Below are 59,689 nucleotides of genomic sequence, written 5' to 3'. Positions count from 1 at the left end.
TTAAGTGATCAGTAATAAGAATAGATTCCCTAAGAGAATGTATCAGTATAACCATCATCACCTTTGTCACCTATTTATAAAGGACTTTTTGCATTTGAAGAAACACCTTTTTAATTTTTAAGCTTTTCAGTGTACTGATTTATAGTTGACAAAAATAGTGTACTAATGTATAATTTTTTAAAAACTAAATTTTCAATTTTCAATTTTTAAAAAACTGAGAACTAAAATCAAAATAATTTAAATGAGATTTAGAGAGCGTTAACATTTTTTTCGTAAAACAAAATAAATTTTATTTATTTTATATATTATAAAAATATTTTTAAAATTATAATTTGGTTTTCATTAATCAGATCAAAAAGAAATTCCCAGCGGGTTCCCATCCCCCGAATGGTTGTATACTCCGTTTTTTTCCCACTTCTCACCCTCACGCCGCAAGGGAGGGCGAAAGAAGCAGACCACCATTGTTGGTCATCTTCCAAGCTCTCTTTCTCTCATCTTCCTCTTTTGCATCACTTAATAGAGTGGTGAGTGTTTGGGGTTTTGTCTACTTCATTGGTCCGCCATTGTCATTGATGGTAAGGTTTTCGTTGCCATTACTTGTCCTGCTCGAATGGTTGCTGATTCCCTTCTTCCAACGATATGAATTTGGGATCTTTATCCAATTTATGGTTAATGGATTGCTACTGATTTCAATTTGGCAGCAAATTCGTCACCATGGATGTCTTGCATTCGCGCGGTCGTTCCCAGCAGACCTCCATTTGCTGTCACAGTGTCTAAGTTCTGAATAGAGAAGAGTATTAGGTGTCCCATGTTTGCTATACCAATATTGCCTCCATCTCGATGAAATTTCGGGGTTTGAATCGAAGACCTTGGACGAAATCTTGTGATACGAGAAGAACTACAGAGACTGAACGTATAAGTGGGCGTAGAAGTAACTCCATTGATGGCGTGGGGAAGCGGATGACCCTCTTATTCGTCACATCCCGATCTTCAAGTGTTTCAGTTTCCAACATAGCCGTTGCCCATTACCATGGTCTTGTTCATGTAAGATCTGACCCGAGGCCTTGGGAGGATAAAGAGCCGATTAGAAGAGCTGAAGCTTGGTTTGTTAAGATTGTGTGTACTATTTTTGTCCGCTCAAACTCATTGGATAGATTTTTGGGCTATTTTAGTAAGTTCTTGTCTCCTTCACTCGTGTTTGAGGTTATTAAGAGGCTAAACAGTCCAAAGTTGGGTTTGGGATTCTTTTTATTTACTAGGGAAAGATTGAATATCACTCATTCCCGCTTGACCTATAATATGCTTCTGAATACTCTCTGTCGAGATGGTCTCTACGATTCAATAAAAATGGTGTATGACTGTATGAAGTTGGATGGGCACTTGCCTGATAGTTGGCTGTTGGGATCTTTGGTGTCCTCTTACGCACTAGCAGACAGGTTTAATGTTTCGAAGGAATTGCTTGATGATTTTAAGTCCAGTAAGTTTGAAATAAGTGCTGTTGTTTATAATGATTTGTTCAACGTCTTAGTAAAACAGAAAAAAGTAGACGATGCCATTGCCTTATTTAGGGAACATATGGGATCACATTTTCGCCCAGAAACTTGCACCTTCAATATTCTAATGCAAGGTCTTTGCAGAGCAGGAGAAACTGATGAAGCCATAAAGTTGCTCAATGACATGAGCAGTTGTGGTTGTTCCCCTGATATAGTTACATTTAACACTCTTATACATGGTTTTTGTAGAATTAATGAGGTCAATAGAGCAAAGAATCTACTAGAACAAGTTTATTCAAAAGGTCAGTTTGCCCCGGATGTTGTTACTTACACGACACTAATATCTGGTTATTGCAAGTTGACTAAGATGGAAGAGGCCGCTAATCTTTATGATGAAATGATTAGATGTGGAGTTAAACCTAATCAAATCACCTTCAATGCTCTTATTGATGGCTTTGGCAAGGCTGGTGACATGACCTCTGCACTGGCCATGCATGAAAAGATGCTCTTCCATGGCTGTGTTCCTGATGTTGTTACTTATACTTCCCTAATTGATGGATACTGTCGAATTGGACAGGTGAATCATGGCTTAAACCTATGGCATGAAATGAATGCCAAAAATATCACCCCAAATTTATATACATTCTCTGTTCTTATCAATGCCTTGAGCAAGAGCAACAGATTGCAAAGCTCGTGAATTTTTAAGATTATTGAAGCTGAGAGACATTGTTCCTAAACCATTTATGTACAATCCAGTCATTGATGGATATTGCAAATCTGGGAATGTTGATGAAGCTAACGTAATTGTAGCAGAAATGGAGCAGAAAAGGTGCAAACCTGATAAGGTGACATTTACAATTCTCATTATCGGGCACTGTATGAAAGGAAGAATGCTGAAGCAATTGATATCTTTCATAAGATGTTGGCAGTTGGTTGTGCTCCTGATGATATCACTGTAAATTCTTTGAGATCCTGTCTTTTGAAGGCTGGAATGCCTGGGGAGGCTGCCCACATTAAGCAAGCTCTTGTTGAGAAACAGACACCTAAATCATTAAAAATGTCTTACCATCCAGTGACGAATACAGATATGCCAATTGTAAGAGGTCATTAACTATGCCTTTTATAAGCATGTAAAGGTCCAAGTTCCTTTTCAAACTTTCATGGAAGACATTCAAATAATTATTTTTGTTTTCTTAGGCTTATCCTCTGATTTTTCACATGAAAATTATTCCTTTAAATCCTATATGTTGGAAGGCCCATTCCTCAAACGTCATTATCTTCTCATTTTGGCAATATTACATGTTTATAAGTAATGGTGACTATCAAATATCAAGACACAAATGAAGAAAAAAAATGAAGAGATGAACTCCTATGTAGTTATAAACCATGTCATTTTCGTATACATGTTGATACCATATATCTCTTCAGCCAGTTAAATATGACAATCACGATACATGTTGCTTTATTCTTTTGCATTTAGAATCTACATGCACTTTCATGTACCAAAGCTTGAAATGTTGTATCCATATTGCAGAAGAAAAAGTTTCATGCGTTGATCCTTCCATTGTTATACTTGCCTATCTATTAACTACTTTATTTCTTTTTTGAGTGACAATAATATTACTGTTTACGTGTTTTTTTCAATACTGTGCTGTCTGAGGTCGATGAAACTTTGTTCAGCGTTTTTATTAGTTTATCTTTCTTTCATCTGGCATCCATTAACAACAGGCACATGCAAATTAAAGGGTGGTTATCAATTCTCATTCTTCAGCTAAAAATTAAAATTGTAATGACTTCAGATAATTTACATACAATATTGTGTCTCAGTAATATAATTTCTTGTTTTCACAGGAGATCGTGGTTTTAAAGGCTAATATTAAATGGTAACATGGTTTTCAGCTTGCTTCTAGCTAATGCTTTTTATCCAAGACGATGGCAGATGCAAAGTTTATGTATGATGGAAAATTTTCCATGAAACCTAAAAATTGTCGATTTCTTTTGCTGTATCTAGTGATTGTATTTCCCCTGCAGCTTCTTTGAGATTTATGATGTTTTGATTCTTTTGAATGGTAAAGCCCTTCATAGATCAAGGTTCCAATCAGATGAGTCATAAAGTTAGGAGATTTAGAGCTGCATGGCTGCTGAGCAATTGTTTCCATGATATTTCAAAAACTTTGATTTATAGCACTCTTTTGACCTCTGATTTTATTGTTGTACAGCTGGGTTTCATTTCTTCCAAGTGAAGAAAAAGAAAGAGTTGGATGAAAAGTAATCCAATCGACTAATACACTTGGGCATGTAACGACTCATTTTTTCAAGGAACAATGCTACCTCTACATGATAGTACCTCCGACTGCCAGTTGATCGAGCAAAATTTAAAGGAAACAGCAGAGCACATAGCAAGTAAACCTCCGACTTTATACTATGATTAAATATAAGAACTGGAGGAAACTGAACTATTCACAAACCTTGAATAGTTTGATTCCCTCTTGGGCTCTGCTTTTGTTGTTTTTCCCCTGCTTCCTTTTATATCTAAACTTGAATTTCTAAGTTCAAAATTTGTCTTATCTCAGATCCCACTGTGAGTTGTTGCCTCGGGTGTAAGAAGAAGCATTCAATTGAAGCAAATCAAGAGGGAGATAACGATAAATGAATGAAAGAAACAGCACCATAGAGAGAACAGGAGGCATCACAATAGCCTATGAACACAAGGAACCTCTGTTATTCTTCCACCGAGTAGATCCAAGGCATTGCATAGGTAATCCCTTTTTGATTTATCTTTTTATCCCGTTTTTGAGTTATTTGGGATGACTGGGTTTGTGTCAATCTGAGTTTCATTCTTGAGTTCATCTTTGTCACTCTGGCGAGCTGATTCCAATAAAAATTAGACTTTATGACATTTGGACTCTTCTGGCTACCATTTGTTACCTTTTTATAATGTCTTTGCTTGATCTCTTGCCTGGACCTTTGAGAATCTTGGGTGGGGGGTGATTCTTTTAACTAATACCCATGTGATGATCACACTAAAATGATTGGAAATTTGTGTGACAGAAGTTCAGACTTCAGAAGTTGTCTGCCATATTGAAGTTTTGGTGTTCGTACTTGAAAATAATCCTTCCAGTCCTATTTATAAGCTTCAATTTGACTTTGTCTTAACATTTAATGCATTTTTCTCATTTTGTCCTTAATTATTTATTCTCTCTCTTTTGTCATATTCTTTCCTATCACATTTTCCAACACATTTTCTTTCGTCTTTTTTCTCATTTATTATAAGGACATATTTGGAAACAAAAGTATATTTCTAATCTACTTATTACTTTTAACTAATTTTAACTAATAGTTTTTATCCATGAATTAGTTATTTGAAGCTCATAATAAGGATTTGAGGGAGTAATATATTCCAGGGCAATAAAATCTAATGGTACACTTCGATTACTCTATAAGTCACTAGACATGGCGACATGGTACTCCGGGATTTTCTTATAGTGAAAAGGCAAAATGGTTGGTGAGCAATTATTGTTCTAGGACATGTTCTGTTTTCCTTTACGTAATTCTTATGCAGATGGTAATATGTGATCATTTACCAAATGTTGTTTGACTTGTTTCAGTAGATCTTTACTAAGATAAACCTGAGGTTTGTAGTATGGGATGGAAGAAACTTGTGCTTTACTATTATTCATTTTCTTTTCATTGTTGAAACTGTGATGGGAATTGGATGCTTTAAGTTTCAAAATTTTTCTTGGCTTTCTCAATTTTTGGTCATTGAATGCAGGGAAAATTCATAATAAAATATTCTGTTACTCTAATTTGACAAGCTTGCAATCTTCTTCTTCTTCTTCTTCTTCTTTTTGGTGAAAGAAGCCTGCAATCTTCTTTAGTTGGTGATTCCTATCTTTGTCTTTTTTCTTTTTTGACTCAATTTCTATTTTTGTTCCTCTAATTTCACAAGCTTACTGTCTTTTTTGATTTCTACATCTTAGGAAGAAGAATTAGATGGTTTCATATATTGCTTTTCTTTGCATTCCGTTTCTCCTTTTTAAAAGATGTATCAGCTTTGTCATATTATACCTATATATCTTCTAATATATAGACATTGAACTCTTTATAGTTTAGTTTGTAGTCTTCAAAATGTTGTTGATACAATTGGGACACTAAAAAAAGTTGTATAGACATTGAAGTCTTTATAGTCTAGTTTGTAGTCTTCAAAATGTTGCTGATACAATTTGGACACTAAAAGAAGTTGTATATGCCGATAATGTTCCTGTGTAAAATTCAAATCTCAATTGGATGTGCTCTTGTTTCATGTTTTTTTCCAGGCGATGTGTAAAAGCTTTGAGCTTCTGTTATGGGACTGAATTCCATTGCAGCTCTGAACAATCCCAAGTAGTATTGGTGATAATTACCTCTCATATGAAGCCTATCTCTTTGATAGTCTTCCGCAAGTAGTTGGAGAGGTCTATTAAATATTAATGAAAATATCAAAGGAGGATCTACAATGTAGAAATTCTAATGCTGCTATTTGGTTTTAGATAATGTTTAAAGGATTGTTTTATGGTAATATTTCCAATCCAAGATTTTTTGTATTGACAAAAGTGAATGTATATGAAACATTCAGAAATGGATTAGGACAAAGAGAGAGAAGGAATAATGAAATTGATGTCAGTTTAATTTGGTCCTTTAAGTTTTATACACAATTTTAAAGTTTTATTTGATTGATTACATGGGACCAATAATTTCTTCTGCAATTTATGAAGAGATTGTCATTGAGATAAGGTTACACTATTTATGTCCAAGATTATATTGTTTTCAAACCATAAGGACTAGTTGTGTGTATTTATGAAACTTTTAATAACTTAATTGATAGAAGTTAAACTCTAGGAATCAATCCTGATAACTGGGACAAACTCGAGGGTCAAAAAGTTTTCTTTACCCAAGAGAGAAAAGAGGCCATATTAATTTTAAGTAGAAATTTATTATCAAACTGAGAAGTCAGGAAAATTATTGGGGCAAGATGAGTAAACTATATTGAGAATTGCCATTCTTTTTCTCGTGTAAAATTTGTCATGGTGACATGGGTCATGTATATTGATGGCCCTTTTTTCGTGAGATGCATTACCTAACATCCTATCCAATCCATGAGGATCTTTTACTGGTTTTATTGGATGACTGTTGTCATGTTACATCATCTGTTGGAACTTTTCTATAATGGCAACAAATGGTAAGCAAAATTTAATGCACTTGAATGTTTCAGAATGCTTTCGCTTCAAAACCAATCCTTAATTATGGAGTGAATGGACTTCATATGAATCCAGACTATGAAGTAATTGTTAGTACGCCAAAAGATGTACTTCTTCAGATTACATATACATCTGCACAAACATATCAATACTAAACTCAAACTTATGATGAGTGGCAATTAGAGGTGGTGATACGAGTTGGGTTGATAGGAGTTGGAGCTCATGTGAGTTAGCCCTAAAAAGACTACCTCCTAACTGGTTAACATCTAACCAATGCGAGCTTGTTAGGAACCTGTCAACCTCCATTTTTTCTTCATTTTTACGTATGTAATATTAATTTTCAAATTAAATTATAAACTTTTATAGACTAAATTCTAATTTTGTATATTTTCATGTAATTCCATAAATAAATTAATCTCAAAACTTACAAATATAAATATATAATTTTTTTAGTAGTTGCTTTATTAATACAAAAATGATAAAACAATAAAGAAAATGAGAAATCAAATTTAAAATTGAAGTTTCTAACAAAATATAAAGCTATATTTAAATTGAGTGAAAATAATAATTTTTTCTTATTAAAATAAAAATAAAAACAAAAAAAAAATTATTAAAAAAAAGGCAACCCAGCTCATGGCAAGTTGTGGTTTGACAAGCTGCAAGCCAAAAGGTCCGCATTAAAACAAACTCACATTTTGCCAATTCAATCCATCATTTTTTGACAATTAGACTTGCAGGTTCAAACTCATTATCAGCTTTAGGGTGTGTTTGGTATGAGGGATTTGAGTGGGAGCGAGGGAAGGGGAGGGATTTTAATCATTTCCCTTGTTTGGCAACACACAAAATTTTAGGAGGGGAGGGAAAATTTTTTAAAATTTCCCCTCCCCTCCCCTCTTCAATCTCCCCTCCAAAATTGGGAGGATTGGAGGGAAAGTGCAATATTTTTCATATTATAACCATTATACCCATATTTTGTCATGTTGTGACCATTATGTCTATATTTTGTCATGTTGTGACCATTATGCCCACGCCTTAAATAAAATAGAGCAAATTGTCCATATTAAAATATTTTTCCCTCCCCTCCCCTCTTTTTTTATAAATCCAAACAAGATAATATTAAAATCCTTCCACTCCCTCCCCTCCCCTTCCCTCCATTAAAATCCCTCCCCTTCCTTCCTCTCATTGACCAATATACCCTTAGACGGCATTAGCACTGGAGGAATTTGCCATTGACATAGAAAAGTAGAAGAAAGTGGTGAGGAGGCGGTGAAAAAAATTGTATGGAATCATTGATCTTCGGCTTATCTCTGAAAATCTTTTCCTCTGACTTTTTTTATCCTCTTCGTTTGTAACTTTTTTTTTTCTCTTCGAGTTGGTCTTTATCTCTCTGTATCTTCTTTCATTCAGCCATGATTTTTCATTGACCATTATGAGTAAGATTCTACTAGCTTAGTGTGACAATAAATTTTCAAGTCCCATTCATATAAAAAATGTGTACTGGTGGTTGCACACGTTTAAATTATTCAACGTTTCTGCAAGAAATTCTCTGGTGAATTTAATACTCTGTATCATGTTGGTAGGTAGAGAGAGGGAGGGTGAGGGAGAGCAAGACAGTCTTGGATTTAGAAACCTGAATAGCACAGTAACCACACGTCACATGCTCACATTTCACCAGTAAACCAATCCTTTCGGGTTTATCCCCGATTTATTTAATAATCATAAACACTTAACATACTAAATAAACGGGAAAATACTATAATAAAGATATAATCGCTTATATAGACAAATGCATAAAAAGAAATGAATACCGAACTAAGACCATGACCTCAGATTGAAGATGTCATCGGTTATTTACAAAGATGATTAAGAGCAGCAGCTAAGAAAATTCCGTCGTATTATTCACTTGCAGAACCCCAAAAAAACTAAGTAAATAAATAAATGACAAACGACCCGTTGCGTTAGCGTTAGCGTTTACGGTCCTCTTGCAAGTCATCACTCTCAACCTCCACAGGCACATTTATCAAAGCACAATTCTCTTCTGGGTAACTTCCAAATTAGCACCGACAAACGATCTAGAGTAAGGCTTCTTGGTGGTGCGACGCCTCTTCACAGCCTCTTGGGCAAGGTCCTGCACACACCACATACACAAACAAGAATCATGCATTTGATCAATGAGAGATCAGACATTTCAAACAGTTTCAGAATACAATAAGCAAATACACACATTCCGTTTATGTGCTTAATTCTGACACCTCAATGCAGTAAACATTCAAGACAAGCAAGAAGTCACCCATGTAGAAACCAATAATTTTTTATGATCTTAGATTTATATGTTTTATTTAGATATTTTGAATTCTTTACAATCAAGGAAATTTAATATGTGGAATTGATACAAGTTAAAGGTTGACTAAAACTATCGGTAATTTTGATCATAGCAACACCTTCTTGTGTTGCTTCCTGTACATGGCAGTCCAGGTGAGTTTTGAAGGCTTCAAACTGTTGTGGAAGTACCTTTCGCATTTTGAGCTGGCAAACAAAAAGACCTGATAAAAATATAAAAAGAACCCATTTAGTGAACAATAGGTCATCATATGAGCCCTGAAAATGAAAGACTGATCCTATTGAAGTCACCTGAGAATCAGAGCGAACGAATCTGATGCCTTTCCCAGGGTAGATCTTGCCCCCACTAAATTGACAGAGCTCCGTCCTGATATGCCAACATCAAATACCAGTTAAAATAATTAGAAAAATGATTGCATGTTTTTATTATGATGGGGAAAAAAATAAAATGGCGCTTGGTTTACAATTTATTCGGGGAGTAATACTGAGTTGTGCAATAATAGCAGTACCACTCAATCAAAATCAAGTCATCATAGATAAACAGATAATAACCACAACAATCAGTTCAAAGCACGAACTTTTTCATCACAACACCAGAGAGGCATGATTGGCAAGTGAAGTTATTCTTGTCATCTCTTCAATGCCTATTGCGTATGGTCCAGCTTGGAGCTTGGGAAAACAGAAAAGACAGGAATTTGCAATGGATCTAGCTGGATAGATCAAAATTTTCTAAATGTTGAGAAATAATCCTTTAGCAGACTAATTTGTTACAGGGAACGAAGTGGTCGATAATTCAATTTTTCATTTCCAGTGTTTCTAAGGAAAGATGTTTTATATCCCAAGTAAATACGAGCATTTTCACACATGACTATACATTTTCCATAATGCTCGATCGAGAGTATGGCCTTAGGCCTCTTTCTAACTTAGAAGAAAGTCCCTTTTCGACAGGGCATTGCATTGCACTAAGTTTCAGAAACTTCTCGTTAACTGCTTGGCTCGATGAGTTCATCTGGAATATATTTTCCTCCAAAAAGTTTCAAAATAATGGACCAAAAACGCGAGAAGAATGTCAGATAACAGTATTCCTAGAGATCATGGTTCAGCAAAAGCTCCTGATTATGCATAGCGCGCGCACATATCAGAGAGATGAGATAAGAAAAGAAGGGAAAATTGGTACTTACTTGAGAACCATAGCGGCTGCCGGAGATTGCCCTGTCTTCGCCTGTTACTATGAGAAACCCTGGAATGTGAATGTGGCGGACGATATAGCTTATAGCCTACGTATCAGGTCTTATAACTAGTACTAGAGTAGTATTTATAAATAAAAAGCGAAATTGACATTGGGCTAAGTCGGGCCCATAAAACAGAAACAGAAGCGGACATTGGGCTAAATCGGGCCCATAAAACAAAAATAGAAGGGGACATGGGGCTGAGATCGGTATATGGATCTATTATCTAATTTTCCCCTTTTTTTAAGGGTATTTTAGGGGTTGCATGACTTTACCTTTGTATTTTTTACGTTTTTAAAACAGTTTTGTTGAATAATTTTTTTCGAAAGAATTTTTGTATTATTTGAATTTTTCGTTGATTTGTTTGAATTTATTTTGGATCTTAGATTTTGAATCTTGGATTTTGGATCTTAGTTATTTCCCTCTATGCAGGTATAAAAACTGGAAAGCTATGAGGATTAGTATCATATAAAATCTGTTGCAGATTTTAGATTATTTTATTTTATACGGATATTATCCTCTTCATGTATAGATGGCTATCCAAAGTTTCAATTTTTTTCTTTTTTGTAAATATACGAATCTGGAGGAGAAAATAAGTACTAGTATAATATAGAGATAATGCTCAATGAATATTATTATTTTTATGAGGAAAAGACAAAATGATATTTAAAAAATGAATATTATATATATTTATATATAAGAGGCTACAGAAATGCGCCATGCAAGATTTTCGAAGATGTGCTTAAAAACAAACAAAAGCATCCATCTTTTGCTTTTCTGTTCTACATCATTTTTTATTAGCAATGGCATCAAATGTCAAATATCAGAGTAATAGTAAAAAAGGAGGATTACAGTGAGGTTCTAAAAAAGAAAATAATTGCTAAAAAGTGCAACAAGTTTCAAAATAAAAAATAACAAGGGACTTATTTTGTTATTATCTTTTTTCTTTAGGACTTTATTATAATTCTCTCTAAAAGAAAGGGATAAAAGAAAAGTTCATAAAGTTTTTTTTTTTTAATACAAATGGAAAGTAGAAGAAAGTGGTGAGGAGGCAGTGAAAAAATTATATGGAATCATTTATCTTTGGCTTCTCTCTAAAAATCTTTTCCTCTAACTTCTTTTATCCTCTTCCTTTGTGACTTCTTTTTTCTTCTCTTCAAGTTGGTCTTTATCTTTCTCTATATTTTCTTCCATTCCGCTGTGATTTTTCATGAAAAAATAGCAAATAAAGATCCCCCAATATGTGAAATTGTGATTTGAGACCCTCAATTTGAAAAATGACAAATAAAGATCCAGTCTCATATTACAAATATGAAATCTTGGTTAAATGTCTGAAATGCCCCTTAGCCAAGTTGTGATTTGGTCTATTGAAGTTATCATTCGCTAAAGTAAATTTGTTATTTCCATAGTCAACTTGTTATTTAGCATACTTTCAGTCAAGTTGTGATCTGGTCTACTAAAATTATCATTCGTTAAAGTGAACTTGTCATTTCTCATAATCAACTTGTCACTTGGTCGATGGACATTTCAGATATGTCATGAAGATTTCATATTTAAAATATGGGACTATGTCTTTATTTGTCATTTTTCAAATTGAGGGTTCCAAATCACAATTTCACATATTTAGGGGTTTGCATTTGCCATTTTCTCATTTTTCATTGACCATTATGAGTAAGATTCTACTAGCTTAGTGTGACAATAAACTTCAAGTCTCATTCTTATTTAAAAAAAAAGTGTATTGGTAGTTTTACACGTTTTAATTATTAAACATTTCTACAAGAAATTCTCAAGGGAATTTGATGTCAGTTGACATCACAAATAACCACTCGATACTTCTTGATTATCCTGTATCACGTTCATAGGTCAGGGAAGGAGGGACAGGGAGAGCTAGATAGAGTCTTGGGAGGGAGGAAGAGGGAGAGCTAGATGAAGAGTCTTAGATTTAGAAACCTAAATAGCACAATGACTACATCACATGCTCACATTTACTAGCAAACCAATCCTCTTGGGTTTATCTTCGATTTTAAAAGTACTTAGATAGAAATCAAACCATGGTTTCAAAGGCGCTTTTACGACTTACGAAGAAAATATATAAAAGAGTTTATCTCGTTTTATGAAAAATGCTTTTTAGAAGCACTTTTGAGAGTTACCCAACACTCCCTAATAATCATAAACACTTAACATACTGGGAAAAAACTATAATAAACAGGAAAATACTATAATAAACATACGATCGCTTATATAAATAAATGCATAAATAGAAATGAATACTGAACTAAAACCATGACTTCAGATTGAAGATGTCATCGGCTATTTACAAAGATGATTAAGAGCAGCAGCTAAGAAAATTCCCTCGTATTATTGACTTGCGGAAAAAACTAAGCAAATAAATAAATGATAGAATAAAAGACAAGCTAACAACAAAGGAGAATATATTCAGAAGGAGAAGCATCCAGATTGTAAACTACTAAATTAGATTCAAATCAAACAGCAAAGAACAGAAGTATGCATCATGAGGCCACGTCATATGAGACTTGAAGAAGCAATTTCATCCTCGTTGCGTTTGCGTTTACGGTCCTCTTGCAGGTCATCACCCTGAACCTCCACAGGCACATTTATCAAAGCACAATAGTCCTTATCCACTGAAAAACGGGCATTGATAGCTGGATCCACCGGTTCTGCAACATCTATTGAGATCAAATCATTCTGCTCTGCAACTGAAAGATTACCATTATTCTTAAATTGTTCGTTAATAGGAAGATCATCACTGTTTCCACCCACAGGATCATCCTGAGAGCTCGTCTCTGGAGTGTCAACAAGAGCTGCAAGGAAAGGCTTGGTAACATGATTTTCCCGAGAGATGAATTTTACATCTAAGATTGATGTTTTGAAATCCACCACAGAGGAACCGCATGAAAATCCAAGAACATTCTCCATAATATCTTCGTGAGAGGCTTTTTTTGGGACTTCTGTCGCTACTGTGTCTGTACAGTCAGTGTTCACACAAACTTCTCCCTCAGTGGAACTACTAGAGACACTATCTGTCTGACACAGCTTAGGAATGTCACTCGTGGATGATAAACTATCATGTATCTGAACACTGATATTTCTGCTTTCGTTATCCTCCACAGTATGCTCAAAACTTGTTCCTGGATCATGCTCAGCTAGGACGCCAGGTTCTACACGCGCCTCTTTCTGGTCATCTTCTCCAGCGCTATGTTGGCAATATTCTTCACCTTTTCTGTTTCCGAATGAACACTGTTTGAAGTTGACTCTTGCAAGCTGCTAATATTCTCCGTGTCTTTGAAATGGTTTGAATCATCATTATTTTCTATCTCATATGAAGTTCTAGGTGAAGCATCATTGTTTTCATGATCATATTCATTTATAAACTCAGGGGCTCTGACTACAAGACTTTTGGTATACCTCGGAGTTTCTGAAGTTACAGAAGATAAAAATCCAGCTAATGCAGAAGCTACAGCATCATCAATTGACATATGCTGCCTCTCTTTATCATTTGAAGCTGTTTCTAATCCCAGTGTTTTATTTTCTTCTTCATCCTCAGCATCAAGAAACTCAGGAGCTGTGACTATGAGACCAGGGTGCAATTGAGTAGCATTAGCTGAATCAGAACTATCGTTAGAGGAGACAGATAGTCCTTCAATATGAGAACCGTTCTTGTCTGGTTTCAATCCTCCAGTGACACTACTACCATGACAATTGTCACATGAGTTAGCATCTGACTGAGTGCAGGAACTATCTGGAGCATAAGTTCTAGAGCACGATGGGAATCCAGAATTCTGTAATTTGATGGTCAGTGTTTCAAGCTGCTGCTCTACTTGCTGGAGCCTAGCCTCAATGCTGCTTATGGGCATTAGCATTTTCTCTTGAAAGCCCAAACAGATTGCTTCCATTTTGTCCATTCGAGACACAAGCTGCTCCAGGGCCCTTTCCACATTAACACCCAGACAGTCACTACGATTTTTCTCCACAGCCGTAGCTTTTGAGGGCACATCACTGTCGTTGCTCTTTATTTTAGTAGCTTGTGAGGGTGTTTCACTCTGGTTGATCTCTGTTATAGCAGCGGGGGAGGTTGTTGTAGGATTGCTATCAACAGAAGCATCTTGCAAGAGCATGTCTGATTGAGATGGACCCACACTTTCTTCATTCACCTTTCGAAGCTCCCCTTCTTGATGATCAGTTTTGCTAGCTCTTCCTTCTGGCTGGGTGTGAATTACAGAGTCACATAGATGACTTCTTCCCACATCAACTTCTGGAAAATATAGCTTTTCCTTTCTAACAGGTGGATACTTCTCATTTATGTGGCTCAGAGCAGTTGTCTTTGATAATTGCATCAGAGTCGGAAGAAACATAGACATAAGAGAACTGCCAGACGAGCTTTCTGCATTGCTCTCTTGTCTTTCAGAATCAGCTAGAGCAACAGGATCAGCAAACACATAAATCTCATCAATACAAATACAGCCTTTATTCTGGAGTGAAAGCAGACGAAGTGTGACAGAGATGCAGGGATTTACATCAGAGGTCTCTGCGGTAGCCTCATAGAGATCCTGAAATTTTCCATCAATCAGCATGTTCTTTATTATAAAAGAAGAAAAATTACTTGAGAAAAATAGAGGAAAACCACAACTAAGGGAAAATTACTTCGTCGTAGAAAGAAATAAAAGAAAAGGAACATGGTGAAAAAGCAAAAGTTAAAAAAGAACAATATGCCAAAAAGTCTTGAGTATGGCTACTATTATTTAATGCCAAATTTGTCATCATTCCATAAATAAAAGAATTAATTATTAGAAGAGAAAGCACCCATGGCATTCAAAATATCCTCCTCAGGCAAATATTGTCATCCTCGAAAGCTCTTCTTTCACAGCGAGATTTGTGATGCATGTACGTATTTTGTGTTGTCGTTTTAGAGTGACCAACAGTTAAGGAAAAAGACAGCAATTCATCAGAGGCCAATTAAAAAAAAAAAAAAAAACAGAAAAGGAGAGAACATGATGGAAAATCCCATTCCTTTTGAATCAGTAAAAAATCACTAGGTCAGCAAGAAGTCAGATGGTTGAAGAAAATACAACAAACAAAAAACAACTTTCGAGACTTCTTCCTTTGATTTCTATCTGCTCCTCAGTCTTCTCCATTCTCCATGTTTTACATTTATACAAACAGCAAAAGAGAACATCGACACAATCCGTTGCTGAATTGATTGCATTATTTATCTTCCACTCTTGGTTCTTTTAGCCCCCCAAATGTAGAAGAAGACAATTAATATAACTAACAACAGTGGGTTGCACTCCAAGAAAGAGAGCAAGAATACCAAGAAATAAAAAGAGTAATGAAATCAAATGGCATAACAGAATGAGTAATCAATTGGAAAGACTGGATCAGCACACCTGACTGCTTTTTGCTGAGTTACTACAGGATTTTGTTTGCAAACCATGGTTTCCCCTATCCAACACAGGAGAATCAGGAATTTTTACATCAACCCAGTCATCTTCACTTCTATTATTTTCTTCAGCCAACTCTTTGTTAAAGCCCTTAATATGTGAAGAAACAACTTCTTCAACATTTAATGCATGAAGAACCTCTCCATCTCTAGCAGCAATGCCACAGCGAACAGTACAGAGATACTCATTACTACTCTGCACATCAGGTTCACAGTAAATTTCATACACTCTGGCTGTACTTCGAACATAAACTTGTAAGACCTCATGCTTTTGTGCAAAGCTAACTGCAGAACAAGAAATCTTCCCTTAAGTAGCCAAAAGAAACATTTTTTTCCCTTAAAGAAACAAGCAATTAGTATTCAACACTAGACATGGAAGCAAAAGGCTCGGCTCAGTGGATTCAACTAGATAATGGAAAACACACATGATATGCTTAATCACAACACTGATAAACGACATTTGTGAAATGATTGAAGGATCTATTCAAGGAGGAAGAATGAGGAAGGAGAGAAAATGAGAGAAAACTTCAACTCACAAGACCCCAAGTTTAGAAGAGGCTAGAGCTACACAATAATTTTTCCATGTCAAAAACCCAATCCATAATCAAGTGCTAACTAATAATTAATTTGATTATTAATTCCACGTATTTAAAAAATAGAAACTTGAGAAGGCACTTGCTCCATAAGAATAAGCATTGCGGAGTTGTGGAACTTGCAAGGTCACTAAAAGAAAAGGTATCTAGTTCTAGCTTCCAAAGAACAACCATAAAGAAAAACGCCATCCAACAGAATTTTCAATTCAACAAAGATGATATGAACCAGATCAATGACCCCTAGTACAAAAACATCACACGTAGAATTCAAATGGAAACTTCACAAACTCGAATTCGCAAAGCATGCCCAAATTTCACCAACATGCTAATATATGTTAAAAAAGAAAAGAAATTCAGCACCACACATTCATGAATTTTGCCAAGATATTCATCCGACCTCAAGAAATTGAAGATGGGATAAATTTGTCAGTACTGTAAAATTTACAGCTTGAATGGAAACAAAAGGTGAATCAAACTTGGGGCTTACTCTTGATCTCGCAAGGGCCAGAATCAGCTGAAGCAGGATAGAGGATAAGAGAGGATTTAGGTGTCGAATCCACAGTGGTCGCTCCTACTTCATCGCCAACTTCATTGGCCAGAGACAGTGAGGATTCGAAGGTGATACAATCTTTGAGAGAACCAGAAGCAATAGTCCAGTTCGTTTGCGAACCCCAATCGGTCATGCCGATCTTGGCCTCCGACTCCATCACCATCGGAGTTTAGGAATGAAAATAATGGAGATATTGAGAAGAAGATGCATAGGATTTGATAACCTGAAAAACCAGGCAGCGTTCTTTTTCCTTTTTTTTTTTATTAGACATAAGGGAAAATGACGCGAAAATAACACTTCGGTATGGAAAAATCAAAATAGTCATTTAAATTTGCAAAATATCAATTTAGACACAAGTGACTAATTTGAGATTTTTAAATTTACTGAAATGATCATATTACCTTTTATTTTATTTATTCTTTTTTAAAAAACCAAAAGCTTCCACTCGTTTGCCGGTCATTGTAGCTCTATTGCCGGCGGCGGCCGCCTTCACCGAAACTATGGCAGTCGGTAGTAATTTCTTTGAAAATTTATACAATTACAGTAAAACAGTTAACAACTTTTGTAACGTTATTAACAAGTTCGATATAACAGTTAATAACAAGTTTTCCAAAAAAATTCAAAAAGTAGCATTTTTACAATTTCAATAATACCTTTAACAAGTTCCGTAATTGTATTAACAATTTCAGTATTACATTTAACAACATGTTTTCTTAAAAATTAAAAAAAATATTTTCACAATTTTAGCAACTACTTTTTTAAAAAAAATTTTACAACTTCAGTAAAATAGTTAACAAGTTTTGTAATGCTATTAACAAATTCAGTATAACAATCAATAACAGGTTTTTCAGAGAATTCAAAAAGTAGTATTTTTACAGCTTTAGTAATGCTATTAGCAAGTTTCATAACTCTATTAACAGGTTCGATATAGCATTAACAACAGGTTTTTTAAAAAATTCAAAAAGTGACATTTTTACAGTTTTAGTAATACAGTTAACAAATTATGTAATGATATTAACAACTCTCATGACTATAATGACTGCCTAATAAGTGAAAAAAGGGGAGCTAATATTAAAATATCAACCTTTATGAGGGTTGTTAATATCATTACATAACTTATTAACCGTGTTATTGAAACTGTAAAAATGTTACGTTTTGAATTTCTTGGAAAACCTGTTATTAAATACTATACCAAATTTGTTAATAGAGTTACGGAACTTCTTAACGGCATTACTGAAGTTGTAAAAATGTTACTTTTTGAATTTCTTAGAAAACATGTTGTTAACTACTATACTGAATTTGTTAATAGTATTACAAAACTTATTAACTATTTTATTAAAGTTGCAAAAAGAAATTTTAAAAAAAAGTTGCTAAAGTTGTAAAAAAAGTCTTTTTTTTTAATTTTTAAGAAAACCTATTGTTAAATATAATATCGAAGTTGTTAATAAAATTACGAAACTTGTTAACGGTATTACTTAAGTTGTAAAAAATGCTACTTTTTGAGTTTTCTGAAAAATCTGTTGTTAACTGCTATACTGAACTTGTTAATAGCGTTACAAAAATTGTTAATTGTTTTACTTCAATTGTAAAAAATTTCAAAAAAATTGTTGCCGGCCGCCAGAGCTCTGACGACCGATTGTCGGCAGTCGCTAGAGCTCCTACAACCGGTTGGCCAGTAGAGCTTTTGGTTTTTAAAAAAATAATAAATAAAATGAAAGGCAATATGATCATTTCAGCAAATTTAAAAATCCCAAATGATCACTTGTGTCTAAATTGGTATTTTACAAATTCAAGTGATCACTTTGGTATTTCCAAGTTGATGTGTCATTTTTGTGCCATTTTCCCATAAAATAATTATTAAGAATAAATAAATAACTATATTAATTATACAACCGTACGCCTTGGTGAGTACACATATATGACAGAATGTGATCCAAAAGATACGAAAATTTTAAAAATTTTAGAATGCAAATGTTAACATACATGCATATATAATTATTTTCCTACTTCTTTCACAAAAAATTAATAAAATTATTTACATACGTAACCCATAAATCAACTTAAATAAAAGGAAAAAAAATTCATATTGAATGTTTTGAGTCATAAAATATAGATCTTAAAACAAATTACGTACATGACTAAAGCATATATAATAAGTAACAACTTAAAAATAAATTTTTCGTCCCCCCCCCCAAAAGTACATATTTTTTCTCTCTCTCTCTCTCTTTTTAGATGGATGGTATAGCTGTCAAAACAAGTCAAGTCAATAGGAGCCAAGAACTGGCCCTTGTATTTTTAAGAAGTCAAAAAGAAGTTAAACTCTAAAAAGATTAGCTCCTTAAAAATAAAAAAGTCAGGCCGTTAAGACTGAGAGCTAACCTTTTTAAACTCACTTATTTGCTTATTATTATCAAGATATTTATATAATTGTGGATTAGTTGTTTATGGACAAGTTTAAACTAGAAAATTATTTAGAAGAACTAATGCTTAAGCCAAATAATTAAAAAAAATTAAATGTCTTAAATTAGTAGAATAATAATTAAAATTAATTTTCAACTCTTTCAAGGATAATGGCTGATATTCTTAGTATTTCAATCACTACAGTAGCTAGTGAATCTTCTTTTGTTTGTTGGTTCATATATTTTAACAAAGTATAAAAATTCTCTTATCCTAACAAATATTCAGACTCTTATTTGTACTCGTAACTATTACATTGTTTTACTTTAGATAAGAGTTATGAAAACAAATATCTTAATATTTTCATCACTTAAGAAGAGCCCTCCAGTAGTAAAGAACAATCAAATATTATTGATCTTGATGATTATGATGAAGATGAAGATAATAATCATGTTGATGTTGCTAATTTTCAACTGCTTGGGTTTTATCTTTTTTGCTTTTGTTGTTTTATTTGATTTTGGTTTTTTAGAGTTTGGACAATAATTTATTAATATTTGATACTTTTTATATTATGTTTACTAATATTTATAATTTGAATAAATTTTTTTAGAAATTTTATTGTTTTATTTTTTTATTTCAAAATAATGGAAAAGAATTTAAATTTTAAAAAATAACAAAAAAGGACAATCCTCTTACATTGTAAGCCCATATGTCCAAAGACCGGACTTTAATAATATCATAATTTTGATACATGCATACTTTAAGAGGCGAGCATTTTTAAGGCCCGATCCTTCAAGAGCTAGTCTTTTAAGACCGAGCCAGCTCTTATTAACAATTGTAATGGGGGGCGCATCATATTGCAGCGAACTTTTATTGGCTAATATCCACAAAATAGCAGCAAAATCAACCACCACACATAATAGCAAATTCCATCTTTTGCTTAAAGTCTCTACAATGAACACATTAATATCAAAAGTCAATCGCTTACAACAAGCAGCTAACCAAAGCATTAATATTTTAACGTATAGAATTACACTAGACCCACCACTTTCTCTCCCAAAAATGGACTTGAAGAATACATGAGCCCAATTAAAAATATAAGGGAATAATAACAATATAACTGTACCCAAGACCTCGATTTGAAGAATACATGTAAAACTCAAGCATATATAGCATCTTGTTCTCTTGTACTTGTGTATGGAGGCGGCAGCATACTATCTATGTTGGCAAAAAGATCTGTGCGACCACGTCGTAGCTCCCCAATAGGTGAATCCAAGACTGAGTCAGGAATTGCCACAAGGGTTTCTTCTAAAAATGATTTGATTGTCTGCATGGGTCCAAGAAAAGTTCATTATTTTACACATCTGATGGAATAACTGGAGCTCAAAGCACATTCACATTGAACTGTATATTGCGATGTAAGATTTTTTTTCGCCAAAATAGGGCTACAAACTGTATAATTACAGGATCTCAAAAACAAAATCGTGACCTAATCATAAGTGATAGCATACTAGGAGACATTCAATAGAAAGGTCCTAAAGCCCAACAAGCCCTCCAAAGTGTTAAAAAAATTTCTAGATCAAGAATGCTTACAGGGATGATGACATGGGCAATTGCACATGTCGAGCTTGACATGACACATCATAGACCACCAACAAAGCCATCATGGCTTTGAGCCATTGGTATATGTGCACTTGGATGCTAAGAAAAATAAGAACACGTTCTAAGAGCCCAAAAAGAGTGTTTGAACCCAATTCCCATGTTATTAAAGACCCAAGCACTTGATTAGTTCAGATAAATATTTCAATACGTGGACATCCCTAATTTTCAAGAGAATACACACATCATAGTACGGATATTTCTATTGCAATGCCCCATTCTGTGCACAAATCAATTAGTTCAAGGGATAATCTCTCCCTGTCCCTGTCTTTTCTAGAGAAAGAGGAATGTTCAGATTAACAGAATGAAAGCAGGATGGAGTAATCAATGTTAACTATGAAGCCACGTTGGTGCTATGTAAGCACTTTAATTTTTAAAGTCAAAAAAACATATTCGAATAAAATAAAATTAAGACGCTAAAAACACAATTTTGCCAACTAGACTTTGTCATAGCAACCATACTGTGCAATTTTGGAATGCAGCATCTGCTTTGCGCTTCCAAAGTCCATTCCCAGGCTCTGAGTAGAAAAAATTAAGCAAGGGCTGCATCGAAGTAAGACGATATCATCTGATAGAAGAAACTAGCATATTGGAGGTAAACAGTAAATATCATTAATGATCTCTGTAACACATAACATGTAATAAGCAGATGAAAGGAATTGGGGGAAAAAAAACTATAATGATGTTTAATCTTTAACCCCTAATAGAGAATGAGAACCGTTTAAGGAGTCCCAGTATTGAACCGCAAGAAGAAAAGAACAAAAGGAACCTATACATAACTATTTAAAGTCAAAAGTGTAACTAATAGTATATTCCTTTTTTGGTTTAAAAGTATAGTAGATGTTAGGTATGGTTGTTAATATCATGCTACCCGGGAAATGACATGAATAGCAAAGGTACATTATTTCCTTACCTTCATTATATCTCGCACATTTGGCTTACGTCCATACATTCCCAACACTGTGTCCCCATACACTTGGTATTTCTCAAGAACCTTTATGATGGAAAAAGGTGAACTCTAATTAGCTCAGAGATCAGTTCAAGAATTGAGCAGATGAATCCATCCAAAACCAAAATTTTATAACTGAACCTGACGACGTGTAAGACCACTGCTTGGTTCACCATAAATTGCAGTATCAACGTGTCCCAAAATTTGCCAAGGGCTGTTGAGATGACCAATAATTGTATCAATATATATGCAACCAACATTAAGAATATAATAAAACGGTGAAAATATGAACAATCAGGAATGATTATCACCAAGAATAATCAGTATATGTATTACCCCCAGAGAAAAAAAATATATCATTATTTTCCTTACATTATTTGAGATATTAAGGTAGACACGCAATATTTTCTCCCTTTTAACCTTATATTTCTTTTAATGACGATATACATGCGGCATGCATGAGCAAACATGGTGAGAGAAATTTCAGTTTTAGTTGCTTAAAAGATAGATTCCTGATATTTTTTAAATAAAAAAAAATATAGACGCTAAACTTCAAACAAGTTAAAAATGTTGTATCAAACACTTTATGTACTTATTGTATGCTGCACGTCCAACCATAACACCATGAGCTCCAGTTCTTCGAGCTTCATTGACCTACAAGAACAAGCAATAATCACAGAACCAAATAAATGCGTCACCTATGGGAGAGCAGTTTCAATGCAAGATAATGCATTTACATTCATTACTTCTACATCACCACCAACTTATCTCAAAAGCCAAAAAGGAGTAAAAGAGACTTTAGATTAAACAACATTAGCATCAGAAATACCAACATATTCATGGCACTTCTTCACTTAAAATTTAAGCATGAAAACCACAGAGCAATGTCAGAGAGAAGAATGTTTATATCATGACAAACACAAGAGAAATTGGCTTTCATATGTTGATAGTTCTAAGTTATGACAAACCACAGAGCAATGTCAGAGAGAAGAATGTTTATATCATGACAAACACAAGAGAAATTGGCTTTCATATGTTGATAGAATGATAGTTCTAAGTTAAATTCAGAGGGAGCTTTAGTAAGTCCCAAATGACCTATTATCATGAACCAGGCTTCAGTTCTAAGTTAAATTCAGAGGGAGCTTTGGCAGATACATGATAGATTAAGGATTTAAATCTAAGATATCTTGCTAACTATACAAACCCCACACCATCATCACACCTAGCAGCTTACACTTCATCTATACTTTTGTCAGACTTTGGGCTTGGATCCCCATAAAATTAACAATCAAGACATGGAGCAAGCCGCGCGGCCAACTCCTGCCAACAGTATAAAACTGATTATACATTAACCACATATAATTAAACAGTAATCCAATTACTTTGGCAGGAAATGAGCATCTAAAGTATAAACCAGAACCAAGAATAGTATCAACTAAATTGATTTTTCAAAACTCATCAGAGATTATCAGTACCAAAAGTAACGGTCAATTTCAGAGGTTAGATAAATTTTCCATCATCATAGTTACTTGAAATGAAAGCAAAAACATCGATACAACAATTAGGACAATATTAGAAAAGCGGCCATCTCAGAGTAGAATTTTGGAAGCATTCTTCTCAATCAGTCACACCCAAACACCCAATCAAAAATAAGAGGAATACGATAACCAAAGTGAGAAAAGAAAACCAACCCCACTCCTACCCAATGGCACAGAAGGCTTCATATACACGCACATGCTATATCTATATAGCTAACTCTGTTGTTTTTTTTTTTTTCCTTTTTTGCCCGAAGACAACTCAGTATTCAACTACAGCAAAATTCATACATATAACGATACAAATAGTACCTGAAATATTTGCATTGTTAAAATAACACAAACAGGATTTAATGATTTTGATTGTTATTCACATAAATACAGAATAAGCAGTCTGAGATTTCAGACATGAACCTAAAAGTAAAGGAGCCTCCTTTTTTTCTTCTGTTTGTTTGTCTTTTTTTTTTTTTTTTGGGTGGGGGGTGTTTCCTTCATGAAAATGCAGGTCGTGAAATAAAAATTGGTCACAATGACCACAGCTCACCTCATCAACACTGGTAATGCCACCATTTATGGTAAATGTTAAGTCTGGAAAGTCACGTAATAAACCATAAAAATATTCATATCTGCATAAAAAATGAAAAATCATCTGCAATTTTATATACAATACTACCTTTGATCCTTAATATAAGAGCTGATTGACTAATTTGAGTAAATTAAGAAAATTAGTTCTGTTAGTTATTTATAATAAATAGGTGTTGTATTCCCTAAAATACCCTTACTAATAATGTGTATTAGCTAAAACTACTATTTGAAGAAACCTTTAACATGTATAACTATTATAAGAACTACCATGGGAAAAAATGGATAAATATGAAGACAAAGTAGATTAAGGTCTTATATTTAGGATCAAATTGAATGTCAAACCAGCTCTTATATTAAGGACCGGAAGTAGTATAATATAACATGACTACAAAAATTAAATTTTACTATCACATACTTCAAATGGGGAATACTCCGATTTTCAGCAGGGTTAATGCCATTAAGCAGTGCCTTCCTTGAGTGTATTATGAAATGCTTAGCGGGTGACATGGAAGAAACCTTGTATATGAAATCACCTGATAGGCAATAATAGTGATGCCAGCCAATTCAGTATTCAAACCCAAAATAATAATATCCTAAAAGAAATTAGAACTCAAGATAATCCATTCTAATTCACACAAATGACAATCTTCAATAGGTATAGATTAAGACAATAAAATACCATTACAAAAGCTTTCATCATGCTGAAGAAAATGAATACAGAAAGACAATATAAACAGCCAAGAGACAAGGATAGAAAAATTCCATTGGAAGTGCTCAACTATAAACTATTTTAGCTCAAAACTAAAGTGGGGCTGTACAAAAGCTGAGAAACCCAGATAAGTTTATAAACAGCGCAACACCCTATGCTTTTTATGTTCACTATTAGATGCCCCAGTAGGGAGCTATTAAGCTAGAACTACAAGTTCAACTAAAAGGCTGATCTGTAAGGATAAGAGAGACTAGCATAAATGACTCTCCATTTCAGCTGGTTTTCTCCTATGAAAGAACCATGATATCTGAGAGACAAACAAATGGACACTGCATGTATAATGAATATTAACATAAACAATAATCTCTAGAACCTCCATCAGAAAGACTTGCCGTTCAAAGCATTCCTATCCTCTATTCATATCTCATTCTAATTAAGTTTTTTTCCTTTTTATGGTTACATCCCTTTGCTACTAAAAGAAAAATCATTTTTTATATGTAGCCTCCCATTATTAGCATAAGATTACTGATCGCAGCCCTTATATATTCTTGTCTCATATCAGCAAGTGATTAATTAAATTCTGATTTCCATGAACTTTAATAATTTCTTTTTTTTGGTGAATGAACTTTAATAATTTCTATTACATAATAACACAGCATCAATCATGAGATATTGAAATCAGTACCCAACATGAAAATAAATCAACTAGACACCTTTTTGAATAAATTATAGATATAAGGTATTCTTTAAGCACAGCAGATGTTAGCAAAATATGGAAAACATTGCAATCACAATGACATGAATCTGCTGTACTATCTACAATACAATTTTTTTATACTCTTTTTGAAGAGGAAAATGAATCCCATTCATAAAATCCTACTTTTCCTGCCTTCAACTTGAATAGACAGAGTGTTTAGAGAAGGACCTTACACAGCTCATTGTAAGAATCATGATCATCAACACCTATTCGACATTTGACACTGACAGGCACATTTGTGTTGGCAGCAATGACTGACATGGCCTCAGCAACAAACTTTCCTTGTATACAATAAATGTCTACATTAATGCAAATGTTCAAAGGAAACTTAGACATTTAATCTGTTCGCAGGTCATGCATTTAGGCCGCTTCCTAACCTTTGGATCAAGCATAAGACGCACACCAAAGCACCCCTGCCCAGCTACCCTTGGACTAGGGCATCCACAACTGACATATGATAAAGTGTCTCGGTCAAAGATAAGCAAACAAAACGTTCAACATAAAGGTTATACAAAGTATACGAACTTAAAATTGATCTCATCATAGTTGTAAGCATTTGCAAGTTCTGTTGCTCTTGCCAAATTTTCCAAATTACTCCCTCCAATTTGAAGCACAATAGGATGTTGATCTGGAGAATATGCCAAGAATCTGTCCTGAGCAGAATAGACAAAGCAAAAGAATCAATGATTTTGATGCATCAATTTAACTAGAAATGATGTTGGCCATACCAATCCCATTTATTTGTGCTCTTATGCACTCTTAACTGGTAAGAGGTGAATTATTGGCTTATCTACAAAGAGTCAATGTGTACATAATACACATTATACCATTAAAAACTCAGAAGACACTACAAAAACTGCAATCATGTAAACCTTTCATATAATGCTCCCCAATTCCTTTCTGTTTTTATTTTAGGCATGAACAATTACACTGCTATTTAAAAGTTTACCAGGTTGCCGTTCTGATAAACAATTGTTTCAGCTGCAAGCATTTCGGTGTACAACCAAGCACGTTTTGATATGAGGCGTGCAAGAGTCCTATAGTGATGGTCTGTCCAGTCCATCATTGGGGCAACACTGAAATACAAGCAACCAAAAACAAGACCAGAGCAGTTACATAAAATCAACAAATTATCATGAGCTGATGGGAAAAAGAAGAAAGAAAAAAAAAAAAAAAACAGAAGCACGCATACACACCTAAACCAAGGAGGAAGGTAGTGTTTGGCAACCATCATTGATTTACCATGTGACTGTTCGTTCTGTGTACGAGCAGAAAAGAACCTCGACCTGTTGAATTTCCAACGAGATGAACCTACTAACAATCTGCAACGGTTTGTAATGATATTAGAACTTATAGGAGTAGATGAAACTGCCAGGTAATATCCTGCAAACTTCATCATTCCTTTTAGTAAACCATAGTCTGCTCCTTCAGCCACCCCTCCATCAAATAAAACCATTTCTTATACTGTAACATAACAATTGGTGTAACCGTGCAGGTATATGCAAAAAACTTTTAGATCACGAAATCCCACCTGTATGAACTTTTGGAAGATTACATGCAAAGTGGGAAAACCATACAATATTACACACACCAATTACAAAACGAATTTTAAGAAAAATGCTTGCATTCTCCAAGTATGGCGACAAAAGCGAATATTCAATTATTAGTACGGTAACAAGTTTCAAATCAGCAGAGCCACTTATAAACCATAAACATTTTTTCCCACTTCGAGAAAGGAAGTGCTTGAGGCATTTTATCAAACAGTATGCAAGCAAGCAAAAAATTTCTAGAACGTTTAACATAAGATTATATCAAAGAGCATTCTAAAATTTACTTGGATAAAGAGAACAAAGACAAGAGTCCGATTCTTCCTCGGCCTTCGCGCCGGATCTCGGCGTCCACAGAATTTCGGAGCTGAGCCGCGAAGCCAAGGTGAAGTTTTCATGTTCAGAGTCTCAGAGATTCGTGTACTTCCATCAATAAGATTCCAACTTTTCACTCAATTTAGGATGCGTTTGGATGAGCAATTGCAAGACTAATTTTTATTGCATCTGATTTTTGCATGTAAAGACTAATTAGTGTAAAACTATTCTAATTATAAAAGTTAGTTGGTTAATTTGAAGAGATTAAAAAAATAAATTATTATAAGAGTTAGTTGACTAATTTGATAAGATTAAAAACATAAATTAAGTTAATTATTTGTAATAAATAGACATTGTCTTTCTTAAAATATCACTGCAAATTAAGTTTATTGGCTAGAATTACCATTATTAGAAAAATTATCTTGAAAAAAATACATAAATATGAGAGACAAAGTGAATTGAGATTTTATAATTAGGACCAAAATAAAATTTAAATGAGGTCTTATATTAAGAATAAGAGGTAGTATGATTTATCTTTACATTATTGTTTATAAAAAATGAGTTTAAAAAATTAAAACCTGTTTAAGGCACCGTTTGGATGCACTTGCAAACCATGGTTTGGAAGACCAAACCATGGTTTGCACAAAATGCTATCCAAACACCCCCCTCAAAAACCAAAACCATGGTTTTGGGCCAAACCATGGTTTTGGAAAAAGCAAAAATTTTTTGCTTTTGGAGAAAAAAAAGAGAGTGTGAGAGCTTATAGGATATGTATCTTGTTATTTTTTTTATAAACATATTTTTTATAAACATATTTAATCTTATATTTTATAAATATATATACATATTAATTATTTATTAATTATATTATATTATGTATTATTAATTATGTTAATAAAAAATATATTATTAACAATTTTATTCCTCTAAATTAAAATATATCATAAAATCTATTTTTTCTGTAATTATCATATTAACTTATTTCTTTTTTTTAATAATTTGTATATATAAAAAGTGCTTCTGATAACAACTATCCAAACACTCTCACTTCTCAAAATCACTTTTTCATAAAATCTATTCTTTTCAGAATCTATTCTTCCCAGAATCTATTCTCCAGAATCACTTTTCCAAATCACGGTTTGGTTTCATCCAAACACACCCTAAATGAATTATAAAAAGTAAGTTTGATATAAAATGATTAAAAATGACATAAAATTTTATACAAGACTTAATCAACTAATCTAAAAAAGATTAAGAAAATTATATAAATTATTATAAAATATTCATATTTATCATTTTTTCAAATTAATAATTTATTTAGTATTTTTAATTTGTTCAAGTTAATTTATTAGAGTCTTATGTTAAGGAGCAACAGAAATGTATCATACATATACGATTTGATAAATTTTAGAAAAATAATAAATTAAATTAGAACAATACTTACATCACATTACTTATATCTATTATATCAAGTTCTCTAATCATATATAACAATTTGTCTTGTTTTTTAAATATTAGCATTTAATTATAAATTCACATGAAACAAGAAAGAACAAATGTCCATATATGATTGGAGAACTTGATATAATAAATATAAGCAATTTGACCTAATTTTTTTTACCAGTTAATCAAATTTTATTAATCAATTGTTTTCTTCTAAAAAAACCATCAAATTATTGGGTTAAAATAAGACCCACTTAAATATCCTTATTTTCTTTTCACCTTCACTATTTTCTGTCTCACGGGAGAAGCTAAAAATTTAAGCTTCCAGCCACATCTGACCTTTTTTTTCCAGAAGTTGGTTGTACTAAAAACATACCTAAACAACCCACAATCTCCAAACCAACTTCAAACCAGTATTGCACAGGTTAAAGGTACGTTTCCTCGTTTAAACGCCAATAAAAGAGATAATTATAAAAAAAAAACATGCAAAATAAATTAAGAACATATTACTTTCAGTTTTTAATTAAAAAAACTTAGTTGATTAATTTGAAAAAATTTAAAAAAAGAGGTAAACCAAAACAAAATTCTTTTCACATACTTATCTCGTACTGGATAAAATCACTTTTAAAAAGTTAATCCAAATACCCTCAAAGTTAAAAAACTATTTAATTATAACATATATTATATAACATCTCTAAAATACTTATATATATATTATTGGATTATATATATTGGTTTACAAGTCAAGCAAGTCAATTTGAAAAAAACATAAATATAAGTACTTTAAATTAATTTATTTAACTTTCTTAATTTTTTTAAATTAACCAACTAATTTTTATATTAAAAACCAGAAGTCGTATTAAAAATTTAAGATAAAATATATTTTATCGTTTGTATGTTAAAATATTAATTTGTTTGGTTTAATGGAAGGGATGGGAGGAGAGTGAAGATGAGAGGAGGTTATGAGTGTTGTTTGGTTGGAAGAGAATGGAGGAGATGAAATGTTTCTTGGTTGGTTCGGGAGAGAAGAAAAAGAGAACTAATTATAACTTGACAAATATATTCTTAATTTTTTATTATTTTATTTCTATATTTATATCAAAGATATTTTTTTTAATTTATGAATATAAAAAAACAAGTTATCTCCCATGTATAAAATATTTGTATACTTATAAAATGTATACATATCATAAAAAATATTATATCATCATTATCAAATATACGTGTCATAAAAATATATACTTGTCATATTATATTAAGAAAAATAGTATAATCATGATAAAAATATTATATCATCATTATTAAATATCATTTAAAAATGTGTTTACTAAAAAGGATAAACTTGAAATTTAAAAAGAATATTTGCTGAAAGAGTTAAACAAAGTCTTTTTACTGAAAAGGATAAACTTGAAATATTTAAAAACTGAAATGGATAATTTAGTTAGGGTGAAACATAGTATTTCTCTCTTCTTCAAAAAAAAACTCCAAATTTAAAGGAAAGTAGAAGGAGAGAAGAAAAGCATTAAAAGACAAAAAAAAAAAAATTCCTCTCCTACTCTTCATTTTTCAGAACCATATACAGTTTTTCATTCCCGCCCTCCGCTTTTCTTCCAAAACCTTCCAAGTTCCAACCAAATAGCTTGTAAAGGGAGACTCTCATGAAGAGTTAAACAACTTCATAGTTTCACCAGAAATGATTAGAAAGGACATTTAAAAAAAAAACCTTGATCTTGATACTATTTTGTTTTTCCCCCCCTGTTAGTGAGGTAATCCCACATTTTTTACGGAAAATTCTACAAAAAAAAATTTTGAAAATTACTAAACCCTGAATTAGGATTGTTTTTAACAAGATTTGACTACATTTAACTTGTAACCAATAGCTCATTTTTGTACGAATTCTTGATTTGATATGTAGTAATTTTCATAATCTTTTTGTGAGATTTTTCCTTCTTATTTCCCGTTCTCCAAGCATAGAAGCTAAGAGAATTAGCTTTTTTGGAGTTCAGGCTTTTTGATCATTTTGTAGGCTGGAAGCACACATATCATATCACTACCAAGTGTATAGAAAATAAACCTCGTAATTGCTGGTGTGAAATGGAATTACAACCTTCTGTTGAATATGATTAAGAAAGGTGTTTGTGTGTCTGTACACATGCTTCTAAAGCTACTTGATTAGCTAACACACTAACTACCATTTTGAAGCAATGAGCACAACACTCAGTAAAAAAAAGTGGTCTTATCATGAATTTTATACTTGTGGGTGATGTGAAGCTTATAGCCTGAGATGGTAATTGATTTCGATGCCAATCAATAGTGATATTTGGAAATGTGTGGGGAGAGTCTCTTTTGACAATACTTATGAACATGTAATATCAAAATCTAAGCTCTAAGCTTATGCCTTGCTGTCTATGCATCATACATCAGTAGCCTTTGAATTACTATTTTCTCAACTTGAGTTCATTAGATTTGATTTTAGAGTTGTTATAATTGATCGTTTACACAAGGTTAAAAAGTGTTATCATCACCATTATGCATTAGTAACACATAATCGTGATGATAATTTTACAGGTCTTATAATTACGACTGAAAGTAATATATTATAGTAATGCCAGCATCAAGTTATTGTTGAGACTTATGGCCAGGTTGAAAATTTTTTGTTTGGAATTTTTATTTGTATTTTTTGAGCTTATATGGGTTTCATTAGGTAGGGTGGGCCTTGTAGCCTGATCACTTTAAGTTTAGGCTCAATAGCATATTTTTGGTTCAAATTTCTCCCAATTCAACAAAATGTACTTGAAGTCATCTGATTATCAGATAGTATCAACTCATTTAGTAGTACATAAAATGAAGAGAAACAAAATTAAAAAGAATAATTTAATTTTAAAAATATAAAATGGCATAAAATGATATCTTTATTTGCAAATTTACCATCAAATGAAGGCCTCAATTTCTTCATCTACCCAGTCTCCAAACTCCCAACTGGAAGTGGAAATTTGTTGTGGACGATGGGTCCGACAATTTTTGAAAAATGGGCCTGACGTTTTTATTGGGCTTCTGGTTTTGGGCTCATTGAAGCCCATGACTGAATGTACTTCTCGCCTGTCGTGATTGATATCCTTATCTATCATAATCCTTTGTTCCTATTTCCGCCTTCGCCCTGAGACGCTCACAGCGGCCACTCTTCCCTCGTCCCGTCTCATGACACTTATATTTTTATTTTTATTGCTTTTTAAAAAAATTATTAAGGCGAAGTAATTTTAGGGGGACGATCCCCTAAACATCAAAATTCAAATCTAAATCCCTCAATATGGCATTTCACGTTGCTTGCCCAATTACATGGTTACTTCTCTTCTCGCGCCTTCTCTACAATATAAACTCTTGCTCTTTATCTCCCTCTTCTCCTTTTCATTTCCATCTCACAAAGTTTCCATTTTTCTGTTTTATTTTGGTGTTTCAGTCGCCGAATCTGCTTCTGCTCGCTAGGGTTTCCTCGCGCCCTGCATACATCGAAGGCCAAGCATGAGTTCCTGGACGATGTGGCAAGAATCGATGAGTTTCTCAAGGACCCTTTGGGAATTAGGGCTCCAGAAAGGGAACGGACCGTGCAAGTCGTGGTCCCTAAGGTTGTGCCGCCGCCGCCGCCTCCTCAGCGGCAGTTGCAGTCAACGGCGGCGGCTGATGGGGTCCCGGTTGTTGATGAGGTGGACGAGGCAGTGTCAACTAAGGCTAAAAGGGTCGCGTTGCAGCGGAAGGGGGCTGCCGCGATGATTGCTGCCGAGGAGTACGCCCGTCAGTTTGAGTCCGGGGATGCGGTGGTGAGGTTTTGGGGGCGATTTCTGGGTTGATTTTTTCGTTAGTGTTTGGATTTGTTAATGTTGTAGCTTTTGCTTACGTTTCTTGAAATTTAGCGGGCTAAAATGTGAAATTTGATTTTCTTTTTTGTCCACCACGTGTTCTGACTAATTTGATTTCCTTGCACTCAAATCTTGACTGATGGGAGTTTACAGAAGAATTATACATGTGGGTGAGAGGTTCTATAATTTTAGTAAATTTAATTTCGATGCTGACAATCCAATGGGTGGGGCAGAGTAGGCGTTCTGTTTTGGCCTATTAAATTTCTTATGTTTGCTTTGGTCCTCGACATGCTGAAGAGGGGAAAAAGCTTGATACTTTTTTTTTTTTGGCATTGAATGTGTCCTGTTAAAAGTTGAAGAATGGAAACTTGTAGTCACTATCTGACATTAGTAGTATTTTTTATGCCCCTTCTGATTTCAAAATGGTGGAATAAATGATCTTGCATGCAATTTTAAGAGACTTCATATAAGCTTAAGTCGCATATGTTAAATTTTTAATGTGTGTAATCAAACTCTTATGTGCTATAGCGTATGGAATGCTTTCTTCTTTTTAATTAATGTGATTATATATATAAATAGGACGCATCAGGAAATCTTGCTGGAGAAGAGCATGGGAATTTGAATGTCAAAGTCTTTTGCCGAATGTGCAATCGTGTTGAAAATGAAGGGAGTGAAAGGGCTAAAAAAATGCTTTCATGCAAAAGTTGTGGCAAGAAATACCATCGGGGCTGCTTAAGAAGTTGGGCTCAACATAGAGGTAAGAAGATATATCTGCCCATATCCTAACACGGTCCAGCTTTCATTTATTACCATTCACCAAGTATTTATTGTTGATTCTCATTCTCTGGATCTTTATTTTAGATTTATTTCATTGGAGTTCATGGACTTGTCGTGCTTGCCGAATTTGTGAGGTAATACGTGATGGGCAGTACTGGTGAGCTTGTCTTTTTTTCATGTTACCTTGTATCAGAGACTTGTTTGTTTTTGACTTTGTAGGTGAAAAATGATTGTTTGCTCCCATAATCTGGATTTTTTACTGTTTTGCTGTAATATTTTCATGTTACCCTGGATGGAATGAAATCATGTTTGACCCTCATTGACACCAAGTTGAATATGTAATCCTTGTTTGATTCAAACCATGTAGCCTACGTCACCTAATGGGATAAGGCTTCTTGTTTTCAGCTTGATGAAGTGGTATTTGTGCATTCTAAACAGCCTGAGTATGCAGCTCGGATTTTTAGTTTTGCTTATGTAACTATCACAGCGGAGGTGAAATTTGGATGTTTAATATAAATAAAACTAGAGGTATAAATTGTTTTCATCACTGTAGTTGAATTAGGAGATCTATTTTACCATATAATGCGAGTTATATTTTATATTGGCTTGGTGGTGCACATGCTGATGCATCTTTGAATGAATTTGTTATGGATGATTCTTCAATTTTAATTTAAAATTATTATACAGTGCAGTACTAGACATTGATTGAATTATGGACGTGAAAATATAGCCATGAAAAATTTTACACTCAGCAATGTTCTTCTGTCCATGTTATCGGACAGTGGTTCTATTGGGGAAAAATGTGATCAGACAGTAAGATTACTTACGAGTGATTGTTGTGGCAGGCTGGTGTTGTTGTTGTTCCCTCTCTGTGCCACATCCTGTTATTGTGCTAGTTTAAAGGGTTTATAATTACTCTCATGTTCCTGCTTTTGAAGTTGCATAGACAATGATATCAATTGCTGCCTTCTTCATTTTGGTTTGTTACAGCTCTTAAATGATTAATTGAATATCGGTGATTCTTAGCAGTTAAGTGGCCAGTGCTCTGATGTTGCAATATTTTTTTTGTTTTGTTTTGTCTTTAATGCTAGTCTTATGATCTATCTGTTTCCACCAGGCTTGTAGAAGGACAGGAGATCCAAGTAAGTTCATGTTTTGTAAAAGGTGTGATGGTGCTTATCATTGTTATTGTCTACATCCTCCTCACAAGGTAGAGTCTGCATCACATATCACCAACGATCTCAATATCTAGTTATATCATTTAATCTGTGCATTATGGATAATGCAGAATGTTAGTTCTGGGCCTTATTTGTGCTCAAAACATACAAGGTGTCACAGCTGTGGATCCAATGTTCCTGGAAATGGTCTAAGTGTGAGGTAGCGATTTGCCTTTGTTTTATACTTCATTTCTGGCATTCCAAACGTTTGTTCTTATGATTAAACCCTTTTGTCATGACTAATTTACCATTTGAGACACACATTTTAGTGTATAATATCGTACTTTACACTCTTTACAACTTGAGCCACATAATTGACTTCCTGCAGAATTTATATATTAGTGGATTAAATAGGACAACTAAACAAAAAAGAGTAAATAAATTGAAAAAAGATATCCTTTTAAACTCGTGGATATCAAAGACTGAAATTGACAATGATATATTTAGGGGGTGGTTTGTTTTAAAAGTGATTTCACGGTATACAAAGTAAATCCATGAGAGTAGTTTTGTCTTGATTTGTGTGAAAGCATTAAAAGTGCTTTTTCTTAATTCCAAACACGCCCTTAGAAGCCAAATTGATAGTTAAAACTCTGTCAACTTGTGAAGTATCTGATGGGAAACATTATTAGGGTTAGGATTGTTTGGATTCTTTGTTTTATGTAAATTAAGATATTTTAATTATCTAGATTATTTTTTAGATTTAATTGTCTTGAATCAGGACTTTTCTTTTATTTAAATAAAGATTCAGAATTTGAGTAGCTTAGATTAACTAGGATTAGGACTAGGACTCTACAAGTGGCCCTATGGTTATGGGATTAGATCTGTTGGCTTATCTAAGTATTGAATGAATTCTGAGTATTTTTCAGTGTTCCCCTCAAGCTTTCTATATCTTCGCTCCCTTTCTTTCTATCTCCTTCTCCCTCCCCCTTTCCCTTTATTGTTTTTCATCAAGGTCACAGAGTCCAGTAGTTAGTACTTGATGCTGTCTGAGAAATTTAAAGGAGGACAAGTCGCATTGTTATTTTACACACAAATTTCCCTATCTTATTATCATGTTTTTCATCATATACATTCTCCAAAGTTTATAAGAATACTCTGGTTTATGTATCTATTACGTTTTTATCCTGTTGGGTAGTTAGTGGTTTTTCTTCCTGCAGATCCTGCATGTTCAAATTGAGACCTGGACTTACCTTTTTTTTTTTTTTCCCAAAATTTTTTAGGTGGTTTCTAGGATACACATGCTGTGATGCTTGTGGAAGATTGTTTGTGAAGGGAAACTATTGTCCTGTTTGTCTGAAGGTACTGATCGTTGGTTTTGCTATTATCTTCAGAAACAGGAGTTGGAACATGAGTTCTGAGTCAAATTTACCTTCGGTCCCTTTCTGATTGAATCACTTTCAAAATGTTCAACTATGACTATGTAAAGAGGCCATTTGATTATCGATCCTCAATAAGTCTGAGGACTCTGGTGATGCTGTATGATGTATGAAGTATCAGATATGAATTATTTGGTCTGATTGATTCTTGAATTAAAATGTTAATTTCATTGGGTAAATAATCCATTCAAAATTACCACGGGGTAAGCACATGGAACAGTTTTGGTAGGAATTTTGTTGACATTATTTTGGTTTACTTCTCTAAGGTACTTATCTGCTGGATTCTTATGTAATTTTTAGGATTCTTGAACTTAGCTATTGGTTATACATTCTCATTTATCCTTGATTTATATAGCAATTGAAGTGTGTGAAGCACTTTGTATACAGACATTAACCTTTTTGAAATATTTCTTTGTAGTTTGACATAGGGTTCTATACAGCTTTTCCTCCATCCTGCCGTCTTTGTAAAATATGAAGTTGTGTTTGCATAACTAAATATTTCTGGTTTTAAGTTTTTGGCCACCTTTTCATATCTATAACTGATTGTTTTTGACTTTGATGCGGACTGGGATAGTTATAGGCTCAAGAAAAAGTATATGGGCTGGGAATAAATTAGAAAGTGGACTGATTTCATTGGGTTTTTTTGTAGGTCTATAGAGATTCAGAATCAACACCAATGGTTTGCTGTGATATTTGCCAGCGTTGGGTGCACTGCCAGTGCGATAATATAAGGTTAGGTTACCCATATTAACCTTAGAATGTTGTGGAGATCCCCTGATTTTGCTGTGTAATATTTGCAGTTCCAGATATATATTTTGATTGATGGGCTGTTGCATTTTTTGGGTCTATACATGCCTGTCCACAGGCAGTGGTTATTGTTATTAATATTTAATGTAACAAATAGATTCTTGTGTTTAAAAGTACTATTTTATCTATTTTCAAGTTGGAATAACTAGTTCGGCATATTTATTCATGTCAAAATGCTAGCAATGATGTTATAATATGTTGTAGTTTGATAGTTTTCATCCTTTCGGTCCTAATATTTTATGGTAGTGAGTGGATTAGTTATTTAATTTTCAGTACGCAATCATGTATTTGAAGGTTATTGAGGAGTCAACGCATAAAAGGAAATTGTTATCGTTATTGTTGTAGATAGGAAGTTGTGAGCTTTCTCTTGTGAGGCACAGCTTGTTCAGTATTTGCAGCGTATCTTTTGTTTTTCCTTTCTACAGCTACTGCCTTGAGTTGTCAGTATTTGCTATTTTGCCTTTTTTTTTGCAAAGCACCATCTTTATTGTCTTCTCAGTTCAACGGGCTTCTTGAGGTTGTTTATTGATAGAAAAGTTTTGCAGTGATGAAAGATATCTTCAATTTCAAGTGGATGGGAATCTACAGTACAAGTGTCCTACATGTCGTGGGGAATGTTATCAGGTATTTGGTATGCCTTGAATGGGTCTCCTTACTGCCTTTCGCGGAAGGAACTCATTGCAATGGAGTATTTATAGTTTGTGTCTATTGCAGGTCAAGGATCTCGAGGATGCTGTCAAAGAACTTTGGAAGAGAAGAGATATTGCTGACAGAGATTTAATCGCCAGCTTGAGAGCTGCAGCTGGTTTACCAACTCAAGAAGAAATATTTTCTATTTCACCGTATTCAGATGATGAGGATAGTGAGCCTGTAAAAGCAAAAAGTGAATCTGTGCGATCGTTTAAGTTCTCTCTGAAGAATTTCTCTGATCACTCACCAAAGAAGACTAAAGATTATGCAAAGAAATGTTCAAGTAAAAAGTATCCCAAGAAAAGGGACTATCAGACTGGTAAAACTGATCCAAGTTTGGAAGGACACAGTGATGTCAAATCTGTGCATAGTTTGGATGATGATATCCAATCCCAGAGACATGAAGGTCCTGATGTTTATTCTTCACCTGCTGGTGGAAGCCTGAGTCAAACTGAAGGTTATGCTAATCAGCCAGGGACTTTGAAACAGAAGTTTGTAGATGAGGTGATGATCAGTGATGAAGAGAGAAAACCTAGAGTTGTTCGAATTAAGAGCAGTAAGGCTCAAACTCTTGATAGTGAAGAGGATACTGGAAAAAGTGGTGATAAGAATCAGAATGTGAAGGGAAAGAAGTTGGTTATCAATTTTGGTCCACGGAAAATTAACATGACTAATTCTCCACGGTCTGATACTTCAAGTTGCCAAAGAGATCAAGATCTTGTCAGCACCAATGGTATGTATCTCTATGAAGTTTAATCCTTTTTCACGTTTTGTTCCCTAATAACTTAAGAATGGAAGACTTTAGGACATTGTTAATGAAAGTCGGTTATGGTCAAGTTCTTATTTAGATTTGCTTCCCATGTGCATGCTAATAGCTAACTATTTCTTACACATTAACATGCCTGTTATTACATTTAAATGAGTCCAAATTTATGTTCTTGAATTTTAGATAGTCCCCCTCCCTGGGTTTTTTTTATTTTTATTTCCTTGTGTGACTTTTTTGGCTCAAATTTCGTATCAGGCAATGAAGATATTAGCCAATCAGGGAAAGGAGACAAGTTTATGTTAGACAGACATGATGGCACAGCTAGAAATGCTGATGGTAAAGGTAGGGTTTGGTTACAAATATTTGGGTTTTATTTCTGCAACACATTTTCTGTAGAACTTTCTGTTATACCATGGGTATTTGGAGATCTATTTCATTTTACCTTAGTTTCCTAAGAGAAATAATAACTTCAGTACATGGAACTTGCAGGAAATAGAGTTGATTCTCGGCAATCAAAAGATTCAAAGGCTTCAGGAAGAGAAGGAAATTTGATAAAGCCTGCAAAAATTAAGTCAGAAGTTTCCGAATTAAACTCAGGCTCCATTAGGAGCAACATTGCTGATGGCAGTGAATCTGGTCCCAATGAGCGAACTAGAATTTTGATTGGAAGGCGTCGTAGTGAGGGAATGACTGGTCAAGACGGAACTGTACAAACTATGTCACAAGGTGAGAGGATGTTTTTGGGGAAGCAGTCAGAAGGCAGGTCTGATGCAGATGAGACAGATGACAATGCTAATCATACACCATCACATTCTTTGCCAAAAGACTCTAAACCTTTACTGAGATTGAAATTTAAGAAACCTAGCATTGAAAGTCAAAATTCTCTTCACCGTGAGGATGAGAAGATTACAATCAAGGGACAGAGGTCAAAAAGGAAGAGGCCTTCACCTTTTATGGATAAAATGTCGAACAATGAGGATGAAGATGTAGCACAATCCCATCAAGATGGTGCAATGGATGAAATCATGGGTGCTAATTGGATATTGATGAAATTGGGTAAAGACGCCATTGGAAAGAGAGTTGAAGTCCATCAGACGTCTGACAATTCTTGGTTAGTTTGTTCTCTGCCTTTGGAAGTTCAGGCCAACCAAAAAAAATAAAAAAACTTGAAGTTGACTTGGCATACCCTGAACTTTTTTGGTCCAAATTGTGAAGATCTTTTTTCCTTTACATTTTTTATTTGCCCTTTTTATTCTCTAAGCATATGAGTTTCTAGATGTAAAAAGAAGCAAAAAGAGTATTATGTACACATAATTATGTGTTATTCCTTGCAAACCATATATATTGGGCATCTTTTTATTTAAAAAAATGAAAATTTGATATGCCTGCCTGTAATGATTCAATCAGTAGAATTCTTTTCCGTTAGAAATTTGTCTTGCTTGCATGAGCAAAATTATCCTTAAAGTTTGATGTGCATTACAGTTAACGTGTTCTTTCTCTTTTTATCCAGGCACAAGGGATCGGTCACTAATGTAATTGAAGGAACTTCAAAGATATCTGTTACCTTAGAGGATGGCAAGGTGAAGACCTTGGAGCTCCGTAAGCAAGGAGTCCGTTTTATTCCTCAAAAGCAGAAGAGATCAAAAGCTTGAAACGCTCAACCATTTCATTCTTGTTTATTCTTTAACGTGGAGACTGTCCATTCTTTTGATTTGAGAGGCAGCTTCATCTTTATGGGGGGCTCTTACTTATACTATTTGTAATCCTTGCCGTTCAGTGCTAGATGTGCCGCTGATATTTGGCTGAAGCACTTTCTTCTGGAACTAATTCAGTTTTCCGTGAAGAAACACGCTGCTTCAACTGAGGCCCCTTTTACAACTGCAAAATTTCATCCAGGGTTAGAGTTGTCTCATTTTTTCCCCTTACATGTATCTTATTTCAGGATGTAGTTTCCACATCTGATGTATAGGTCAACTTATTGCTGTAGAATGGGATTTTTTTTTTGGTTGGGATGATTCTGTAGAATGAAGACGGAGTGTCAGATTTATGGCTTATGTTGCTAGTTGTATTGTGCACCAGAGTCTTGGTGAGCTGAGATATTACTATTGGGAAATTGAACTGCTTCAGTTTGTCCTACCACCGGTAGTGGGTAGTAGGTGTTTCATACAAGTCTCAATATCCGTTTATTTCATGGAGATTTGAATTTTGGTTGTCTTCTTTTTGTGGCCAATCTATTTACTAATGTTTGGAAGCCTAATTTAAGAATTAGTAAACCAACTTCTCATATTGATTACTCAATATATTAATATTGATCATCTTAGATAACTTTTCTTATTCATAATATAGCTTTAGAAAGGTTTTCTTTTCTTTTTTGAAACTTCAAACCGTTACCTTACTTGGTAACTATTGAGAAGGTAAATATGTTTCTTATCTTATTCACATTGAGAATGAGAAAATATATACACAAGGGAGAAGCCTAGGCATTAATGGCTCATTATTAGGAGATAATATCGTATCATATTTAATCTGATCCTATGCTATCATATCTGATTTCCTATACTAATTACAATGTTATTTCATATCTTTACACTCCTCCTCAAGTTGGAGCATAGATGTCAATCATGCCCAACTTGTTACAAAGATAGTTAACCCGAACCCCATTTAAAGCTTTAGTGAGGAGGTCACCCAGCTGATCACTGGATCTCACATGTCCTGTTGAAATGAAGTTTTCCTTGAGCTTATCCCGAACAAAATGACAGTCAATCTCGATGTGTTTTGTGCGTTCATGGAACACCGAATTAGATGCTATGTGTAAAGCTGCTTTATTGTCACACCATAGTTTTGCTGGTAATGAGGTTTTAAGACCAACCTCCTTCAATAATTGATATATCCAGACTATCTCACACACAGATTGTGCCATAGCTCTATATTCTGCCTCTGCACTTGACCGTGACACCACATTTTGCTTCTTGCTCCTCCAGGATACCAAGTTTCCTCCCACAAAGACGCAATATCCTGTAATGGATCTTCTAGTGGCTTTTGAACCACCATGATCAGCATCACAAAAACACTCAATATCTGTGTGACCATGATTTCTGTATAATATCCCGCGGCCTGGGGACCCTTTCAAGTAATGAAGTACATGTTCTAAGGCTTCCCATTGTCTGACAGTAGGTGAGACCATAAACTGGCTAAGTACACTGACTGGATAGGTGATATCAGGACGGGTCACAGTCAGATAATTCAATTTTCCAATCAATCTGCGATACCTTTCCGGATTCTCAAACGGTTTGCTCTTAGCAGCATCAATGGGATCCTCAACTGGTATGCTCCCATCAGCATCAAGCAATGGATTATAAACCATAGGAAAACTGTTTGGTGCAGCCCCCAGCTTCCCCGTTTCCTTTAACAGGTCGAGGACATACTTCCTCTGTGTCAATAGTATGCCTTTCTTACTTCTCAAGACCTCAATTCCGAGGAAGTACTTCAATGGACCCAGATCTTTTGTTTGAAAGTGAGAATTAAGAAAGGATTTGAGTGATGAGATTCCTGAGGAATTGCTCCCTGTAATCACAATATCGTCTACATACACAACTAATAGAATCATGCCGATGTCTGTTCTCTGATAGAACACAGAGTGATCACACTTGCTTTGACACATGCCAAATTTCTGCACAACAGTACTAAACCTGTCGAACCATGCTCGGGGACTCTGTTTCAGGCCATATAAGGATCTCTTGAGATGACATACTTTCCCACGCTCCCCCTGAGCAACAAAGCCTGGCGGTTGCTCCATGTAAACTTCCTCAAGAAGATCACCATGCAAGAAGGCATTTTTGATATCCAACTGATGGAGATCCCAGCCATAAGTGGCTGCCATAGAAATGAAGAGACGAACAGAGGAAAGTTTTGCGACAGGGGAGAAAGTCTCTGAATAATCTACACCATAGGTCTGAGCATAGCCTTTAGCAACCAAGCGAGCTTTAAGGCGATCAAGAGAACCATCAGCACGGGTTTTAGGGGTGAAGACCCATTTACACCCAATAGCCTTCTTCCCAGCTGGTAAATCAACTAAAGTCCAAGTGCCAGCCTGGTCAAGGGCCGCCATCTCCTCCTCCATAGCTGCACGCCAACCCGGGTGGGCCAAGGCTTCATGAAGGGTCTTAGGCACGGAGACAGAATCTAAGGAAGAAACAAAGGCACGAGAAACAGGGGAGAGGTGGTTATATGAAACAAATGAAGAAATAGGATGGGTGCAAGTACGTGTACCTTTGCGAAGAGCAATGGGCAAGTCAAGGGAAGGGTCTGGTTCAGGAACCGGAGGTGTCTCAGGTGTCGGCTCAGGATGCAAGATACTCAACTCAGGATCTGATGACGAAGCAGATAATGGAGGAGCAGAACCTGGTGCAGTAACAAGGGTTTCCTTTGAACGTCTTGTGTAAACATGAGACACAGGTGGTTGTGCAGGAGGCTGAGCAGGAGCCGGAACCGGAGGTGGTGGAGTTGACAGTGGGACAACAGGATATACTAGAAGGTCATCCTCTTCCGCAGAGGGAGGAGGTACAGGAGAAGTGGAAGGAGAAAAATATGGAACGGATTCCTGAAAGGTGACATCTGCAGAAACAAGATAACGATTAAGAGGAGGAGAGAAACATCGGTAGCCCTTTTGAACCCGAGAGTAACCAAGGAAGACACACTTAAGAGACTTTGGATCTAATTTAGAGACAGAGGGTCGCACATCTCGGACAAAGCAAACGCACCCGAAAATCCTAGGATCAATGGGAAACAAAGGTTTGGAAGGAAAAAGAGTAGTGTAGGGAATGGCACCATCAAGAACGGAAGAAGGCATGCGATTAATGAGGAAGCAAGCGGTGGAGACAGCATCAGCCCAGAAAGGTTTTGGAACCTTCATGTGAAACAAAAGTGCTCGTGCCACCTCGAGGTGACGATTTTTACGTTCGGCAACACCATTTTGAGCTGGTGTATCAACACAAGAGGATTGATGGAGGATGCCATTTTGAAGCATGTAGGACTGGAATGAAGCAGAGAAGTATTCTTTGGCGTTATCACTTCGTAGGGTACCAATGGAAGAATTAAATTGATTCTTAATCTCAGCAGAGAAGGCACAAAAATGAGAAAATAATTCGGAACGATTTTTCATTAAATATAACCAAGTTGTTCGGGAATAATCATCAACAAACGTAACAAAGTATTTGAAACCAGCAGTTGACACAGTAGGACACGGACCCCAAACATCAGAATGAACTAACTCAAAAGGGGATGAAACCCGTTTATTGACTCGAGAGACTAACGGAAGACGATGATGTTTAGCAAACTGACACGACTCACAATCTAAAGATGACAAATATTGAAAATGAGGATAAATCCTTTTTAAAGAAGACAAAGACAAGTGACCCAAACGACAATGTGCTTCAAAGGGAGTGACACCACCGGTACAAGCTACTGCATGCGAACCCTGCTCGTCAAGGAAATAGTGTCCACCAGATTCATAGCCCCTACCAATAATCTTCTTCGTCAAAAGATCCTGTATCAAGCAATGATCAGGAAAGAGTGAGACCCAACAGTTTAATTGGCGAGTAAGTTTACTAGGGGAAAGCAGGTTAAATGCAAGGTCAGGGACATCTAGCACAGATGACAAGGGAATGGAAGGGGTAGGTTTAATAGTGCCAGATCCAACTACTCGGGAATGGGAGCCATTAGCAATAGTGATAGTTGAAGGATTGGCGTAAGAATTATAAGTGGAGAAGAGATGGCGGTTACCTGTCATGTGGTCAGTAGCACCAGAATCTATGATCCATTTGGAGGAAGAAGAGACAAGAGCAGTAGCCTTATTACCTGTAGCAGCAGGAGCACTCACGGATGATGTGGAGGATTTTAATTGGGCATACTCATCAGCAGAGATCGTGACCGTGTCCTTAGCTAGCGTTGCCACATGTGCAGAATTATTACGTTGCTGCTTATTTTGCAGCTTACGACACGTACGCTTCGTATGGCCCGGTTCTTTGCAGTAGTAGCATATCACTCCACTCGACTCTGGAGTCGCTCCCCCTTGCCTTGAATTGCCACGGTTAGTCGTCCCACGACTATCATTTGGGCCTCGACTGATTAGTGCACTAACAGGAGCAGTGGTAGGCAGTGATGAAAGATTCTCGGTCCTCATTAGACGGGAGAACACCTCCTGAAGGGTAGGAATCTCAGATCCAGACAGAATTTGAGAGCGAACAGCCTCATACTCAGGCGGGAGACCAGTAAGGAAACTCATGATGGCCATGTGTTCTCGTTGAGCCTGTTGAGCCTTCAGATCAGTAGTTAAAGGCATTAGGACATTCAGTTCTTCATACATTCGTTTGAAGTCCATGAAGTAGGCCTTGAGAGGACGATCCTGCTTTTCTGCACGATAGAAAGCCTTGCAAACCTCATAAACACGAGAGATGTTGCCCTTCCCTGAGTATAAAAATTCTAAATAATTCATCAGTTCTTTAACAAATTCACAGTGAGTAACAGAGGGAATAATCTCACTGTCGATAGAGTTGCGGATTTGTAAGAACAGTCGTGCATCATCCCGCAACCATGATTGACGAGAGTCATTTTTCGGGGGGTCGTCAGTTAAGTGACCCTCTTTCTCAATGCTTCGCAAGTAGATACGAATAGTCTTACTCCAATCTAGATAATTTGTCCAATTCAATTTGTGTTCAGTAATCTTAACGACTACTGGAACCACTTCAGAAGTAACTGTAGACTTAGTATCACCCATGAGGAATCAACAGAGAGGGTGAACAAAAAGAAAGGTTCAAATAGTGACAAAAAGGAAATGAGAAACCACAAATAGTCACACCAGGGACCAACTAACAATCTCCAAACGTAGCCTTGAAACAGATCAATGACCAGAGGCAAGAAAACAGATCTGAATCTCAAACAGAATGCAACAACGTTGCCTCACAAGACCCAAACACTCTGGATCAAGACAAAGAGAGCGACCCAGATCTGAGACTCACCAGGGATGCGCCGGAAAATGGGAGACAAAGTCAAAAAACCGCTCAGACGTCGGAAAACAGGGCGGCGCGTGGACGAACAGTGACGGCGCGTGAAGACTGTGGCGGCGCGTAAGGCTCACGCGCTGCTCGGACGGCGGCGATACTTCGGGGTTCGGCCGGTCGGAACCTCGCGATCCTCCCTGGCCGGCGCATGCTCCGTTCAGAGGCCAAATAAAGAAGCCCTAATGATGGGCACGAATCTGGACAGCAGGAACAGTGTGTGTACGGCGCAGCAATGTTTAAACAGAGGGAAATTACTCTTATACAGACTGCTCTGATACCATATTGAGAAGGTAAATATGTTTCTTATCTTATTCACATTGAGAATGAGAAAATATATACACAAGGGAGGAGCCTAGGCATTAATGGCTCATTATTAGGAGATAATATCGTATCATATCTAATCTGATCCTATGCTATCATATTTGATTTCCTATACTAATTACAATGATATTTCATATCTTTACAAACTAATCATTTTGGTAAGGACATTCCTCAAGTCCTCATCTTATTAATCCCCACATTTCTTTCATAGACTTCCGAAGCTATTAATACAATTACATTATTTTTAACCATAACCCTATGATTGGCCCTGATATATATATTTACATAATCTTAAACACTTGAAATATCCTAGTACTTTGTGACTCCAAATATTTGAGATACCATGCTATTTCATATATTAACTAGTAACTTTTAAAAAAAAATTCTCATATTTATATACTCCATAGGTAAATGGGTATCATTCCTAATCTCTTTTGTCCCAAACAATTTTTCTTAATAAATTCTAAAACTCCTAAAAGAGTTTCTCTAATGTTTATTCAATTTCAACACCTAATCTATTTTCAAATCAATTCAACCATCTCCTATTAATGGCGATACTTAATATTTCGCACTCATTAATTCATCTAACCATATATGAACTGTATGGCTTCTTTGCTAAACTCATTTAAGTACTTAACACCTTTTATCCCATGAGAAATCATTTAGTACTTTAATCTGAAAATTTTCTTCAGATTTAACTTAATCCCACTTGAACACTATAACTATTCATCTATCCATTACCTATAGATCCTTAAACACACCTATATCCATCCATATTAATTCAATTTCATCCTTTTACACCCATGGTCATTAATCCACCCATTAAAATTTCCATCCACCATTTAGAAACCTCAAGCAAACCTCAAACATCAAATTTCAAGTCAATTCCTAGCTTCTAAAACCTCAGGCTCAAGATCATAGTTTTAAACCTTTGTTTCATGGTCTCTAAACTAGTTTAATAACTTAGAATACTTGTTTAGCATTCAAAATACCAAACAGCACTCTCTCTTTTTCCCAGTTAATCTTAAAGTAGCCTTTGGCCTCTCCCCCCTTGTGTATTCGGCCCTCTCTTTAAATCTGAAATTTCTTGCTTGGGGGGAAAAATGTCCCAACCTAAACTTGAAACTTTAAACCCAAACACTCCAAATGCTCATATATAACAGCAACTTCACACCAATTCTTAACTTCCAATGTCACTCGTCGCATCACACGCATAATTAAATGCCTACTTTCTCCTGTCACTTTTCTGAACTTTTCCAGCATTAAAACTATCAAGTAAACCGGTCCTCAAGCAAACTTTTAATCATCTACATTATTTGGTCAGCATTTAACAACATAGGGCAGTGAATTCCAATCAGATTCAGCTTTTACACTTTCTGCTTCCCTATTCTGTAATTATTTTTCCAGCTTCAATAAAGTTATTTAAGTCTTTATTTTAAAGTCTCTAAACAAGATTTCAACATCTATAGGCAATGATTCAGTATATATAAACATGAACCAGTATAAACCAAATCGATTTGGACACTAAAGAAACTGAAGCCTCACATTACGACAAATCTGGAAATTATCCAGGTTCAACATACATTTTTAGAACCAGCCTCAATAATCTCAAAAGGCAAAATAAGCACCACCCAAGCTTATATATTTATTTACCTATATCTTCCTCTCTAAAACCAGTGAACCCGATGCCATTTTCCTCTTATCCCCGTTTTGGTTATCACTAAACAGAGCAGCAATTGAACATGCAAGAACAATAAACCACTTGCAACCCCATTTGCCACTTATGCCCAACCTTATCTCAGAAATTTCGAAGCTTTGATACCAAATAATCAGCCCCCTTGTTTCAACAATTAAACAAGCAAATGGAAAAGACTGCGATTAGCCATGTTCAATTTCACCTTGGAAACTATGGTTTTAGTGGTTTTCTGTTTTCTCATTAATCTCTCTATCGTGTAAACTCTCAAATTAATTAACTAAATTAACCCTATATAGTATGGAGGTCAACCTAGGTGGGGGCTTTGTTAAAAGTTTGAAAATCTTTTTAATTAAGAAAAACATGATGTAGAGAAGGAAGGAGTGGAAAAGAAAATTGATTGATTTGTTTAAAAAAAATGAATTGACAAAAAATAAAAAGAAAATAACAATAAGTAAAGGAAAGCAAAAGGAATGAAGACTTTATCAGAATGATGTACTTCCCGAGAATGTTGATGAGTGGCTATCACGGTTCAAAAGGATGAGGAGTTTGTATACAAATAATTACTAAGTCAAAAGAAAAAACCCTAGATAACATCTAAGTTGTGATTAATTAATTAATAATTATATCTAGAGAGTTAGCATATAATCATCTTTCAATTAATCATTTAAAAACCACTTGACTTGTGAATTCAATTAAACAATTATATCTTGTTCCTTGAAGAGAGTTATCTATCAAAAATCCTCGAGTATGAACTACTTATGCAAATCAAGATAGAAATCTATAAAGATAAACACTCATAGAATCATGAGAAAACTGAAAATATATTCATTAAAAGTTTCAAAATATAATTGTTCAACTAAAACACAAATCAAGTATCAGTTCACGAAAGAAAGCAAAACCTTAACTCATGGATTGGAATATGAAAACTAACAAATTCCCCAATAGAAACAAAAACTCAAGTCACATCATCTTGTTCTTAGGAACAAAGAGGACTAGCAGCACATATGACTAGATGGCACCATAATGATAAAAAGAAAATAATAAAAAGAAGAATGTAAAACAACTAGACACAAAAGGAAGCCAAGTGTATGCTTGTGCTTATGTAGTGTAGATGGTTTTGTTCTTCTCCAAGGCTCCTTTAATCTCCTTTTATAGCTTTTGAATTTGTCTTTGTTGGATGAGGAAACTATTGAGTCTTCTAGCTTGATTTTTTATCTTCTTTTATCTTATAATCTTGATAGAACTTTAAATTTGAATTCTCTTAATTTGGTGTGATTTTCATGACAACCAAAGGAAAGAGTTTTTAAATTCAAATGACGTTGGATAAAAGAATAATATTTCACATTTGAATAAAGATATGGTGGTAAGATAAATTGGGGTTACGGTTTAGAAAGAGGATAAAGATGATAATGTGGATATTTGGAAAGTTAAATGGATAATGAATATATGAATAAAATATTTATTCAAATTCAAAATACGATAAAGGAATTATCCAGAAAGAAATTAATTATTCAAGCGCTTTAATTTATAATGGAAAATAAGAGATATTCTGGCTAGATAATTTTCAATTAGATAATTGAAAATTTTCTCTTTTAATGCGAAGTGACTACTACAAATGTAGTTTCCATGGAATCTATGTTTTGCTTGACAGGATATTCCATATAATCAAGGTAGAGATACTTTTTAAAAGGAAAATTATAAAAATATAATAAAAACACACTTTTAAACAGTTAATTTATATAATTTTCTTAATTCAAAATATGAATATCTTTTGTATTTTAAACCCTTAAAACATTATAAAATCCCTTAATTGTATATAAAAAATATATTATAAAATAGGAAGATATCACTTGCCTAGAGGACAACACGTCCAGCATCCACAACATAGTTTCAAGAAGTCCTTTATTCATTTCACGATCTATAAAAGTGGACTCTGCATCTCGTACAGTTTCAAGAAGTCTAACACATCCGCTAAGCTAGGACTTTTGGCACTTTCTTGGGCTCTTGAACAGCAACACCTCCCTCTTCAATGATTCAGTTTCTGCCAACTTCAAGGAACACGACTTATTTGGGTGTACATTTTCAGCCTTCATTCTTTTTCTAAGCCCACAAGCGGGCGTTTTGGCATTGATGTATGCTTGAGTCAGAATTTCATAAGGCCTGAGACGGCCTTTGTAACCACTTTGCCTCATTCTAAAAAGCCACTTCTCAGTATTATGTCTATCTCCAAGCTTTGCATACAGTTCCCTGGCATATAAAAATGTGGTGAACATTGGTCTCACTCTCCTCCTCCCTGAAGTTTTATCTTCAACTACCTTGGTTAAAATTGAATCTGCTTTCCCCACATCTGCATCTCCCACATAGAGCCTCACTAGTCCATCCCTAATCAGAGGGCCAACCCAGCCTTTAACATCCACAATTCAACTTCTTGCCCTCAGATATCTTGTTATTCTGAACATAAACATCTAAAAGATCAGCATAAGTCTTGGATGAGACTTTCTTCCACTTTTCCAGCATCATTTCAAAAACTGCTTCGGCCTCTTCAACTTTGCCCAATGCTATGGCAGCAAGGCACTCATTCATGGTAGGGTCCAATTTACAGACAGTCCAAATTCTACTCACATCATTAGCCCTTCCAAGAGAAGCATAGAGGGATAGTAGTGCCGTCCTTCCACCAATTAAGGTTCTTGTGTTTCCTCTTTCAATTTCATCCACAATAACTAGTGCTTTATCTTTCAGCCCTTTAGATATAAGGTGAACAGAAACGATTGTCAGGACGTGAATATCAAGTTGCAGACCTTGAGACTTCATAGCCTCAATCTCCTGCTCCATCCCCATTGTGTCCTTCAACTCACATTTTAGAGCTATGAGGATCCTGTATGTGAGACGAGATGGCTTCAAATTTTCCTCCTTCATTAATGGTAAGATGTCAGCTATTTTACTTCTATCAATAATTTTATACAGAACGATCATTTGATTGCAATCATATGTAGTGATGGGCAAAAATGGCTCCCTCATTTTCAGAAAAACTGCCTCTGTTTTTTGTCTATTGATAGCACGGACACAGTGAGCTAAAAGGGTTCTGTATAATAACATACCTCGCCAAGAGTCTGGAACTTCATTCAGGTACTTTTCAGCTGCATCAAGTCCTTGGACCTTGGCAATCAAACCAATACGAGAAGCATGATCATATTCGCTAAGCTCAAAATGCTTAAAAGTGCCCAACAGGTCTGAAAATTGCAAAACCAAAAAAAAAAAAGAAAAGGGAAAAAAAGATCACAGCAGAATCAGGTCTAAGCATATGTTTACAATGCAGAGGGCTGACAGAAGTGGGGTCAAAAAACTTAAAAGAAGCACGGAAATATCAATTACCAAGACTAACTCCTGCAGGCATTAGAGATTAACATAGACTGCATCACATTCAAAAAGTAGCACAGACCATTCTAGAATCAACCCTATCTGCCAAATCCCTTTTTCCCATTCTTCATTTCACATGTCATAATAACTCAACCTACACACAATTCAACAAATGGATGAGAACAAAATCATTCGTTCTCATCATGTGTCCAATGAATGAAGGACTCGTATTATTCAAGAGGCTCCATTGCATTGCAAATGCAGATTTTATTTTCAACCCTCATTTATTTGTGGCAGGCTTAAAGAAAAAACATCCATGAATAACTAGGTAGGCACTTCCCACAAAAGAAAAGTTACTTAACTGTTTATTGAAGAAACCAACAAAATAAAAAAAAAATTGCAAATCAAATGGATCAATATTCATTAATATGCATGGATTTGCCATCTACATGGTGCTGTCACATTATTCACGGTTACAGTTTAGAAATTTTCTACTATAGCTAATTGTATATTTTCCATCGAATTCTTTTGGTGATTGATTGTTTGGGGTCATGTGCATGGTCTTTAACTTTGTGAATCTCCCTTGGTTTAATTCATTTATTTTACTTTTTCCTTATTCTTTCGGTTCTAGTAGCTCGCTATTTAACTTGGCCACTAAGTTTTAGATGACTAGGTTGCTAAGTTTTGACAAAACCTATGCTGAATGATATGCTCAATTAGGAATAAATAATCAGCTGAGTTTATTTACAAACTCAGTTGCCTGATGATGCAGTCAAACTCAAAACCTATTCTTTGTAAGCAGGGGGGATGAGAGCAATAACTCTAACCTCTGTTAGTTTCACTGTTATGAAGTTAGTCAGATAAGTCGACTAAGAGCCAGCTCATTGTACACACGTCATGAAGTCTGAACTTCTCTAGCACTATATATGTTGACTCTGTACAATCACTTTATTAAAATTCAATAATAAGAACTAGATCATTTTATCATTTCTCTCTCAATATTTGGCAACCCAATATGTGGACACCTATATTCTAACGGTACCTCATTTTATACGTATTCTAATAATAGACTACGTACAATTATAATCAGTGGCCAAGCTGTGCTGTGCATCCTGGAAACTTGTGAGCTGAATTCTTATATGCCTATATATTTTTCCTGGTTAAGTGAATATCCCAAGGGGCGATTTAATGGCGGAAACTTCTGCAACTTCCTTCACAAAAAGCCAATCAAATGGTGAGTTTGAGAAAGAGGCTTACGATGAAGCATATGAGCAACTTAGCCAAGAATGTAAGGAACTACTTCTTTCACTTCCCAAAAGGAGGGGATGGACTAGCCCATATGTTTATCTCTACCAAGGTATTTGGTTTGCACCAACTAGTATTCAAGCGATATGCTCCTTCCAAAAGCACTTCCAAGCAAAAGATACTGATATTATTATAGCTTCCTTGCCGAAATCTGGTACTACTTGGTTGAAAGCCCTTACTTTTGCCACTGTGAATCGTAGCCATTTCTCTCCTTCACAAAATAACCATCCTCTTCTCATTGCTAATGCTCATGAGCTTGTTCCTTTCCTTGAGTTCAACCTTTATGCCAATAACCAGATCCCTGACCTCTCCAACGTGATTGAACCAAGACTTTTTAGTACACATGTTCCATTTCAATCGTTGCGTGATTCAATCGCCAAGTCCCAATGCAAGATAATCTACATATGTCGAAACCCTTTTGACAATTTTGTGTCCTTTTGGTTTCACCTAAACAAAATCACGCCACCATCTTTACCCAAATTATCACTTGAGGAAGCGCTTGAAAGGTATTGGGAGGGGATCCATGAGGGTGGGCCATTTTGGACACATACGTTGGGTTATTGGAGAGCAAGTAGAGAGATGCCAAACAAGATTCTGTTTTTAAAGTATGAGGATTTGAAAGGAGATATCAACTTCTACTTGAAAAGAGTGGCCGAGTTCTTGGATTTCCCATTCGATTCCAAGGAGGAAAGTGATGGGCTTATTCAAGACATTATTGAGTTGTGCAGCTTTGAGAGGATGAAGGAATTGGAGGTGAACAAGACTGGAAAACTTTTGCAGAAGTATGAAAACAATTACTTTTTTAGGAAAGGTGAAGTAGGAGATTGGGTTAATCATTTTAACCCTTCAATGATAGAGAAATTGTCCAGAGTGATGGAAGAGAAGTTGGGTGGGTCTGGTCTATCCTTTTAGTTGTTCTTATTTCTTTACAACCAGGTAAGCTCCATGGCTTCTAATTTATGCCTGTCTTTGAAAGAAGATAATTTAAGACATAGGCGTCTGTCTGTGGAACCAGAAGCATTGGAACTAACTGAAATTTAACTGTAAGCCATTTCTTGCATCTAATTGTGCCGTTGCATTAGAGCCACTTCACACTTTTTCAGATTGGCAACTTGGAAAAGAATGTTGATGCAGGTTGCAACTTGTGGATTATCAGCATGGGATCGTACCTTAGCAAATTCTCTTGTTGGATTTTGTAAGACATGAAATGTAGTATGCGTGATAGATTGTGAAATTTATTGTATTTCGAATGTTTTAAATAATTTTGAATTTATGCAATTATTCGATTAGGCTTTCATTTTCCTATTTATTAAATGTGCAAATTTTATTTGTGTGTTTTATAATTTTTTTTCAAAAAAGGCATCTGGGCTCCTTTGATTTCCCTATTTTTGGATAGGGTTGCACAATCAGTGGTGAACGTCATTTGTAGTCGGTGCAAAAGTTAATTTTAAACTAACAGTGGACCATCTAGCAAATATATCGTATTGTCCTTTCAGAGTTTGCATTCATGTGATAATTTGAAGGACAAATGATTCGATCTCAAGCTAGCTGGTTTTTAATTCTTGTCTAAAAGAAAGTTCTTTAATACCACCTCCGGTCCTAATTATAAGACCTAGTTGACTAGTTTGAGAAGATTAAGAAAAGAAGTTAAGTTAGTTATTTGTAATAAATAGGTGTTGTCTTTTCTAAAATATCTTTACTAATCAACTATATTGGCTGGAACTACAATTATTAGAAGGATTACCTTGGAAAAAATGCATAAATATGAGAAACAAAGTGGATTGGGGTCTTATATTTAAAATCAAAATAAAAGTCAAATAGAGTCTTATATTAAGGACCGGAGATAGTTTTTTTTTTTCTTACAACTATTCCATGCAAACATAATTTTTAAATTATTAATTATGTGTGAGATAAGCTTACTGTGTATTATACTGAATATGAGAAATTAACTTAGCTTTTAAATTTAGTACCTTAGAAATAAAAAAATGAAAACACCTTGGCCTTCATTACTTTCTCATGTGTACCGCTCCGATTCCTACTATAAGTTGCAGAAAAAAGTTTTGGTCTTCAATAGAAGTTTCTTGTAAAATATTTACTGATCATTTTTTAATTTTATCCTTATTTAATTTTTGTTGAAATGGGAGAAAGAATAATCTAAATTAAAAACCATTAATTATTCGAATCAAAATTATTTTGTCTTTATTTTCAGTTCCAGCCGGGAGGACATGTTTCCTGACATCTTCTTAATTTCCACGAAGCTCACCTCGATCGTCTTTTGCTAAAGAGACAGATCCTATATAGTTGTCACTGACTCACTCTGATTATTAATTTCGAACAATCGAATCTTATACATGCAAAATGACAAGGGGAAAAATCCAATAACAACTGAAAAAGGTGGCGTAGAAAGGACAAATCGAAAGATTATTTTTCCCCTTAATTTAGAAACAAGATAATTAATTCACAGAGATTAAAAAACTTAATCAATTAAGTTGGTTATTTATTGAAAGAAAAAGTTATGTATTGATTTTTCTAAAATAATTTATTTAATTACTTGCGTTGGAGGGTAACCACATTGATATAAATCCCTTTAATTAATATATGTAATCGATATATTTAGGAGATAGTAGATAGATTACAGTCATATATTTAGAACTAAAAAAAACAAATCAGAGAAAATATATTTTAAAAATATTCTTTCAATAAATCTTCACTAGTCGTTGGCAAGATCCGCTTCATAATTTTCCTGATGCTACCTCATTCCTATAAATAATATTACCTCTGGTTCTAAATATAAGAGCTAGTTGACTAATTTGAATAAATTAAGGAAATAAATTGAGTTAGTTATTTGTAATAAATAAGTGATGTCTTTCCTAAAATACTTTTGGTAATCAAGTTTGTTCACTGGAATTACTATTATTACAGGAACTATCTTGAGAAAATAAATAAATAAATATGAAAGACAAAGTGGATTGAGATTTTATATTTAGGACTAAAATAAAAGTCAAACGAGGTCATATATTAAGAAACGGAAGCAGTATCAAGTTATCAACTAATTAACTATACCAGCATTTCAGTGACTGAAGCTGCTTCTACGTTGTTGACAAAAAGCCATAACTCAAATGCTAAGCTTAAAGATGAGGCTTACGATGAAGAATATGAAAAACTTAGCCAACAATTTAAAGAGCTTCTTTCTCTTACCAGAGAGAAGGGTTGTGGCCACCGATACATCTATCTCTACCAACACACTTGGAATATACCAACTCGAATTCAAGCCATATGCTCTTTCCAAAAGGAGATAATTAAAATTGGAGGGATAATGCACTTGTTATTTTATATATATAAATGCTTCGACAGTAGTGATGAATCCACGGACACTTTGGCATCGTCTGCAGGTGGCAGTGGTCCTAGCAATAGGAATCAAAGTTACCATTTTCAGCTTTTTTTAATTCAAGCATGGTCGGCACAGTACAATAATGATCATACTAAATGATTATTTAGTATCATATATTATTGAAATATACTTGTTAAGCCGACTCCCTTAGCGTGCACAGCTGGATCGGACTATCAGCGAATGCATCTGCATCTATCTCTTCACATGCTCCATAATCAGATCCTTCTATAATATGATATTGTGATCGTGATTTTTAATCTCAAACAATGACAATAATCGATTGCCAGATCATGGTGTATAAAAAATGGAAACTTGTTTACTAGTTAATTACCTAACTATACCCATCTCTGGTGGCTGAAGCTAGTGTACTTCCGTCACAAAAGGTCAGCCCAAGTGTTGAGTCTGAGAACGAGATTTGCGATGAAGGGGTGTTTGGATAAAACTAAACTATGGTTTAGAGAATAGCTTTTGAAGAATAAATTCTGGAAATAGATAAAGAATAGATTTGTAAAAAAAAATGATATGAGAAGTGAGAGTGTTGGGATAGTTATTAAAGAAACACTTTTTTACATATACAATTACTAAAAAGAGCATAAGTTAATATGATAAATTATATAAGGAATAGATTTTATAATATATTTAATTTGAAGGAATAAAATTGTTAATAAAATAATTTTTACTAACATATTAATAATATATAAGATAATATAATTAATAACTAATTAATATGTGTATATATATTTATAAATTATAAGATTAAATGTGTTTATAGAAAAAGACTATTTTTTTCTAACAGAAAAATATTAATTTGCTTTAAATATTTTTGGTAAAAAAAACTTGAAAAACAATAAATAACAACGTACTACCTCTTTTTTGGTCCAAAAAAAAAAAAACAAACAGTATTCTCCCTCTGAACAGTGAAGGACCGAAGGACAATATACTACATCTAAACAGTGAAGGACCGAAGGGGTATATATGTCTGGTCAAAATCCTTCTCTCTAAAACCAGCTGACACCTCTCTTTTTTTTTTTTTCCAGAAGCAGATGCAAAAATACTTCTCACAAAAACCATGGTTTTGACCCAAAACATAGTTATTTTGATTTTTGATAGGTGTGTGGGCAAATTTTCCCAAACAAAAGTCAGTGATGAACAATACGGCCAAGAATATAAGGATCTGTTCAAATCTCTGACCATAGATAATTCATATATGTCGAAACCCTTTTGACCAGTTTGTTTCTTTGTGGCTTTTTCATGAACAAAAGTACACCACCATCTTTACCAAAAATTATCAGGTGAGGGAGCATTTGAGAGATATTGTACGGGAATCCATGAGGGTTGGCCCATTTTGGACGCATATGTTGGGTTAGTAGAGAGAAAGTAGGAAAACACCGTCCAAGTTCTATTTTTCAAGTATGAAGATCTGAAAGGAGATATCGAATTTTACTTGTTGAAGGGAACAGCTGAGTTCTTGGAATGCCCTTCACTTCAGATGAGGAAACTAATGGAGTTATTAAAAAGCATAGCTGAGCTATGTAGCTTTGAGAAGAAGAAGGAATTAGAAGTCAACAAGACTGGAAAATTCTTGCAGCAGTATGAAAACAAAGATCTCTTAGGAAAGGTTATAGTAGGAGATTGGGGGTTAATCATTTTTCACCTGGGATGGTAGAAAAAATGTCTAAAGTGATTGAAGAAAACTTGAGTGGGTCCGGTCTATCTTTTGATTGCTCTGTTGATGATATATAATATTAATATGAATTAGGATTTTTTTTTTCATCAAAATTATCTCAGCTTTGAATTAAGACTTGATTTGAATAAATGTAATTTTTTAAAATTTATTCTAGAATATTTTTATTTAATTCTTAGGATTTCAATAATATTTGCTTTTAATGCTATCAATTGCTGGTATTATGAGTAGTGTACTGTTAAGCATCACTACATCCTAAACAGGAAACGCACAGCATAGGCAAATGGAAGAGCCTCTATACTACTAAATCTGAGATCACAAATTTCCAAAGCCTAATGGGCCGCATTTATACAATCCATTAGCAACAAACTCTAAATGCAAATTTAGCTGAGAAAGATGGGCCTTACAAAGCAATGTACTAACCCAAAAAGATTAATACAAGGCTAACAAGAATACCAATACATCAAAATCAAATACTAAGATTTATCTACCATTTCTACACCCAATCAAGTTGGGAAGGAGAAAACAGGTTGGCAGTCCCCAACTTGGGCAATAAGACCGTGTTTGGCTCGACAGAAAGAAGGGGAGAGGAGGGATTTTAATGAAGAGAAGCAGAAGAGAGGAAAGGGAAGGATAGCTACAAAAGAGAGGGGAAAGGAGGGAGAAATTTTAATGATCTCCTATTTGGATTGATTGGAGGGGAGGGAAGGGAGCTATTTTAATGATATCTTATTTTGTTCTAATAAAAAATTAACTATTTTAACCACATAAAATTTAAATGAATTTTCTTCCTTTTTTAATTTTATCTAGATATAACTATATATATAATGCAATTTACCAATTTTAACTTACAAGGCAGTCACACGTTTATAGGATATCAAGATAAAAAGTTGTGAATAATAGATTTCAATCAGAGAAAAGACCTTGAAAGTGAAAGAAAATACTGACGGCCTCTTAAAATTAGAAGAAGAGAAAAAAGGGCCTGCGATTAGTCGTGTTCAATTTCACTTGGAAATCATGGTTTTAGTGGTTTTCCGTTTTCTCGCCTAGAGGACGACATGTCCAGCATCCACAACACAATTTCAAGAAGTCCTTTGTTCATTTCACGATCCATAAATGTGGACTCTGCATCTCTTACAGTTTCAAGAAGTCTAACACATCTGCTAAGCTAAGACTTTTGGCACTTCCTTGGGCTCTTGAATAGCAACACCTCCCTCTTCAATGATTCAATTTGTGCCAACTCCAAGGATCACGACTTATTTGGGTATACATTTTCTGACTTCATCCTTTCCCTAAGCCCATAAGCGGGCGTTTTGGCACTGATGTATGCTTGAGTCAGAATTTCACAAGGCTTGAGACGACCTGTGTAACCACTTTGCCTCATTCTAAAAAGCCACTTCTCAGTATTATGTCTATCTCCAAGCTTTGCATACAGTTCCATGACATATAAAAATGTGGTGAACATTGGTCTCACTCTCCTCCTCCCTGAAGTTTTATCTTCAACTACCTTAGTTAAAATTGAATCTGCTTTCCCCACATCCGCATCTCCCACATAGAGCCTCACTAGTCCATCCCAAATCAGAGGGCCAACCCAGCCTTTAACATCCACAATTCAGTCTAGAAACTTCTTGCCCTCAAATATCATGTTATTCTGAACATAAACATTTAAAAGATCAGCATAAATGTTGGATGGGAGTTTCTTCCACTTTTCCAGCATCATTTCAAAAACTGCTTTAGCCTCTTCAACTTTGCCCAACTTGCCCCAAGCTGCTATGGCAGCAAGGCACTCATTCATAGTGGGGTCCAATTTACAAACAGTCCAAATTCTACTCGCATCATCAGCCATTCCAAGAGAAGCATAGAGGCACAGTAGCGTCGTCCTTCCACCAATTATGGTTTTTATGTTTCCTCTTTCAATTTCATTCACAATAACTAGTGCTTTATCTTTCAGCCCTTTAGATACAAAGTGACCAGCAACGATTGTCAGGACATGAATATCAAGTTGCAGACCTTGACACTTCATAGCCTCAATCTCCTGCTCCATCCCCACCGTGTCCTTCAACTCACATTTTAGAGCTATGAGGATCCTGTATGTAAGACAAGATGGCTTCAAATTTTCTTCCTTCATTAATGATAAGATGTCAGCTATTTTACTTCTATCAAATATTTTATAAAGAACGATCATTTGATTGCAATCTTGTGTAGTGACGGGCAAACCTAGCCCCCTCATTTTCAGAAAAGCAGCTGTACATTTGAAGGTTATAGAAATAATGAATTTTCAAATTTATATGATGCTAAAAACACAAAATTGGAAGTAATTGGGGATGTTAAAGAAATTATTTAAGTTGGTTATTTGTGACAAATAAGAATTGGTTTTTCTAAATTATTTTTAATAATGTGTATCAGAATTACTTTTTAGTGGGAATCTTCTTGCTATATATAACTAATATGAATACGTTTTTAGAGAGAGGCCATAAATTTGGAAATACTTCTTCGGCTCTTAATAAAAGACTTATTTAATTAATTTAATTAGATTAAGAAGATTAGGTAAGTTAGTTAATTATAAGAAATATGATTTTTTTTAAAACATCATA

At 34.7% G+C, this 59,689-nt stretch overlaps 6 protein-coding genes and 2 pseudogenes across 8 annotated transcripts; 3 read left to right on the top strand and 5 right to left on the bottom strand.

The window, feature by feature from the left end:
* The first annotated feature begins 461 nt into the window (after window positions 1-461).
* LOC114738917 (pentatricopeptide repeat-containing protein At2g06000-like) lies at window positions 462-6,174 on the top strand (annotated as a pseudogene).
* A 2,191-nt stretch (window positions 6,175-8,365) lies between these two features.
* On the bottom strand, window positions 8,366-10,334 carry LOC114738924 (60S ribosomal protein L24). The gene is made up of 4 exons (XM_028926986.1): window positions 10,252-10,334; window positions 9,362-9,437; window positions 9,172-9,273; window positions 8,366-8,858 (listed from the first exon to the last, which is right to left on the bottom strand). Exons 1-4 carry the CDS (start codon window positions 10,260-10,262, stop codon window positions 8,751-8,753), a joined length of 297 nt encoding a protein of 98 aa, XP_028782819.1. The 5' UTR covers window positions 10,263-10,334; the 3' UTR covers window positions 8,366-8,750.
* Window positions 10,335-12,570: 2,236 nt separating this feature from the next.
* On the bottom strand, window positions 12,571-17,086 carry LOC114738925 (uncharacterized; annotated as a pseudogene).
* A 3,349-nt stretch (window positions 17,087-20,435) lies between these two features.
* Window positions 20,436-27,426, bottom strand: LOC114738922 (tRNA-dihydrouridine(20/20a) synthase-like). Of its 3 annotated transcripts, XM_028926984.1 has the most exons (13): window positions 27,326-27,426; window positions 26,688-26,813; window positions 26,441-26,567; window positions 26,017-26,144; window positions 25,869-25,938; window positions 25,665-25,767; window positions 24,441-24,558; window positions 23,985-24,066; window positions 22,498-22,559; window positions 22,047-22,119; window positions 21,870-21,950; window positions 21,419-21,499; window positions 20,436-20,624 (listed from the first exon to the last, which is right to left on the bottom strand). In XM_028926984.1, the coding sequence occupies exons 2-13, from the start codon at window positions 26,723-26,725 to the stop codon at window positions 20,457-20,459; spliced, it is 1,131 nt and encodes a 376-aa protein (XP_028782817.1). In that variant the 5' UTR covers window positions 26,726-26,813; window positions 27,326-27,426; the 3' UTR covers window positions 20,436-20,456. The 3 variants fall into 3 exon arrangements, with proteins under 3 accessions (XP_028782817.1, XP_028782816.1, XP_028782818.1); XM_028926983.1 differs by lacking the exon at window positions 27,326-27,426 and having other exon boundaries at window positions 26,688-26,890; XM_028926985.1 differs by lacking the exon at window positions 27,326-27,426 and having other exon boundaries at window positions 20,514-20,624; window positions 21,419-21,474; window positions 26,688-26,890.
* Window positions 27,427-32,008: 4,582 nt separating this feature from the next.
* Window positions 32,009-40,497, top strand: LOC114738921 (uncharacterized). The gene is made up of 13 exons (XM_028926982.1): window positions 32,009-32,135; window positions 32,254-32,611; window positions 33,230-33,407; window positions 33,512-33,561; window positions 34,545-34,637; window positions 34,716-34,804; window positions 35,865-35,943; window positions 36,670-36,752; window positions 37,373-37,451; window positions 37,542-38,250; window positions 38,539-38,625; window positions 38,773-39,394; window positions 39,794-40,497. Exons 1-13 carry the CDS (start codon window positions 32,104-32,106, stop codon window positions 39,933-39,935), a joined length of 2,601 nt encoding a protein of 866 aa, XP_028782815.1. The 5' UTR covers window positions 32,009-32,103; the 3' UTR covers window positions 39,936-40,497.
* An 8,837-nt stretch (window positions 40,498-49,334) lies between these two features.
* Window positions 49,335-50,752, bottom strand: LOC114738920 (pentatricopeptide repeat-containing protein At1g80270, mitochondrial-like). The gene is made up of 3 exons (XM_028926981.1): window positions 50,731-50,752; window positions 49,791-50,588; window positions 49,335-49,705 (listed from the first exon to the last, which is right to left on the bottom strand). Exons 1-3 carry the CDS (start codon window positions 50,750-50,752, stop codon window positions 49,335-49,337), a joined length of 1,191 nt encoding a protein of 396 aa, XP_028782814.1.
* A 542-nt stretch (window positions 50,753-51,294) lies between these two features.
* On the top strand, window positions 51,295-53,301 carry LOC114738918 (cytosolic sulfotransferase 15-like). Its single transcript, XM_028926979.1, has one exon. The coding sequence runs from the start codon at window positions 51,904-51,906 to the stop codon at window positions 52,930-52,932; it is 1,029 nt and encodes a 342-aa protein (XP_028782812.1). The 5' UTR covers window positions 51,295-51,903; the 3' UTR covers window positions 52,933-53,301.
* Window positions 53,302-58,707: 5,406 nt separating this feature from the next.
* LOC114738919 (pentatricopeptide repeat-containing protein At1g80270, mitochondrial-like) lies at window positions 58,708-59,223 on the bottom strand. Its single transcript, XM_028926980.1, has one exon. It carries the CDS (start codon window positions 59,221-59,223, stop codon window positions 58,708-58,710), a length of 516 nt encoding a protein of 171 aa, XP_028782813.1.
* Between the last annotated feature and the right edge of the window lie 466 nt (window positions 59,224-59,689).

This window comes from Neltuma alba, unplaced genomic scaffold (genome assembly GCF_004799145.2).
Source record: "Neltuma alba isolate B1F8T4 unplaced genomic scaffold, ASM479914v2 tig00013723_pilon, whole genome shotgun sequence".
In the NCBI taxonomy this organism is placed as follows: Eukaryota; Viridiplantae; Streptophyta; class Magnoliopsida; order Fabales; family Fabaceae; genus Neltuma; species Neltuma alba.
Note: the sequence above shows the minus strand (reverse complement) of the source record. Positions and strands in the feature narration are given on the sequence as shown.

What these genes read in the sequence shown, in the direction of transcription:
- LOC114738924 (XM_028926986.1), bottom strand. An exon ending in TCGTTCGCTCTGATTCTCAG is followed by an intron (nt 9,274 to 9,361) that starts GTGACTTCAATA and finishes TATTTTTATCAG; the next exon opens with GTCTTTTTGTTTGCCAGCTC. An exon ending in ACAGGAAGCAACACAAGAAG is followed by an intron (nt 8,859 to 9,171) that starts GTGTTGCTATGA and finishes TGGTGTGTGCAG; the next exon opens with GACCTTGCCCAAGAGGCTGT.
- LOC114738922 (XM_028926983.1), bottom strand. Translation starts at nt 26,890, where the DNA reads ATGATGAAGTTTGCAGGATATTACCTGGCAGTTTCATCTACTCCTATA. An exon ending in GTCTTATGCTTGATCCAAAG is followed by an intron (nt 25,768 to 25,868) that starts GTTAGGAAGCGG and finishes ATACAAGGAAAG; the next exon opens with TTTGTTGCTGAGGCCATGTC. An exon ending in CTGCATTCCAAAATTGCACA is followed by an intron (nt 20,625 to 21,418) that starts GTATGGTTGCTA and finishes GGACCCATGCAG; the next exon opens with ACAATCAAATCATTTTTAGA.
- LOC114738921 (XM_028926982.1), top strand. Translation starts at nt 32,104, where the DNA reads ATGGCATTTCACGTTGCTTGCCCAATTACATG. An exon ending in GTGCTTGCCGAATTTGTGAG is followed by an intron (nt 33,562 to 34,544) that starts GTAATACGTGAT and finishes TGTTTCCACCAG; the next exon opens with GCTTGTAGAAGGACAGGAGA. An exon ending in TAGAAATGCTGATGGTAAAG is followed by an intron (nt 38,626 to 38,772) that starts GTAGGGTTTGGT and finishes TGGAACTTGCAG; the next exon opens with GAAATAGAGTTGATTCTCGG.
- LOC114738920 (XM_028926981.1), bottom strand. Translation starts at nt 50,752, where the DNA reads ATGCCTGCAGGAGTTAGTCTTG. An exon ending in GCCTGCAGGAGTTAGTCTTG is followed by an intron (nt 50,589 to 50,730) that starts GTAATTGATATT and finishes TGCAATTTTCAG; the next exon opens with ACCTGTTGGGCACTTTTAAG. An exon ending in GAATAACAAGATATCTGAGG is followed by an intron (nt 49,706 to 49,790) that starts GCAAGAAGTTGA and finishes TGGGAGATGCAG; the next exon opens with ATGTGGGGAAAGCAGATTCA.
- LOC114738918 (XM_028926979.1), top strand. Translation starts at nt 51,904, where the DNA reads ATGGCGGAAACTTCTGCAACTTCCTTCACAAAAAGCCAATCAAATGGT.
- LOC114738919 (XM_028926980.1), bottom strand. Translation starts at nt 59,223, where the DNA reads ATGAAGGAAGAAAATTTGAAGCCATCTTGTCTTACATACAGGATCCTC.